Source organism: Capricornis sumatraensis, chromosome 5, assembly GCF_032405125.1.
Source record: "Capricornis sumatraensis isolate serow.1 chromosome 5, serow.2, whole genome shotgun sequence".
Classification (NCBI taxonomy): domain Eukaryota; kingdom Metazoa; phylum Chordata; class Mammalia; order Artiodactyla; family Bovidae; genus Capricornis; species Capricornis sumatraensis.
In genome coordinates, this window is record NC_091073.1 from 64,423,258 (window position 1) to 64,495,346 (window position 72,089).

Sequence of the window (72,089 nt, forward strand, 5' to 3'; positions counted from 1 at the left end):
AATTCTATCAACTTATTTCCAGCCTCTCACTCTGGATGATCTCTGCATGAGCCAGGAGACATGAAGCAAGGATAAAATGTTGAGCATAATCCTTTTGACCCTCATCACATAAACCTACTGAATTGAGAATTCAATCTCAGTCTCTTGAAAGGGGGAAAGATATTTCTCAGATGAAGTGAAAGAATCAATAAGCAGTACCAAGCCTGAAGTCTATCTAATCTTCAATTCTCCCAGTCCCAAAGAAGATTTTTCTAGTGATTGAGACACTCTGGCTCAGGGTGGATGTGGCTGGCAACAGATTCACACTAAAACAAGTCTTTTTGGATTATCCCTGGCTGGCTCATGGCTAAGGTTCCTGTGCATGAGTTGAAGAAGCTAAGTTCAGGCAGTTCCTGTGTGCCTTAGTTTGGACTGCTGTAACAAAGTACTGCAGGCTATGTGGCTTGACTTATAAACAACAGATAATTATTTCTCACAGTTCTGGAGGTTGGAAGCCCTAGATCAGTGGACCATTATGGGCGGGTTCTAATGAGAGACTTTGTCCAGGCTGCAGACTGCCAACTGCTCCTTGTATCCTCACATGGCTAAAAAGAGAGCAAAAGCCTCTTTTATGAGGACACTCACCCCATTCATAAGGGCTTGAGACCCAATTATCTCCCAAAGATGCCACCTCCTTATGCCACTACACTGAGGGTTAGGATTTCAACATATGAATCTGGGGAAACACAAATATTCAGCCCATTGCACTGAATGGCAGAAAAACCCCAAACACAGCAGTGCCCAGGGGGAGCTCAGACTCAGTTTTCCGGTCCATCTGCCCTATTCTCCTCAAAAGCAGTATTCATTTCCATTGACTTTACTCCTAAGCCCCACTCAGAGAAACAAAGGCAGAATTTAATTATGAGCAGAATTTAACTTTCTCATAGTTCTTGAGGCTTGACATTCAAGATCAAGGTGCCATCAGAACTGGTTTCTGGTAGGGCCTGTCTTCCTGGCTTTGGGGGGCATAATTTAGTCCATAAGAGGCAGAGATAAGCGCCACAGATTGGAAGGTTTAAACCATAGAAATTTGCTTTCTCACAACTCAGATTACTTTCTCCTTATTTGGCTTGTAGATGGCCATCTTCTCTCTGTGAACTTGACATGGTCTTCCTTCTATACATGTTTGTGTAAAAATTTCCTCTTAAAAGGATACCAGTCGTATTGGATTGGGGACCACCCTGATGACCTCATTTTAAGTTAATTACCTCTTTAAAGATTCTCTCTTCAAACGTAGTCCCAGTCTGAGGTACAAGTTATGATGTCAACATACAAATTTTAGTCGGAGAAGGCAATGGCAACCCACTCCAGTACTCTTGCCTGGAAAATTCCATGGACAGAAGAGCCTGGTAGGCTGCAGTCCATAGGGTCGCTAAGAGTCAGACACGACTAAAGCAACTTGGCAGTGGCAGCAGCAATTCAGCCCATAACAGTAAAATAATAGATAAGTCAAGAAATTAAACAAACATTAAGAATAGGGAAGATGGTAAGAGAATAAAGAGCAACATTTGTTAAGGCTGGGTTAGAACTCTGAGATTCCCAGGTGCCAACACAGGGAGGGGAATGTGATCAGTTACAAGACACTCACCATGCTCTGCACATGGATTTTTTTAAGCTTTTTTTTTTAACTGTGGCCCATTTTTAAAGTCTTTATTGAATTTGTTACAATACTGCTTCTGTCTTTGCTTTGTTTTTTCGGCTGCGAGTCATGTGGGATCTTAGCTCCCTGGCCAGGGAGTGGACCTGCATCCCCTGCATCGGGAGGTGAAGTCTTAAACACTGAACCGCTAAAGAAGTCCTTGCACAAGGGTCTGGATGAAGATGCTCTTTCAGAGGCAGTGTGCTTCTGTTGTCTAATAAAAAGTCCTGACTCATGGTGGGAGACTCAAGATAGGAAGGAAAGCAGAATAGAACCATGGCAGCCCAGGATTCTTTGATACAATTTTATTGATTCCTTCGCAACACTGTCATGGGGTCAACTATCTGTACTTCACAATTTCAGGGTGACAAAGAGTGTCTGCAAAGAAACCAATGTTTCATAAATAATACATTCTTATGTATGCTTGCTTGGAGTGTTTCAAAAATTGTATTACTTCAATTACTTTTAATAACACTCTAAAATTAACTAGTTTTAATTTCTCAACTCAATGACTAAAGTCACAAGGGATATTTTGATCTATATAGGCTCTTCACAGTCTCCGGCATGTTTATGTCTCTGGAAGACCATTGCAGCTCCGTGGGCCAAGATGAAAACGATCCAGGTGCTGGAGCACAAACTTTAATCTTTGACTTATATCTTGGCAGACCATTTAGATCACCTTTGGAAGGGGAACCGCATATTTGGGAGTGAGGTAACACACAGGCATACATGAGGATGAATGTCATAGGCTGGGCCTAGATTGTCAGTCTTTCCAGTCCAGTTCAGAGATAAAGTTTATCTGTCAAACTGATAGGAATTATGAAGTAAGCCTCGTTTTCTACCCACCAACAGAAGTTCTGTGTAGTGCTGAAAGGACATGAACTTGGGGGACAACCTTCCTGGGTTTGATTCCAGAATCACCACTTATTTACATTTATGACTTTGGGATATTTCATTAAGCTCTGCACCCTGGTTTCCCCATCCAACAAGGAGAACAGTTGCACTTATTTGGGGGGTTATGAGGATTTAGTTAAATATGTACAGTGCTCACAACAATGCCTGGTGTTTAGTAAATGCTATTATTCTTACACAGTTCCTTAAGTTCTGAAAATTATAGGTTGGTATATTCAAATTTCTGTTAAATTGTTTGGCTAGAAATGATGGAATCAGAACAGTCCTGGCCACGTGTGCATATTCACATGACCCCAGGGCACTCTGTACCGTGAACAAGGTTCGTTCGGTCAGCTGTGCAGTGAAGACCTCTGTTAGTAACGAGGGACATAAGCTCCTTTGTCAATGCTTCATAATGAGACACCTCTACATTAAAAACCCCAAGAGGGAACTCTCACCTTTTGGAGCTGTTGTAATACCTTGCAATTCTAATAGTATTTGCTAACTGCTTTCACGCCACATCCAGGCTTTACACAGGTTTTCTCCAAATAGGTATCTTTACTTAAGATTCTGTTCCCCAGGTGTGTTTGTGTTCACTTTTCTCAGTTGTATCCTGTATTTTTTTTTTTTTTTCCTCTTTTTTGGTTCAAGCCTCTGAGCTCCCTTAAGCCTTGGTAAACTATCTCAGTCTGTAGTGTTCTCAGCATCACTATTTGGTGCTAGACTGTAAGCCTTATTGGAACATCTCTCTGCCGGATCATTAATGACGTTTTCAAATTTACATCCCAGTTCTTCTTGGTCTTTTTCTTACATCCCACAAGGCTTTCTCTACAAAATGCCACTGGCTGACTTGGTTCTTTTTCTCTGTTCCCTCTCATTCATTCTCTTTCTCCCCTTTCTTTTGTCCTTTTAAGAATGAAGGGAAACTTTGTTACCCAAATAGGTTTTATTCCAAGATGGCTTGTCTCTTAGCGTATTTGGTGCAGGTATATAATTAGTGTAGAACATATTTGTATGGGATCTTTTGTTTTATAAATTACAGCCACAGGCTCATCCGTTTTTCTGTATGTTCTCTTTTTTTCCCTGGTACCTAAGGTAACCAGATTTATGCTGCTGTTTATGTTGACTCCCTATTGTTCTTGTGATGTGTGACATCTGTTATTTTACAGCACTTAACTCATGTGCACTGGCAGCCAGGAACCTACTGGAAATAACAATTAAGGGCATAAATAACACACATCTGCCTGAGTTTTGGCTCCCTCTCAGGTATTAACTCTGCTTACCACCTTCCAGATTTTTTCTCTTCTGCATTGTGATAACCATTTGATTTTGAAGACTTTAGCTTTCCTCCCTGTGGAGATTTTGGCATACATTTTATGTAATTGTCTGTTTTTGTGGATTGGGACTTGTGTGTACTGTATGCTCTCTGATAATTGAACATTCAGGAAAAAAAGACACTCCCCATCGTGTTCTCGTATTACAGTGTTAGCCTTCCCACCTGAATAGTTTATATAACAACATCAAGCATGACTCACTGGTAATCCCTGCTCACATAAAAATTCATATGCCTGTGTGTTTTCTTCTGAAGGCAACGATTTGCATTTCTGTAGAGGTCTGAAAGAATAAGAGAGTGTCATTATCAGTTATTATTTGCTGACCACCCAGAGCATTCACAATGGAGTACAAGAGACAGAAAGGGGAGAGGTCAGTTCTTTAAAATGTATGTGTAACCAGCTCAGAGCCAATGCAAGCATCTTGGTGGCACTTTAATTAGCAGTTTCCAGGGTGAGAAGACTCCAAAAATTTTCCTAACATCTACTTTGAGTCCATGGAAAGTGCCACTTCACAGACTCCTGAGGTGAGAGGGCTAGAAGTGAACAGCTGTGAATTCTCTCTGCTTCTCAGCTAAGCAAGATGGCTAGCCCCACCTCACTCCTCCTTTGTAGAGCTTGAGGCTGGCATGCTCCCTGAATGCCACTAGCACCTGCTGGAGGCCACACAAAAGCTTGAAATGTTTGTTTCCCCTAAAAAAAAAGAAAAGAAAACCAGAAGTGAAGAAGGGAGGAACCATTTGCACACAGTGGTTGAGGGCTGGCGCTTTAGATGGCACTGTAATGGCAGGACAGCCCAGATCCACTGGGAGAGAATGTTGCTGGGCAAGGAGCTATTCTGATGGTTATGTCAGACTAGAATCCTAAACCCATGCTTCCTAAACTAATCGTTAGAAAATAAAGTGGCTTTTTCATTTTTCAAAACAAAAGCATAACTTGCAACACCAACAGTACCCTTCCTTAGAACATTCTAATTTTTTTCTCTAAAAGCCTCTCAAATATTTCTAAATGACAGAGTATGAGGTCACAGAGTTTTTGTTTATTTTATAGGATAACAGGTGAGTGAGATTAAATAGGTCATGTATAAACTGTGGTTTCCAAACTATACACAAGAATCTAGTCTCAGAAATTAGGGCAAAGCTTTATGTCTAAAATATGTCACAATATGATAATATGAAAACAAAAATCTAGATATGTAAGCATCCAATGACAGGGAAATGATTTAGCTATGGTCCATCTATAACTATTAGACAATTATAGAATTATGCTTTCAGTCATTTTAATGGTTTGCAAAAATGTTCACTATATAATGCTAAGTGAAAGAAATATAACACAAAACTACTTCCAGTGTGATTTTATTTATATGTATATCTGTACAGATGTATACACACACATACATACCAACACTGGAAGGAAACACACCAAATTGTCAATAACACAGTTATATCCAAATTAGACCATTAGAGATTATTTTTATTTCTTCTGTATTTTTTCAATCTTTCCATGACTAATGTAGTTTACTATTAACATCAGAAAATAAGTAAATAGTTTAAAATACCTAGCCTGAGCTGGAAAGATAACTCAAGTCATTAGCAGGACAAATATGCACTTATGTGATAGAAATTTAACAAGATTTGTAAAAGTCCATCTTACCCCCAGATCTCTTTCATTAATATCCTTCAGGTACCCAAAATTCCTAAGATTAGAATTCATTCAACGCAGTTGAATTCACCTGCAATGCGGGAGACCTGGGTTTGATCCCTGGGTTGGGAAGATCCCCTGGAGAAGGGAAAGGCTACCCACTCCAGTATTCTGGCCTGGAGAATTCCATGAATAGATTAGTCCATGGGGTCACAAAGAGTCAGACATGACTGAGCAATTTTCACTTTCAACAACAGTAAACAATCTCGAGCAAAGAGTATATATTTATGACCCCATTTCTTTTTTTTTAATGAGTATATACTTTAAATCTATTTACTTATCATTTATTTATATTATTATACAAGTGTTGGGGCTTCTCTGGTGGCTCAGATGGTAAGGAATCTGCCTGCAATGTGGGAGACCTGGATTCGATCCCTGGGTTGGAAAGATCCATGGAGGAGGGCATGGCAACCCACTCCAGTATCTTGCCTGGAGAATCCCCATGGACAGAGGAGCCTGGAGGGCTACAGTCCAGGGAGTCAAAAAGAGTCAGACACAACTGAGCATCTAAGCACATACATAGATGTGCTGGGAACTGACCCAGTCCCATTTGTTCACAATCATAGGTTCTCTTTCATAGAGAATGGTAGGCTCTAAAGGTTAGAAGCAGGTGATAGTAAAGGACTCTTCTTCCACAACTGCCCCCACTGTGGGTATCTGGTACAACAAAAGCAGGTCTCACAAGAACTTTAGCTCAGAAGACAAAGATTTATTAGTAGGTACAAATAGAATCACACTTACTTCTCTTAACTCAAAGAATTGTCCCACAGGACAGAATAAAATCCTAAACCTAGTAAAAGAAATTGTTAGTCACTCAGTCATGTCCAACACTTTGTGAATCTATGGACTGTAGCCCGCAAAGCACCTCTGTCCATGGAACTCTCCAGTCAAGGGTACTGGAGTGGTTTGCCATTCCCTTCTTCAGGGGATCTTCCTGACCCAGAGAGCAAAGCCAGGTCTCCTTCACGAGCCACTGGGGAACCCAATATAATATTTCTAATCAATTCACATATTTCAAACAGTAATAATCTTACTAAGGGAATATTATTTCTAATGTCCATTATGCTAAAAAATAAATACTTGAGTCCCACCTAGGGTACCAAAAAAAATTGTTTTTTTAATTTAAAAAATAAAAAATAAACCACTGGAGAACTAGTTTCTCCAGTGTAGGGCCTTCTGATTAGAACTTCAGTGGTAACTGACCAATCCTTGAACCCTAACCTTGATTAGGATATATCAAAGATTAACTAATTAGCTCTAAGGTATTGATTAAAGCTAAAACACAGGCACAATTAACTAATTTATAATACATTCTAGATCATATAATGATATGCACTTACTTGAAAAAAATTCTGAAAAAAATAGCCAGCAAATTATTATTAGTGATTTTCTCCAAAAAGAATGAAATTAGAAGAGGGGGCATTTTTCTTGATATTCTCCTGTATTATTTGAAGTTAAAAAAATATTACTTTTATACTGTATTAATATTAATAAGAATGTTTAAAGGATGACATAAATGATAACAGAATTTTACTCATCTGAATTAAAGATTTACCCCTACTCACATTCAAAAGTACACAGCAGTGTGCTGGAAGTTTGCAAAAGCACATGATGGTCAGGAAAATCCCTTGGAGAAGGAAATGGCAATCCACTCCAGTAATCTTGCCTGGAGAATCCCATGGATGGAGGAGCCTGACAGGCTACAGTCCAAAGGGTTGCAACGAGTGAGACACAACTGAGCATGTGTACACACACACACAGTCACACACACAGGATGGACAAGGTATGTATAGAGTGTTTCTGCTGGGAATTTCAGATAGGCTAGCGCATTGTTTAGTGTCTAAGTCGTGTCCGACTCTTTTGTGAACCCATGGACTATAGCCAGCCAGGCTCCTCGGTCCGTGGGATTTTCCAGGCAAGAATACTAGAGTGGATTGCTATTTCCTCCTCCAGGGGATCTTCCCCACCTAGGAATCAAGTCTGGGTCTCTTGCATTGCAAGTGGATTCTTCACCTCTGAGCTACCAAGGAAGCCAGGAGCATTAAGTAACCTAAATGATAAATAACTTAAAATAGATTTTTAAAGCAATTTCTTTCTTGCTTTTCTTACCTCAGCCTTACAACCCCTGCCTCTCACCCTACATCCCTCAGCCCCATTAGAGTTGTTCATTCACTGTAGTGAATTTAAGATTTTAGTGGAAACATTTGAGAAATTATACTCCTTTCTATTAATATTATCATCCATTAATATTTGTTATGCATTACTATGGCCTTCCCTGGTGGCTCAGACAGTAAAGAATCTGCCTGCAATGTGGGAGATCTGGGTTTGATTCCTGGGTTGGGAAGATCCCCTGGAGGAGGACATGGCAACCAGTATTCTTGGCAACTCTGATATTCTTGCCTGGAGAATCCCTATGGACAGAGGAACTTGGTGGACTAGAGTCCATGGGGTTGCAAAGAGTCAAACACAGCTGAGTGACTAAGCAGAGCACATGAATTAGTATGTGATCAAACAGTTACCTGCAAGGGTCAAGGAATAACTGAGAAAAGGATGTAACTGGTGGCAGGTGGTGGTTAAGGAAGTTGAGGAAAAAGGAGAAAAATAATCTGGAATTCAACAGATAATTGAGACCAGGATACCCCAAACCTTAGGATAGCCCAGCCATTAGCCCTCTAGCGTCTAGAGCTCTGAAAATGTGTGCCTTGGAGCTAAATTGAAGGAGTGAAGCAGAAAGGACAGGGCGCATTAACACCAAATGATTTTATGTCACAATTTATCCCTCCCCAGGAAAAACAGAGGTACAAATTCAACAGCTACGTCAGTCATAAGATTTACTGCAGATGATAAACATCTGTCAGCTTACTTGTATCGAGCAGAAGAGCTGAAACTACAGTCTGTGTTCATGATAAATGAAGATTTGGAAGACATTTACTTTATCCTGCCTTTTGCTGACTTAAGCATCGTGCAGACACAAAAGACACTACCAGAATTTGCTTAGACAATGCTGAACACAGAGAGAATGGAGGGAGAAAACCACCATGAAATATTGCTACTTCCACTGCTGTTCCAGAACCATCATTTCACATTGCGAACGCTTGCTGCTGCATATGAGGAACAGAAGCCTTTCCTGATCCAAAGGCCTTAGCAGGAAGCTTCATTTATCAGGCAAGGAAAATGCATAATTCAAAATGAAAGTCACCTAGCCCTGATAAGTGGAAACAAATGAAGCAAAACTTCATACTCTGGCTCAGCAGCAGGGAACCACTCCTATCCCTCCAGAGAAGAAGGCTCCACCCTTTTCTTGCTTACTATCAGACCCTGTAAACCTAGTGAAAGAAGAGAGGAGGAGGTGGGGAGCATCGTTGGACTCATAATATTTAACTGTGGTCTTAGGAAGTGTCTCTCACTTGCTCTTAATCTCTCTTCCTCTGTCACTGCAGAAGGAGAGCTTTCATTCTGCACCCCCTGTGTCCAAAAGATTACAAACCACTCCAGCATGTCTGCTTCCTTCTTTCTCCTGGCATCCCCCTTTCCCTCCCCTTTCTTTTTTATGGCAGCTTCTTTTCCCAACCTCCCTCCCCATCAACCCAAAGTTTAACTCAGGCAGCTGGTGCCTGATAATGAGTCATCCTTTCATCCATCCCCCATCTTTTTGACAAATATTTATTTATAGTCTGTTATGGGTGAGATGTTTGGGAAGGGAGGAAAGGCATCCTCCTGTGCCCCCTTCTGCAGCTTATATTCCTGTGAGATTCTGAAAACTCTGCCCCCAAAGTGACTGTAAACAGTTTGCAGCTGTGATCTGTGTAGATCTATAAAGAGAAAGTATTACATAAAAATTACAGATCTATCCTAACAATGCTCAGTGATTCCTGGTTGAATGCTACCCTCCTCCTTCAGCAGCTTAGTCAAATGAACCAGCAGAGCAAATATGATCTGGTGGCCATGGCAACATACATTCCTGCTTTGAACTTGTCAATCCACCACAAGGAAATCACATTAACGGGATGTTTTTCTGCTACAAATAGCTTTTGTCTTCACATTTTAATTACAGAAAGAGATTTTTCTTGATTTCTAAATTCTTCAAAGACCTGGACAAAAAGGAAATTATAATAACAATAATAATGTTGTTTCAAAAATATTTTTTGAAATTCCAATTAGCCTTTTAGTTGAGGAAGGAAAGGTAGAGAAAGAGAAACCATCTATTTGTCCCTGTTTTTTTCCCCACCATATAACTTGGAAAATCAGAAATATAGTCAGATACTCTCTAAGCAACTTGCTTCTTAGTCTTTTTAAGATCATTTCCTCATCTGTAAAAATAGAGTAAACAATATCTGCCTCACAAGAGTGTATAAGGTCTAGTTAATGCTTGCAAAGTGCTAAGGATAATTGCTAGGATTATGAATTAATGTTGCTGGTTAATGCTGGATAGGGAACCCTTGGTTTCACCTGAGGCCCTTACCTACTTCATTCAGTTATTAATGCCAGAAAAGGCTCATTTTATCTAAGTTTTATTGCTTAAATGTGGACCATGGCTGTAGAAGTTTATCAACACATTTTATGAGAAGTTAGTAAGCTCATAAAAAGGGCTAATTTAGGACTAATTTCTACCATTGATAAAGCTGAGGAAATAGGAGATGGTACCTATGTGCCACTGTGCTCGATAGGAAGCCCAAGGAAGACAAAATTGGACAATGAAAGGAAGAGAATCCATGAACATTTATGTTGCAGGTTCATTCTGACCACAAAACTAGCCATATGATAAAAGAAGACAAAAATTAACCGCTTGCAAATGAGAGTTGATAATTTCTGAGTTTGTGAAGGTCTGGCTCTATAACTCTTCCCATCTTTTCATACTGATTTTTGAGAAGAATAAAAAGGACAAATCTGTACAAAATAAAGAACTCATTTGCAGGCCTTGGTTTTACTCACTTTGCCCAACTGTAGGCACAGAAGATAAAAAGAGGTGGAATATGGCCCAGAGCTCTGGACCCTCCACATTCTCAGGTTTTTTTTTCCCCTAATATTTATTTGTATTCATTTATTTGACTATTAGTTACAGCATGTGGAATTTTCCATCTTCATTGAGGCATGCAGGATCTTTAAACTGCAGCATGGGAACTCTTGCAGCATCTGGGATTTCTCTCCCTGACCAAGGCTGAAACCCTTTGAATTGGGCTCTTGGAGCCTAAGCCACTGGACCAACAGGGAAGCCCTTTGTTCTTAGTTGCTAAGGAGAAAAGCCAGTGCCTTAGGATTTTGTTGACAGAGGAAACTGAACCAGCTTCAGCTACTTCCTAATAGTCAGTGCCATCTGACTGCTTCCAAACCAGGCCCCATAGGGTGCAGAGAGCAGTAAAAAGTAGCTAACCTCAACTAAGGTTGAGGTTTAGTCACTCAGTCATGTCCAACTTTTGTGGCTCCTCTGTCCACAGGATTTCCTGGCAAGAATACTGGAATGGATTGCCATTTCCTTCTGTAGGGGATCTTTCTGGCCCAGGGATTGAACCCATATTTCCTGCATTTCAGACAGATTCTTTACCACTGAGCCACTGGGGTTATCAAATCAAAACTTGGGTCTTCTCCCCAATGAAGCCTGTTTACTAACACTGTAGTGTTTATTTCAGGGACTCCAGAGCAGCTAGTGCTCAAAACACCTGAGTTCCCCATGGGATTCTGGGAAGCATTTTCAAAGGACAGATGAGGGAAGGGAGTCCCAGGGTCAGTGATCAACTTGTGTACAATTCCCTGATTGGTTGATTATAAGCTAACAGGGCGGTGTTACAGGGGTTAACATTATCAATCCTTAGTTTCCAATAGGCCTGCAGGCTATGTACACTGTCATCAAGTAGCTAACATCTTCCATTTGGTGGGGGCTTTAGTTTCTGTGGAACAACTCAGGAAATGTGCATTAGATACTATTATCTTAGGTACTAAGGTAATATGCAAAGATTATGCAAAGGTACACAAAGAGAGTCAGACATAACAATGACTACAACATTTCAACAATCTTAGGTACTTAGGAGAAGAGAAACAGCAGAGGACTTGAGGGGAGGCGTCTGTTCTGGGAAGACCCCATAGGGTCCTGCCTTGTTACACTCCACTCAATCCTTCTCACTCATAACTTGCTCTTCTGAGTCCTTGAAGAAAATTATGGGCTGATCCTGCAGATATTCATGTCAGTATAGATAAGAAAAGGTCTTGTTGGTGAGGATGTGGAGAAATTGGAATCTTTGTGCTTTTTTGCTGGTAGCAATGTAAGGTGGTGCAGCTGCAGAGAAAAACAGCTTGGCAATTACACAAGAAATTAAACAGAATTATTGTATGACTCAGCAATTTCAATCCTAGGTATATACCCAAAAGAATCAAAACCAGGAACTCAACAGTAGGCCAATGTTCATAGTAGCATTATTCACAACAACCAAAAGAGAAAGCAACCCAGGTATTTATCAACAGATGAACTTGTGGTATATACATATGATGGAATGTTATTCAGCCTTAAAAAGGAAGTTCTGACACAAGCTACAACATGGATGAAGCTTGAAGACATTATACTAAGTGAAATAAGTCATTCACAAAAGGTCAAATACTATATGATTTCACTTATACGGAGTATACCCAAATAGTCAAATCACAGAGACAGACAGAATAGTGATTACTAAAGGTTATGGGAAGGGGAATGGGGTGTTATCATTTAATGGGTATAGAGTTTAGATGAAGAACAAGTTCTGGAGATGGATAGTGGTGACAGTTGCACAACAATGTGAATGTACTTAATGTCACTGAACTGTACACTTTTACATGATTAAAATGGTAAATTTTATATTATATATATTTAACCCCTCCAAGCATTTTGGGCAATAGAATATCTTGCCAAATTCAATACTAAAACTTTACTCTTTATTCAGTTTTACTTCCTCCAATCCCACCCCAGCCCCTACTTGTTCCATTTGCAGGTTAGACAGCCCTAAGATCAGAAAACGTGGAGTGGGAAGCCCAGGATATGGTGGAACACTTCATCTTCCTTGCTGTGGTTGCTATTACCCTCTGGGGCCCTTCAAGGGAGACCAAAGTGAGAGGAGAAGGATGAGTGGGAAGGAAAGTCTGGGTCCAGCTGTCTTTTTTGCCTTGGAGCTCAATGAGTTGAGCAGATGGCCAAAGAGAACTGCTTTGTGAAAGGCTTTGGTAGACTCCTCTGAGATCGCTCCTCATGAGAAACACACATGCACTCACACACAGCACCTCTTCTCTGTAGTTCTCTTGGTGCTGAGGGACTCCTCCAATGGCTTACGTTCAACTTCTTGCTCAGCCCCCTAGTTCCCAGTTCCCAGTCAAGAGGTGGGCATTGGAAAATGGGGTCAGAACCAGACTTCATCTTGTCTTAGCACATCTGCCCTTTGCAGGTAGTACTCAATATCTACTGTGTTGCTACCAGCCTTTGAAGCCTCTGCCTTCCTCTGAAGCAAAAGCGAGAGCTGCATTTAGTGTTCTAAGAGGTTTCTGTTTGCTTGTTTTGGACTTTCAATTAGATGTTCAATGATGCAGAAGTGAAATAAATAATACACAAGTAGATTATGGGGCGGGGGGGTGGGGCGCGTGTGTGGCAAATAACAGTAGGGGAAACTCCTGAAGGATGCTGGAAGATAACAAATTTGTGTAAGCAGCATAGAGGTCTTCTGAGGAAAGAAGGACTCAAAATCTCAATCTTTTGTCTCAAGATTCAGTAAACCAGATATGTGACTACATTGGTGGCTAGTCGCTAAGTCGTGTTCAAGTCTTGGGATCCCATGGACTGTAGCCCGCCAGGCTCCTCTGTCCATGGGATTTACCAGGCAAAAATAATGGAGTGGGTTGCCATTTCCTCCTCCAGGCGATTTTCCTGACCCAGGGATCCTGCATTGCAGGCGAACTCTTTACCGACTGAGCTACTAGGCACTGACCAAAGGTCAAGGCCAAAGACAGTCAAGAGGTCCCTGTGATTAAAAAAATCACTGATAGAGAGGAAAAGAGCCAGGGAGTGGGGACAGCACCAAGTTAGGTAATCAGTGGGGTAACACTATCAGGTCTCATCTGAGGCTGACTCCAGCATTTCTGCTGGCAGAGCTCTGCAGATCCTTATCCTTGGAGAACTGTGAAAGTTGCGGCTTAATTTTCCCCGGGTCTACGAGCCCCACTGTGACATGGAATATTTAATTTACTGAAACAGTGGTATTTATTAATATATTATACAATGTAACCTTTAGATTAAAAGGTATGTTTTAATATTCATGATATCCAATAAATATGAACCATTAGATGAGACAACTTGGAGCAAATGAAAGACATAATCCATAATCCAGGAACTGGTGATAGAGAAGAATTCTCCTCTATAACACCACTGGTCTAAACCTGGTGAAGTACCAGGAGGTACTCACTTTTTAATACACATGCAATGAAAGAGATGCTGCAGCTGGTAGCTTCCATCCTACTCACTGCCAGGTTGGCAAAGTTTTATCTGCTCTCCTAGAGATCTCACTAACTCCTAATCCCTTTCTTCCTCATAATTCCATGAGGATGCTAGCTAGAGCTAGAGTTACCTCAAGTAATATTTTTAATGAGGACAGTTGATCTCCAAGAAGAATGTTCTATACCTGAAGGTCGTTAGACACCAGACACATAAGAAAGACCAGCACCCTCATGGAGCAGAAATATTATTAATAGGTGAGGGAGTGAAGACTTCTCACAGCCAGTCATTGTTAAAGACTCAGGGAAATTCTGCAATAAATACATGGTTCTTTATAGTGTCTATCACCATGTACTCCAAGTTTATTGAACACATTGAAACATTGTGGAAACAGCCATGACACATCAGTTTGGAAAATCTTTTAGCAAATTACAGTGCCGGAATAGCTAACAGCCACCTGGCTGAGAGATGGCCCATAACCTTTGCCCTCATAGAATTCTGGTGAGAATGAGATGAAATGGTTGGTGTGAAAGTTTCTAGTGCAGAAGGAACAGTGAGTAGGAACAATGAGTACAGTATTAGAAGAACCAAAATATGAATCAAAATCCTTATGAAGAAACAAGACACTGAAAAGGTGTCCTGATAAATATATCAGGAATGCCCAGGGAAGTGAGGCCTCATGTATCCTGTGTGTCCAAAAGCAGAGTAGTGGATAGTGATGAGCAAAATGGGAGGAAATAAAGGAAAATCTCAGTCTCCTCATAGTGCGACTTGTGGTAGAACCAGTTTTAACCTCTGATTTTCCTGCTCTCCCCGCTTCTGACTTAATCCTCTCGTTCTCTATGGCCCACTGTAAAGGCTAAAAGCTTGCACAAGGCACAGATGATAGCTAACAATTAAAATAGAGCAATGGAACACAGAAGGAAAAAGAAAAACCCGTAGGAGGTTATTCATTTTTACAACACACTGCAGCACCCAGGCAGTCCATGGCTTTAAAGCAAAGCAAGGCCTCCATCTAGTGGAAAAGTGAAGGTGTCTGACATTGCAAATGTTATTTGCAAATGTTATGAAACCCTCCTCCACCCTCCATATTAAATTTGGCAGCTGTTAAAGCTATATGCCAACTAAATCATGCTTGACAATCATATTTGTTTCTGGCTACTTAATTCATTCATTTAGTCCAGTAATAGATATTAACAACATTATATTCCCTACAGCAAAGCAAACAATTACAAACATTTGTAATGTTCCAGCTTCTGCTGTATCACAAATACTAATGCATCAGTGAAAATAAATTTTAAAAAAATCTGTCCTTCAGGCAGTTGGTTAAGTAGAATAAAGGTAATTTTTTTTCTCTTTTCTAATAATAGTGGGGAAAAATGAAACATACAATCATTTTGAAGAAAGTCTTTTCACCTTTGGATGAAATATATTTTTCAATCCATATAATTAAAATGAAAACTACATTTTAAACTACAATTCAATCAATATATGTCAATCGCTTTTTATAAGAAATAATAGCAAGAATAAAGATTGCAAAGTTACTCTATACGTTACAGTTTAATGTGGAAAATATTGAATACTTTAAAATATATGAAAAATAGCACCTGATCACCCAAGACACAGTCAATAAGTAAAATTAAATGTCTGAGAGTTCTTATCATTACTCAAAGTATTTGGGAAAAGCAAAAAGATGGGACTTGGTATCACCAATATATGAGCTTATCAACCCAATTGGTAATATGTTTCCATTTGAAATGACATTGAATTGCTTTTGCATTTTAATTATATAACAGAAACTGCAGAAGCTGTTTCAAATCAATTTAAAAATTTGAGAAGCTGATAGGCAAATGATGCATATACGCTTAGTCGCTTAACAGAAGAAAATAAAGAATGTAAAGGTCAGAAAATGGGTGGGCTTTAAAGAATATGAAGACTAGTTAGAATCCTAAGAGAGGATAGATTTATGATCTTTCATGATGATTAGTGCCTTTTACGGAGAAGGCAATAGCACCCCTCTCCAATATTCTTGCCTGGAAAATCCCATGGATGGAGGAGCCTGTTGGGCTGCAGTCCATGGGGTCACTAAGAGTCGGACACGACTGAGCGACTTCACTTTCACTTTTCACTTTCATGCACTGGAGAAGGAAACGGAAACCCACTCCAATATTCTTGCCTGGAGAATCCCAGGGATTGGGGAGCCTGGTGGGCTGCCGTCTATGGGGTCGCACAGAGTTGGACACGACTGAAGCGACTTTGCAGCAGCCGCACCAGCAGCAGTACCTTTTAAGATAACAACAGGATGTCTTCAGAAATGAGGATGGAAGAGGGAGGGCTTGGGCCTAAGAGCATTCACTGAGGTGGGAGAGACAGGCCAAGAATAGAAGAAATGAGGGAATTCCCTGCTGGTCCACCCTGCTGCTGGTTAAGACCTAGCACATCTACTGCATGGGGTGAGGGTTGGATTCCTGGGTGGGGAACCAATAGCCCACATGCCTCAAGGCAAAAAAAAATAAAAATAGAAGAGATGAGATTTGTAACTAGTTGGCTACTGCTCAAAGTGGGTGCAAGTTGAAAAAGGAAAAGAGAGAAAATGAAGTCACTCTTTGCAACCCCACGGACTGTAGCCTGCCAGGCTCCTCCATCCATGGGATTTTCCAGGCAAGAGTACTGGAGTGGGTTGCCATTTCCTTCTCGAGGGGATCTTCCTGACCCAGGTATCGAATCCGGGTCTCCTGCATTCCAGGCTGACTGTTTACCATCTGAGCCACCAGGGAAAAAACGAACTCATAAAAGTTTGGTATGATTATTAACAAAGATGGAATAGTGCTACTGCTGGTAAAAATAATGTCAAAAGGGAGAAATGCATGAACTTCATACAGTAGAAATCCTCCAGGAAAAGCACAATTAGGGGTTTTATAGACACAGTTGTAAAGACTTGACACTAGTGATCAGTTCGAAAAGTGACTTCAAAAGAGTATAAATGAACAAAATTCAAAATTGATGTTATACAATTGATAACATTTTCATTGTTCCATGATTTTCTGATACAAGTACATCATTTTCCAAATAAAATTAAATCTGGTTTGGATTTCCCACCTACCTGCTGATGGGAAGGTAAATACCATTATTGGTGCACCTTGCCATCCTCTGAGAAATGTATGAGAATCCCAGGACTCAGATAGTGACAGCAAAGTGGGGCAGGCCTGGCCCTTAGTCACATCTGTCTTCATCATCCACCTTCTGCTGCTTTATTTTTCCACCAAGTACTGAGCCTCTGTCCTCTATGGGACCCTGTCTTATTTTCCTACTGTAGCTGGAACAAATTACCACAAATTTAGTAGTTTAAAAACACAAATCTATTATCTCATAGTTCCAGAGGTTAGAAGTCTGAAACAAGCTTTACTGAGCTAAAATCAAGGAGTTGGCAGGCCTGTGTTCCAGTCTGGAGACTCTAGGGGAGAATCCATTTTCTTGCCTTTTTCAAACCTTGTAGAAACTGCCTTCATTCCTTGATGAGTAGCCCTTTGCTCCACCTTCAAAGCCAGCAATGACAAATTGAGTCTTTTTCAGAACACCATGTCTCAGATTCTTACTCTTCTGCTTCCCTCTGACCCATTCAAAGACCCTTGTGATTCGGTTAGGCCCTCCTTGATAATCCAGGAAACATCCTTAGGTAAAAGTCAGATGATTAACAATGGTAATTCAATCTTCAACCTTAATCTTCCCTTGTCCCCTACCTGAGCATATTCATGGGTTCTGGGAATTAACATGAACATTTGGGGAAGGCCATTATTCTATCTGCTACAGACACTATGAGAGAAGACCCACAATGTAATCCTCTCTAGGCTTTCAAACCTCTTTTTTACATCAGGAAACTCAGTGAAAATGAAAATATTTGATAGCATATTGGGGCAACTGGTTAACCCTGTCATGCCTTAGCACAATTTTGGAGAAGCAGTCTACATTGACTGCAGAACTGGTCACAGGGCTTACAATAATGCCATTGAGACTGAGACTTAATGACATTATTAAGGGGATCAAACCACAGACCTACATGTGCTGTCTCCATGAAGTCTTCCAGGACAACCAAGTGGGAGGGGAAGTTCTGCCATCTTTAATCTGCCACAGTTGCTACCTTCCAGTCTCAGAGAATCCTTCTCTCCATGAGGCCAGCACACGTTCACCTTTTTATCTAAGCAAAAGAGCCAGACACGACTGAGCAACTTTCACACACAAACACACACACACACACGCTTTTTTTGTCTTCCTATCCTCCCCTTTCCTTCTCTGGGACAATCCAATGTGGTTCCTCATTGCTACTGACACTCAGTGAAGGATTTGTGTGACAGCTGCTAGACCTCAACTACTTCAGTCTAACTAATATAAAAAGAAGACTTTTGTTTGTTTGTTTGTTTCACATAACGAAGACCCCAGGAGAAGTATCAGCTTTAGGTATAGTGGGATCCAGGGATAAATGACTCTGGATCTGTTTATCTAAGCTTCTTCCATGGAAGCCCTTTCTCTGTTTCCATAATGTAGCACTTGGAAGCATGAGGTTGACATCATTTTTCCTATTAACAATCTAAGCTGAAAGCACATCCTATAAATTTTCCAAACATGAATTCACTAAGATTTCCTTTGACTTATTTTATGATCAATTTTAAAATTTTCCAGAAGTGTTGAAAGAGACAGAATTCTTTTGTTTATTTCCAATTACCAAGTAGGGGATATTTTCAGTTCAGTTCAGTCGCTCAGTTGTGTCCAACTCTTTGCGACACCATGAATCACAGCATACCAGGCCTCCCTGTCCATCACCAACACCTGGAGTTCATTCAGACTCACGTCCATCGAGTCAGTGATGCCATCCAGCCATCTCATCTTCTGTTGTCCCCTTCTCCTCCCGCCCCCAATCCCTCCCAGCATCAGTCTTTTCCAATGAGTCAACTCTTCGCATGAGGTGGCCAAAGTACTGGAGTTTCAGCTTCAGCATCATTTCTTCCAAAGAAATCCCAGGGCTGATCTCCTTCAGAATGGACTGGTTGGATCTCCTTGCAGTCCAAGGGACTCTCAAGAGTCTTGTCCAACACCACAGTTCAAAGCATCAATTCTTCAGTGCTAAGCTTTCTTCACAGTCCAACTCTCACATCCATACATGACCACAGGAAAAACAATAGCCTTGACTAGACGGACCTTTGTTGGCAAAGTAATGTCTCTGCTTTTGAATATGCTATCTAGGTTGGTCATAACTTTTCTTCCAAAGAGTAAGCGTCTTTTAATTTCATGGCTGCAATCACCATCTGCAGTGATTTTGGAGCCCCCCCCAAAAAAAGTCTGACACTGTTTCCCCTGTTTCCCCATATATTTCCCATGAAGTGATGGGACCAGATGCCATGATCTTCGTTTTCTGAAAGTTGAGCTTTAAGCCAACTTTTTCACTCTCCTCTTTCACTTTCATCAAGAGGCTTTTTAGTTCCTCTTCACTTTTTGCCATAAGGGTGGTCTCATCTGCATATCTGAGGTTATTGATATTTCTCCCGGCAATCTTGATTCCAGCTTGTGCTTCTTCCAGTCCAGCATTTCTCATGATGTACTCTGCATATAAGTTAAATAAGCACGGAGTTAAATAAGTTAAATAAGGATGGAGGTTCATGACATTGTACAGAAGACAGGGATCAAGACCATCCCCATGGAAAAGAAATGCAAAAAAGCAAAATGGCTGTCTGGGGAGGCCTTACAAATAGCTGTGAAAAGAAGAGAAGCAAAAAGCAAAGGAGAAAAGGAAAGATATAAGCATCTAAATGCAGAGTTCCAAAGAATAGCAAGAAGAGATAAGAAAGCCTTCCTCAGCGATCAATGTAAAGAAATAGAGGAAAACAACAGAATGGGAAAGACTAGAGATCTCTTCAAGAAAATTAGAGATACCAAGGGAACATTTCATGCAAAGATGGGCTCGATAAAGGACAGAAATGGTATGGACCTAACAGAAGCAGAAGATATTAAGAAGAGATGGCAAGAATACATAGAAGAACTGTACAAAATAGATCTTCATGACCCAGATAATCATGATGGTGTGATCACTCACGTAGAGCCAGACATCCTGGAATGTGAAGTCAAGTGGGCCTTAGAAAGCATCACTATGAACAAAGCTAGTGGAGATGATGGAATTCCAGTTGAGCTATTTCAAATCCTAAAAGATGATGCTGTGAAAGTGCTACACTCATTATGCCACCAAATTTGGAAAACTCAGCAGTGGCCACAGGACTGGAAAAGGTCAGTTTTCATTCCAATCCCAAAGAAAGGCAATGCCAAAGAATGCTCAAACTACCGCACAATTGCACTCATCTCACACGCTATTCAAGTAATGCTCAAAATTCTCCAAGCCAGGCTTCAGCAATACATGAACCGTGAACTTCCAGATGTTCAAGCTGGTTTTAAAAAAGGCAGAGGAACCAGAGATCAAATTGCCATCATCCGCTGGATCATGGAAAAAGCAAGAGAGTTCCAGAAAAACATCTATTTCTGCTTTATTGACTATGCCAAAGACTTTGAGTATGTTGATCACAATAAACTGTGGAAAATTCTGAAAGAGATGGGAATACCAGACCACCTGACCTGCCTCTTGAGAAACCTGTATGCAGGTCAGAAGGCAACAGTTAGGGGATATTTTCAGTACATCATTATTATAGCTTTAAAGTAAAATTTAAATTGCACGTTTATGTCCCTGTGCACACAGCTCAAAGGGGTTTCAAGAAGGAAGAGTTATCATTTTCAAAGTTTTTGAAAGAAAAGCTCACATATCCCCATTCAGTAATGAGTGTCTATATAAAAAGAGTTAACAGCTGATTTTAACTTCTTAGCTCAGTAAAAGTTCCTTTAAAGTTCGTCTTTGATCTTCTTACAAGTGAGGAGACATGTCCTAGTTTTCTGAGTAAAGATCCACTAATATCAATATATAAACTAATTTTGTCTCCTTTCAAAAATAATTTCTTATGAGATATTATCTCTGACAGCTGAGATGATGGTATTTGAACAGAATATTACTTTCTAACACTATAATGTCTGAAAGAAAAATAATGAGAAAAAACTACTAGCAAAAGAGATGTTATCATTTGGCAAAATATCTGCTGGATGACTACATTAGATTCTCAATGTTTTTATGAACAGATGTCATTTATCTGGTATAATCAAAATGTCCCTATTCAGATTAACCCCTTTCTAAGAGATAAATGAAAGATACTGCAATGTTTCCAAAAATCAAATTGCTGTGATATGCCATCTTATTGAGATGTCTAATTCATTCATTCAGTAAATATTGAGTGTCCAATCTATGCCCGCCACAGACCTAGGTACATAAGACACATGAGTGAACAAAACAAAGATTCCTATCCTCATGGAACTTAAATTCTATCAAGAAGAAAAGTGACAACATAATAAGTAAACAAATAAGAGGGCATTTTTTTAAAAAATGAAAAAAAAAAAAAAGAGATGAAAAGAATGGGGAAGGTGGAGGAGGAATACTTCATAGTATTAAATAGGATGACCCAGGAGGTTCCAATGAAATGGTAACTTTGAGCCAAGAATGAAAGGAGGTGAAAGCGTCAACCGTATGGTAGAAGAGTGTTCCAAAGAGAGGAAAGTGCTAGTGCAAAAGCCCTAAGGAGGAAGTGTGCCTGGCATGTTCCTGAAAGATTAAGAAGCCCAGCCTGGCAGGAGCAGAGTGAACAAGGGGAAAAGGAGTAGAAGATAAAATTAGTGAGTTAAGGAAGAGGGTGGGCTGATTGTGTATGACCTCGTGGACAGTTATAAAGGATTTAGCTTCTACTGTTGGAGAAGGCAATGGCAACCCTCTCCAGTATTCTTGCCTGGGAAATTCCATGGACAGAGGACCCTGGCAGGCTACAGTCCATTGGGTCACAAAGAGTAGGACATGGCTGAGCCACTAAACAACAACTAACTTCTACTGAGAATGAGAATGGAGTAAATAGAAAACTTTAGGCAGAGAAATATCAAGTTCAGACTTACCTTTTAGAAGGATAATCTTAGTTGCTGATTTGATGACACACTATAAGGAAAAAAGGATGAAAATATACCTTTTTCAACTACAAACTGGCACTTACCAAGAGCATTGCAAATGACTGAACAACAAGGCATTTGCCATCTGCCTCTATGGAGAATGAACCCAGGGCTGCTATGGCTGTTGACCGTCAACAATCCCTGAGGGATTTCAGGGTGGAGTGAGGCACTCTGTGCTCCAGGGAATCTAGTGGGACAGTTCAGTCACTCAGCAATGTCCGACTCTTTGGAACCCCATGGACTGCAGCACACTTGGCTTCCCTGTCCATCACCAACTCTCGGAGCTTGGTCAAACTCATGTCCATCGAGTCAGTGATGCCATCCAACCATCTTATCCTCTGTCATCCCCTTCTTCTCCCACCTTCAATCTTTCCCACATCAGGGGCTTTTCCAATGAGTTAGTTCTTTGCATTAGGTGGCCAAAGTATTGGAGTTTCAGCCTCAGCATCAGTCCTTCCAATGAATATTCAGAACTGATTTCCTTTAGGATTGACTGATTGGATCCCTGGTGGGAAAGGTCTTTGGACAGTTGGATGTTCTTAGGAACAGATTTTATTATCTCAATCCTTCCATCTCCTCATATCTAGAGAAGTACTAAATCCCTTCATGATTACATCAGATTCTCATGACTAACAACAACAACAACAAATCTTTTGTAAAATGAGGGCTTCATGGTATTGAACTCCCTCTTCACCAAAACCTTATATATTGACCTTCACCCACTGCTGCTTTGGAGCAGTCACTCAGAGCTATCTGAGATGCTGCTTTCCAGGCTGCAGTCCTCATTTTGCCCCAACTAAAACTTAACTTGCAACTCCAAGCTGTACATCTTTTTTAGTCAACACTTTGACCCCACTAATTCATGTGAGAGATGATGGTGTTATTAATATTAGGGTGATAAAAAGTTGTGAGATTCTGAAAATATTCTGAAGATATGGCCAGTAGAATTGGCTATGTGGTGGGATTGCAAGAGCAAGAAAGAAACCAAGAATTAACCTGAGCACCTGGAAGGATGGATTGAAAATCAGCTGAGATGAAGCAGACTTGAGTTGGAATATCTTGAATTCTATTTTAGATATGTTGAAAAGAGCTGTAGATAGTTGAATATATGAATTGGAGTTTAGGAGAAAGAGTTGGTCTAGAGACAGAAATTTGAAAGTGGCAGTTGTACCGATGACTTTAAAATCACAAAAAGAGGAAGAGAAGAAAGGTAACAGATGAAAGGGGAAGGGAAGAAGAAGAAAGAGAAGAGGGAAGAACCAAGACTGAGAAGACACAAAGAAGAGAAGAATCAGCAAAGAAAACTAAGAAGCAATCAATGAGGGATAAGAAAAAACAAGAGTTTGGTGTTCTGGGAGCTCAGCCAAGATATATATTAAGGAAGAGAATGTTGAACTGTGTGTAAGATGAGGCCTGAAAAGTGGCCAATTTATTTGTTATTTGACATTGATATGCAATGTGGAGCTCATCAGCAACCCTGATGAGAGTAGTTCTGGTAGAGAGTTCTGGTGGGAATGGAAACTCTTTGAAGAAGTCTTGATACAAAGATGAGCAAAGAAATGAGACAGCAACTGGTTGGAAAAGTAGAGTCAAGAGAAAAAAATTTTTTAACATAGAACTAGCAATAGGTTTGGAGAAGGCAATGGCACCCTACTCTGGTACTCTTGCCTGGAAAACCCCATAGATGGAGGAGCCTGGTGGGGTCGCACAGGGTTACACAGAGTCGGACACGACTGAAGCGACTTAGCAGCAGCAGCAGCAGCAGCAACAGGTTTGTTTCCTGGTAGGAACTATAGAATGGAAAGCAAAAAACTGATAACAGGAACAAGAGGGAAGAGTTTCTGAAGAATATTTTTGAATGTTCTGAGAGATGTGATCCAGTCTATGGTGGAGGAGTTGGCTTTAGGAGGGAACACAAGGAGTTTACTGATGATGGTGGGCTCCTAGAAAGGCAGAGGAAGTGGAGCAGCCTCTATTGGAAGATGATGGGAAACTTGGGAAGTTCTTTTCAGAATTCTTCCATTTTCTCAATGAAGAAAGAAAATTGCCAGCTATGAATGAGCATGGATGCATTTATCTTTGCGCTTTTTTTTTTTCCATCCAGGTGAATTTTCTGATACTGAATTTTCTCCAATACTAGTTTATTATATGCATATTTTTAATGTCATTTTCCAGGTGGCAAACCAACACAGAGATGTCAGTGGGCATTCTGAGAATAAGAAAAAGAGGACTTTTAGGCTTGGATCCCTTAAGGTGCATTATACTATGTATAATGTATCTCTTAAGCATATGTATTCTATCTTGATGACCAAAATCTAACGTTAATCCAGAGCTTTGTAATGTTTATAACAAATAAAAGCAAAGTAATACTATACACATGTGCTTTACACTTTCAATGACATGACTGTCTCTTCAAATCACTCTTCTAATAAATTTTCTCTACTGCCCCATAGTAGTGCTATAAGGGACACTAATCCTAACACTTATTTATGGAAAACTTTTAAAGTTTTTAAGTTTGCCTTTTCCACAAAAGTGTGTTCTTATTAGATTTAAAGGTATTGGTAGTCCAGAGTTTCCAGAGTGTTACATGGAATTCTTTTACTTAATTGGTCCAGAGAGATGCTCCTAGAAAAAGGGTTTTTTTGATCATAGATTTAGAAATGCTTCAAACTATATTTGCTTCTCGGAGCTATGCATGTAAAAAAAAAAAATTGAGAAATCTTAGAGGAATACAGGATTCCCTGGTGGCTCAGAGGTTAAAGGGTCTGCCTGCAATGCAGGAGACCTGGGTTCAATCCCAGGGTCGGGAAGATCCCCTGGAGAAGGAAATGGCAACCCACTCCAGTTATTCTTGCCTGGAGAATCTCATGAATGGAGGAGCCTGGTGGGCTACAGTCCACGGGGCACAAAGGGTCGGACACGGCTGAGCGACTTCACTTTCACTTCAGGGGAATAAAGAAAACTAGTGTTTCCCATACTTATTTTCATTGAACACACAAATAACACAGTTTACAGCTATTCTTTTTTTTAAATATAGCCTTAAGTAGTACAGTCATTAGGCATATTTATTTTGATATTATTTCAATATTTAAGAAAATGAATGTGACTGATATATTATCACAGTGTAGATTAGCTTATTCCAACTAACATAGCACCTCTACCTACAAGCAATGGAGTGAAGGAACAAAAACCCTCTGTGAAAAGGAAAGAAAAATGTTTTTCTCTGTATCTTACATCTCTAATGTATGTGGGTCTATATTCCTGATGTGAATCAGTATTATCTAAATTATAAGAATGAATACAAATAACCAAATAATTATGCATTAGCAAACACCAATCCATTCCATTTCTAATTATGAAACATAATGTAGAAAATAGTAAAATTCATTTAAAACAAGAAAATGTTATTGCTCTTTCAATACCAACATATATTTTTCAAGTGGTCATTATTACTTGAAATTATATTTGAATAATAAGAAATTAAGTTTAAAAAATTAAATAGTGGATTTTTTATTTTAAGCTGCTAATTTAGTGAGTGATAATTATATAATATGTCATAACCCAAAAAAGACTACCATGAAGCATCTTTGAGATGTCAGCAGCATAGATTGGTGGAGGGAAGGTGAAAACAATGAGTTTGCAGGTGTAGATTTGACTCCCTCCAGGCCAGTAGTTAAAATTCAAAACAGGTATTCAAATAAATGAGGGAAATTGAGGTTTGACAGAGGCAGGATGGGGCAGAATAGAACGCAGTGGGTACAAAAGATTTGATCTGGTAAATGGATCATGGTAGTAACCAATCTTCACATGAAAAAGACTACAATAGCCTCAACTTTGAAGAAGGAGACTTTTATCTCTAATTTAGTGAACACCATTAGCATATGATTTCCTTCTTTAAATGCCTACACAATGATAAATACAAGCTATTCAAAGATATTTTGATTTGTAGATACTGGATAGGTGGCTAGTCTATTTACTACCTAGTAATACACTAGTATGGTATGGAATTCCATTTTATACCTAAAAAAAATCACAAATTCTTATACTATAGAAATTTGGAGTCTGTCCCAAATAGTTGAAGCCACAAACATTAAACCTACCAATGCCAAGATTCTGTAACATTTAAGATGAAGTTGGTTCCTAACTGAAAAATTCAGCTATCAGTTCAGGGTACAAAGAGAAAAGCCCAGTCTTCTTTAAAAATCTCTAATGGTGAGGCTTCCCTGGTGGTCCAGTGGTTAAGAATCCACTTGCCTATGCAGGGGACATGGATTCGATATGGAGCAGCTAAGCCCAAGTGCCCCAACTACTGGAGCCCATGAGCTCTAGGGCCCTTGAGCCACAGCTGCTGAGACTGTGTGCCCTAAACCTGGGCACTGCAACTATGAGCCCACGTGCTCCAACTACTGAGACTGGTGTGCGACTCAGGCTCTAGAGCACAGGCTCAGTAGTTGTGGCACATGGGCTGTGTTGCTCTGTGGCATGCAGGATCTTCCTAGATCAGGGATCAAACCTGTGTCTCCTGCATTGGCAGATTCTTCACCTCTGAGCTACTAGGGAAGCCCCATTTTCTACTTCTTGATAAACTTTTTTTCACTTTCTCCCAAGACACAAAACTCCTAACTCACTGGCTGCCTCTTCTGAGATATCTTTCTGTATTTCTCATTTTCTCCTCATGCTTTTGGGGGGAGGGGAGGGGCTGTTTTGCCTTTAATTTTAGAGCACTTGAGGGCTTAGTTCTTTGATTGTTTCTTTTTATATCTATAAATACTCCCTTGGTGATTTAATTTAGACTTGTGGTTTAAAATATTCCCTATATTTTGACAATTCAAAAATATACATCTTCAGCTCAGCTCTCTCCAAATTCCAGGCCTATCTCTAAGCCTGTATATACATTATTTCAAAATTGTATGTCCAACTGAACTTCCCATCTTTCCCCTTAAATGTCTTCTTGCAGCTTTCCCCATCTTAAGTTAACGACAACTGTCCTTCTGGTTCTCTAAACACTAAGCTTGGAATAATCTTTTTATCCTCTTTCACGCCTATATCCAATTGTTAAACAAATCCTACTGGCAACTGCTTGCAACCATTCCCACTGGTGCAGTGTGTGAGCTGCATTAATTTCTCATCCAGGAATATGGAAACAGTCTCACTGATCTCTCTACTCCACCATTGCCCCTCTATCGTCTACTATCAACACAGCAACCAGTATGATCCTTCTAAAATCTATGAAAGATACTCATTTATTTGCTCAGAACTCAGCTATCACATTCCAATGTCAAATCTTTACAAAAGCTGACAAAGTCCTGCAGGCTCTGTCCTGCCCACCTACCTCACTATCTTTATAGACTCATCTCCAACTACTTCGTCTTATCAGTGACCTCCAGCTATATTGGCTTCTTCACTTTTCCTAGAACTTGTTACACATTTCCATCTTTCATACACGTAACTCAAGTCTGTAAACTCACCTTCTCAATGAGGCCTACATAGACAATCAGTAAATACAGGGTTCGATGTCCAGGCTTCTATTCCCTACCATTGGTTTTCCTTAAATGTCTGAATTCCTTGAGCATATGTATGTGTTTATGAAGGAATTCAATTTGCACAGAGAAAAACAGTTTCTTCAACAGTAATGTATGCCTGCATTACAGCTCTTTTTTCAGTAGGAGCTACAGTTTCTTGTAAGTTGTCAGGGTATTTCAACCTGCAGGCAACTTCAGTTAAGTATGTAGTCAGGATGCAGAAATTATTGCTCCCTACACATCAAAATAAGGTTTTATTTACTCTGGGAGTGGAGTGTTAGTATTATTCAACACCACCCTCTCCACTACCACGTGAAAATTCACCTCTGGTCAACCTATCATGTCATCTCAATGCCCACAACTGGGGAGCCTGCCCAGAAATAATCCTTTTCTTTGAAGAGTTACATTAAGTCTCTGACCTTAAGAAAAAGCTGTCAATAGTCTACTTGAAGGCAAAAGGGGAAGGGTTCCCAATGCAGTTCTTCAATGAATTAACATAATTGAGCTCTGGCCCATTTCTTCCTAAAAATCTGAGACTTAAAAGCTTCTCCAACACCTTAACTATGGTTCTCGGATTTACCTCTCAATTCAACCTCTTTGCCCTATACCCCTTCTTGTATAATCATGCCTCAAAACTCCTGGATGTTATTTTATAAGCATGTTTATGGCTTCGTTTAGATTAGATCTGATAGAGAGTGCCTGAAGAACTATGGACTGAAGTTTATGACATTGTACAGGAGGTAGCGACCATCCTCAAGAAAAAAATGCATAAGGCAAAATGGTTGTCTGAGGAGACCTTACAATTAGCTGAGAAAAGAAGGGAAGCTACAGGCAATGGAGAAAATGAAAGATATAAGCATCAGAATGCAGAGTTCCAAAGAATAGCAAGGAGATAAAAAAGCCTTCCTCAGTGATCAGTGCAAAGAAATAGAGGAAAACAACAGAATGGGAAAGACTAGAGATCTCTTCAAGGAAATTAGAGATACCAAGGGAACATTTCATGCAAAGATGGGCTCGATAAAGGACAAAAATGGTATGGACCTAACAGAAGCAGAAGATATTAAGAGGAGGTGGCAAGAATACACAGAACTATACAAAAAAGATCTTCATGACCCAGACAACCACGATGGTGTGATCACTCAGCTAGAAACAGACATCCTGAAATGCAAAGTCAACCAGACCTTAGGAAGCATCACTATGAACAAAGCTAGTGCAGGTGATGGAATTCCAGTTGAATTATTTTGAATCCTAAAAGATGATGCTGTGAAAGTGCTGCTCTCAATATGCCAGCAAATTTGGAAAACTCAGCAGTGGCCACCGGACTGGAAAAGATCAGTTTTAATTACAATCCCAAAGAAGGGCAATGCCAAAGAATGTTCAAACTACTGCACAACTGCACTCATCTCACACGCTAGCAAAGTAGTGCTCAAAATTCTCCAAGCCAGGATTCAACAGTACGTGAAGCGTGAACTTCGATATTCAAAAAAAGGCAGAGGAACCAGAGATCAAATTGCCAACATCCGTTGGATCACTGAAAAAGCAAGAAAGTTCCAGAAAAACATCTACTTCTGCTTTATTGACTACACCAAAGCCTTTGACTGTGTGGATCACAATAAACTCTGGAAAGTTCTGAAAAAGATGGGAAAGCCAGACCACCTTATATGCCTCCTGAGAAATCTGTATGCAGGTCAAGAAGTAACAGAACTGGACATGGAACAACAGACTGGTTCCAAATCAGGAAAGGAGTCCTCAAGGCTGTATACTGTTACCTGCTTATTTACCTTATATACAGAGTACATCATGCGAAATGCCAGGCTCGATGAAACACAAGCTGGAATAAAGATTGCTGGGAGAAATATCAGTAACCTCAGATACGCAGAAGACACCACCCTTATGGCAGAAAGCAAAGAACTAAAAAGCCTCCGATGAAAATGAAAGATGAGTGAAAAAGTTGGCTTACAACTCAACATTCAGAAAACTAAGTTCATGGTATCTGGTCCCATCACTTCATGCAAATAGATGGGGAAACAATGCAGACTATTTTGGGGAGCTCTAAAATCACTGCAGATGGTGACTGCAGCCTTGAAATTAAAAGCCGCTTACTCTGTGGAAGAAAAGCTATAACCAACATAGACAGCATATTGAAAAGCAGAGACATTGCCAAGAAAGGTCCATCTAGTTAAAGCTATGGTTTTTCCAGTAGTCATGTATGGATGTGAGTTGGACTATAAAGCTGAGCGCAGAATTGATAATTTTGAACTGTGGTGTTGGAAGAGACTCTTGAGAGTCCCTTGGACGGCAAGGAGATTCAACCAGTCCATCCTAAAGGAAATCAGTCCTTAATATTCATTGGAAGGACTGATGCTCAAACACCAATACTTTGGCCATCTGATGCAAAGAACTGACTCATTTGAAAAGACCCTGATGCTGGGAAAGATTGAAGGCAGAAGGGGACGACACAGGATGAAATGGTTGGATGGCATCAACAACTCATTGGGCTTGAGTTTGAGCAAGCTCTGGGAGTTGGTGCTGGACACAGAAGCCTGGCATGCTGCAGTCCATGGGGTCGCAGAGTTGAATACAACTGAGCGACTGAACTATGGCTTCATTATATTTTGTCATTGGAACCAAGGCAGGAAACAACCATGAGTGACTTTATTCAGTATGTCACATGGAACTAAAGGTGCCAGCATTAACATGAACAATATAAACTTTAGAGACCTACTGCTGATACAAATTTCTGTATTCTGTTCAACAGTGGTCTCATTTTCCCCTGCTGCTGCTGCTAAGTCGCTTCAGTCGTGTCTGACTCTGTGCGACCCCATAGACGGCAGCCCACCAGGCTCCCCCATCCCTGGGATTCTCCAGGCAAGAACACTGGAGTGGGTTGCCATTTCCTTCTCCAATGCAGGAAAGTGAAAAGTCAAAGTGAAGTTGCTCAGACTGTCCAACTCTTCACGACCCCATGGACTGCAGCCCACTAGGCTCCTCCACCCATGGGATTTTCCAGGCAAGGGTACTGGAGTGGAGTGCCATTGCACCATTTCCCCTAGTGTGCTTTTTATTTAAAAAAATTAAAATAACTACTTCATGAATGTATAAATTCTTAACTGACCTTAGGCAACCTAAATTTTCATGGAACTGATCTCAGAATTGGATCTGAAATTTAGAGCACAAAACTGCCTACCAATTTAGAGCACCAAAAGAACTTCAAACCTACCACATGCACTACAGTACCCAACGCAAGACATACTCAATCCCCAAACTTGAAGAATTACACGTTAGCTCAAGAAAAATATAAAGTCATGTTATGTCACTATTTTATGCAGAAGGAAAAAAGGTGACAGATTTTGTGTTGACTTATATAGGGAGTAAAGATTAAGCTATCATATTGGTCATGCATAACTACAGGAGTTCACTGTTCTCTTTGTACATTCAACCTATACAAACTATGAAGAAAAAAATTCTAAATTATGGAGGAAACTGTTATACTGATTACTGCTCTAATTTCTAGTTGCTTACACAGCTAATTACTCACACACACATACCTATAGATTATCTAAGCATCTTTCTTTATATTTAGCTTGTATCGTAAGTGTGTATGACTCACGGTACATTTTCCCTTGCAAAAAGTATGCCAAAGAGCCAAATGGGAAGTTAAAAAAAAAAGCCGGGGGGGGGGGGGGGTCAAATAAATGTTTAAAACTAGATAAAATAATCTTTCATGTTTGTGATTTGAATTTTTTTTGGGGGGGGGGCTTATTTTTTTGCCTTTTCTGTTTAATAGGCCACAGAGAATGTTTAGACCAAAATTCAAGGCAGGCGATTTTCTTATTATCAAATGAAAGCAGTATGTATAACTTTTAGGAACTAATAAAGGTACATAAATATAATATTCATTTTCTTTGCAGATTTCAAATTAAAGACGATTACTAACAAATATAGGTTCATGCAGTCTTTTTCCCAACCAACCCTGAAGCGGAACAAACCAGTGGCAAGAATACTTGCTCCTAGCAAGCAAATATACCAAAATTAACAAAATCTTCAAACTTCTAGAATACAGTCTATGATCAGCATTAGCAGCTCAATTGCTTATATACCCTCCAGAACTGCAGAATAAACTTTTAAGAATAAAATGACAAGAGATCATATTGTAAATATTATATTTCTCTCACTCACAAAGCTGTATGAGATATTTACTAGTTTTAATATGTATCCATAGGATTAGTACTCATATGGAGTACAACATGGAACAAGTGCAGAACTAAAGAAATAAGTCCATCTGAAAACAAAAGCACACATTTCTTAGGATTTAAAAATATTGCACATAATAAGGTTGCACAGAAATTACTGGCTGTTTTTATAAACAGAATGAGGTATTAGTCAATCTCTAAAGATGAGTGCAAAGAAGAAAAACCACATACACACAAAAATACATAAATCGACACTAAGATCAAGAGGGCCAACTAAGAAAGAAATGTGAAAAGATGTGTAAAACAGCTATGACTTCAACACTACAAAATCATTAGCCAGGGATCAAACAGATAACAATCTTTTGGCAATACTTCTGAAGCTTTCAACTGTCTTTTGGTGTTAAATAAGACTATGAGCAACACAATCATTTTCTTTACTCGATTCTTCTGCATGGTTCTTATTAAACCATACTTTTTTCAAGCTCTCAGTGGAAATTAAACAAGATACTGCTTGTCATCCTTTGCTGAACAACTGAATTATACAGTTTCACATATATTTTGCAATCTAAGTCAGAGATGCCACAGAGCATGCAATTTTAAATTAGCAAAGGTTTCACTCCCCAAAAATAATTCATGTTCACACAATTTAAATCTAGAATAACTTTTAAAGTTTAACCTTTAAATATTTATCAGGCAAAGTCAATTCTTTCCTTGGTAATGATACTGGTCATGTTAATAAGCCCAAGGACAAGTAGAGAAAAAAAGACCAGGCAGAATTATAGTATCTTTTTGTAAAGAACCTTTTCTAATCAGGGAAATTAATTAGCTATTGGTCTCCTAATTAAATGTTGCTGAATTGTCAAAAACAATTTAAATATATTTAATAGCTATATTAAGTTAAGTGAAATCATGCACTTGTCAAAATAGTTCACAAAAAAATTCTTTCTGCATCAAAGATACTGAAGAGGAGTCAACTAATTGGGTTTAATGAGAACAGAAAAAGAACCAACTACTGTCCTGAACAGTCAGTGTATGTAGTAACCATATTTCCTCTTCGTTGAGTGACAGTCCTACAGTGCTTGCTGGATCCATGGAATCTATTTTCAGTCTGTACTGTATGTCGATTGTTGGTGGTGTCAAAACCACTAAAAGAAAACATTTTCTCCATATCTTCAAACATGTCATCAAACAAACCACCTCCAAAAGAAAACTCCTGGAAATGGTGCCTTTGTCTACTGGAACCATCTTGGCGTGTCTGGAAGTGATTTTCAAAATGCTTCTTGGACCGAGTATTTTGGTTTTGACCAAAAAAATCAAAATCCTTAAATAAGTCATCAAAATTGAAGTTAAACGAGTGCTCAAAAGGACTTCCACTAGCTCTTTGTCCTTTACCATTAGTAAAAGCACTATGTCCAAGTGTATCATATTCTTTCCGCCTATTAGCATCTGAGAGAGTTTCATATGCTGAAAAGAAATAAAAATACTTTAGTAGCTGAAGAGAAACAAAATTACATATATCTAAGCCTTTTAAATTTATCTATTTTAGAAAAGATTTCACAGCACAAATAAAACCAAAGCCTACAAGCATAAGAGTAAAGTTAAGAGTCACAAAAGGCAGGGACTTTTTGTCTTATCCACTGTATGCTATCAGCAGTTAGCACAATACCTGCCTCTAGTATCTATACAATAAATGTTAAATAAATGCTACCATTACTAAAAATAATTATATGGGCAACAATTTCAGAGTTATTCTTCATACTATTTGTGTAAAGTCACTACTTGCATTAAAGAATTTAATGAGCAAATTAAGAGGAATTCAGATTTTTCACCTCCTTACTAGCTGAAGTAAATGTTTAACTCCAACTCCCAGTTACCACCAGCCAACAATTAACTACTGAATGCTCAGGAGATGCAATCTGTTTCAGAATTAGTATTAAATCAAAACTTGTTTAACACTTTTCCTTTAAAGACAAATGTGGCTTTGAGATGTAGACCAAGTGAGGAAGAAAAAAAAAATGGCACTTAAAATCTATTTAATTTTTTTATGCTCAAGTTTTATATTTAATCTCCGTATTTCATAAAAACTTTAAATTTGAAGTATCTAAAGTTCCCTGTTCTATGTTAAGAAACAATAAGCAATTTTATAAATAATAAAAGAATGAAATAATACATTTTCAACATTTTTAGATCTGAATGCCCAAAAAAGTATATACTTCCATACATCCAGGATCAAAATGTTATAAGAAAACACCCTTGAGACTCTCACTACATTTACGTATACATCCCACTTTACCTCTCATCTCCAACAAAACCTTCAAATATATACAAACTTCTTACCTATCATTTTTCCTTTACTACTTAATACCTTTGAGACCTTGGAGATAGTCATTTACATACCTTCTGCAATCTCTCTGAATTTTGCTTCAGCATCAGGGCTCTTATTTTTATCAGGATGGTATTTCATGGCCAACTTGTGAAAGGCCTTCTTGACTTGGCGCTCTGAGGCCGACTTTGGCACACCTAAGATATCATAGTAACTTTTGGAAGCCAAAATTAATTCTGTTATCATTAAAATGCAGATTGCAAAAATGAAAACTGATTGGGGAGTAGCCATTTCAATATCCTAAAAAAGAAAAGAAAAAAAAATATGGAACTAATCTTTAGATTTTTCTTTTAAAAGGAACTGAGTGAGCTTTTAGGATTTAAAGTACACTAATGCAGTACCAAAATGTTAAGCCTATATAGTGTATCTTGTACTTGTTTCCATGTTATTTAATTTGTACAGGCTTTATACTCCCTTAATTGGTAGTAATCTTCTTGAAAGCAAATATAATTCAACCAAATTGAGAAAACTCTTTCATGGCTTTGCCTTTCCACTAACACTCTGGCCATAAACAGATACAAAAATATTCAATAACGGATATTTGATCAGTTACTATCAAAGCCTCATTACATGCAAGCCTTGTAAAAAGGGTGGAAAATCAAAATACTTTCTGAAAGAATCCTAATATTCAAGAATGTATACTCTGCTGCTGCTGCTAAGTCTCTTCAGTCGTGTCCGACTCTGTGCGACCCCATAGATGGCAGCTCACCAGGCTCCCCTGTCCCTGGTATTCTCCAGGCAAGAATACTGGAGTGGGTTGCCATTTCCTTCTCCAATGCATGAAAGTGAAGTCGCTCAGTCGTGTCCGACTCTTCCCGACCCAATGGACTGCAGCCTACCAGGCTCCTCCGCCCATGGGATTTTCCAGGCAAGAGTACTGGAGTTGGTTGCCATTGCCTTCTCCGATGTATATTCTCAAGGGGGTTAAAGAAATTGAACGGGAAAAAAGCTCATTACCAAGGTAAATAGCTCCGTATGTCTAAATTAGTAGTAATCTTCCCTCCCTAAGAAACAGGCTTCCCAGATGGCTCAGTGGTAAAGAATCAGCCTGCGAAGCAGAAGACGCAGGTTCAATTCCTGGGTCGGGAAGAACCCGGAGAAGAAAATGGCAACCCACACCACAATTCTTGCCTGGAAAATCCTATGGGCAGAGAGAAGTGTGGTAGGCGACAGTCCACGGAGTTGCAAAAGAGTCCGACACAACTTAGTGACTCAACGGCAACAAAGAAATTTTCAGTTTTCATTTCGGTAAAAGGAGCCAAGGATTGCACTTAGAGAATCTCAATATCACAATAATATTGAAAACTCACCACAACAGAACGTAATCTCTTAAAAAAAAAAAAAACTGTAAGAGCTCAAACATTTAATAGAAAAGCATGGATATATGTTTTGTTAAAAACTAGTAATTAACAAAATTTAGGATTTCTGCTAAGGTTGCCAAAAAAAAATGAACTTTCATTGTTTGTACTACAGATAAGGTAAACTTACTTTCAAACTTCTCAGGAGTCATTAAACTATTTCTCTAACCTCAAAGAAGTTTCCACCTAGACTACAACTTGGAATTCTCGAGACTACAGATTAAATGGTTCGCGATTCAAAAAGAAGTGATCCTGTTTTTTGAATATAACACGTCTGACGAAAGACACTCTGGTTTGTGGAAACTGCCTGCCTTCCTCTCCTGTGGCCCGTTTGGAGCGTAATTAGCAGACAGATCACTTCTTTCCAGAGAGTTAGTCACAGTCACGGGTACCAAGGATCAAGTACAGACTCCTGGTTAAACGAACACAAACCGAGCATGTACTGCGGCCGTTGCCAAAGGGCGGGTCTAACACTGGCAGAGAGGTACCTTCCTGGTTTAATAAACTTCATTTCAGTTTCAAGGTGAATATCCCGTACTTTCCTAGAAGACTGACTGACTTATACTGACTCCTCATTCCTAAGAGGGACCAGGCAGACAGTCCCGGGGGTCTCTCTCCCCAGAGCCGGTGACTGCTTGGGCTAGACCGTCAGCCCTCACCCATACTCGCCCTAGCAGACCAGATGCAGCCATTGGGTTGAAGGGCTCGGAGTCCCACCCGGGGTCTGAGAGGAGCTGCCCGACGCCCGAGAAAGCCAGCAGCACAACCCCACGACAAACCGCACTACGCTGTGTTTCTGCCATCACCTTCCCCCTATTATTTTCCTCAAGAACACCGGGCAGCCCGAAGCCCTAGCGGCGGTCGAAGCGGACACCGAGGCCTAACCCCCCTCCCCGAGACCTCGGCCTCGTCTCTCGTCCGCAACCTCCAGCTGCTGCTGCTCCTGACCGGCGACACTAACCAGCGACTCCACACGGCCGCTCGGCTCGGCCTTCACTCCGGCCTCAGCAGCTTCCGTGAGCCGATACGGGCCCACTGCCTCCTGTCCGCCGACCTCACACGCCTCTCACAACCACCTTCTCGCACAGCCCGCTCCCCACTGGCTGGCCGGTAGCTGCGGGCGCCTAAACCTCAGGAGAAGACCTACACGAAACGCTTTTCTATTGGCTCCCGCCTCCCCACCTGACCCTGGCGCCCTACGCGCACGTGGAAAACTGTTGTTGCTGATCAGCCCATGCGTCACTTCCGGCTCCAACCCCCAAAAGGGCCGAACCGAAGCCGGCGGAAACGGAAGTGAGTTCAGGGTTGCCGAGTCTTTCCACTCTACCTCGCCAGGCGCAGGCGCGATACCTCGGGCAGCAAGGACCTGCAGCTCCGCCTCGGTGAGGAAGTCCATCCTGTGCCCCTTGGCGGCTCGGGTCTCGTGTGGCTGCGCTGCAGCGATGCCCCGCTATTGCGCGGCGATTTGCTGTAAGAACCGCCGGGGACGAAATAATAAAGAGCGGAAGCTTAGTTTTTACCCGTAAGTTGCCCCTAACGCGGAAGCTTCAGCTTGCCTTTGGGTCGCTGTAGTGTGGCGTTTGGGGTTAGGGTTTGGCGTCTCTCCTGTCTGCTCTGTAAATTTGTCCTCGGTTCTCCGGGAGTGTTTGATTTCTGCGCAGGAGGAAGGCGCGAAGGCGCGAGTTGAGTCTATCTGGAAATGTTCTGACATATCTAGGGAGGACGCTGGGCGTGTGGCGAGCCTTAGGGGTCTGTTGAGGGTATTAACAGGGCATTTTAAGCGGTAAAGTTTGAGCGATACTTCTGGTTTTCAGAGCGTTTCCCAACCTCCCCTGACCTCATTTCATTGAACAACGCTAGTGGACGTGAGTTTGAGTGAAGTCCGAGAGTTGGTGATGGACAGGGAGGCCTGGCCTGCTGCAATTCATGGGGTCGCAAAGAGTCGGACAGGACTGAGCGACTGAACTGAACGGAATCACTTCAGGTGCATCAAACGTGCCGAATGGGAAGGTGCCCTCCAAGTTTATCTTACACCTCCTGTGAGTTAGGTCGCGTAGATGTTATTCCATTTTCTCCTGAGAAAACTGAGGCTTTTCAGAAAAGATCAGGTAACTTATCTTGAAAGTTTTGTGGCGGAGGCGGAATTATAATGTCACCTGCTCAGGGCTCTAGATAATTCTTCATTCGTACAGGGAGCAGGTAAGTAAGGGCTAACAGATTTTCCCCCCTCTCCCAACGTAGAGTGTTCCTAGGAAGGCTTTTCTAAGCGAGGAAGCAATTGGTTTTATTTCGTAAAAGCGAAAAATTTGTTTGGGCCCTAATACCTGTTAGACCTAACTTTTCCTAAAAGTGAAGTGGCAGAAAGCGAACTCTGGAAAAGTAGGGAATATTCCACTTTATTCCAAATTACTGTATGTATTCCAAATAACTATAGCCACGAAATATTTTTTTGTGGAACCCCAAAAGTACTCATTTTTATTTGGAACAATAGAGAAGAAGTATGTGCCATATTTCCAGAATTATCTTCCTTGAAGCCCTTCCACAGGTTGCAGAGATGTTTTAGGGGGATAAATATACTCTGGTATATGAATATCACTGGCTCTGAGGAGGTTTGTAGCAAAGAATCATGTTGAACTTAACACCATATTTCCCATATTTATTTGGCCTTAGATTTGGGGGGCTCATAACCTCAGACTAGGACTTCTTTAGTCTTGTGAACTGCATAGTTATTATTTTTAAGGAGAGAAAAATAATAATGCCAGAGAAAGTCAATTATAGATTTTTATTCCTCAAAATGTGAATTTACTGGAAATGGAACTTTTTATTGACTTTTTAAAATTTTATGTGTTCAGTCCCCTAATAGCATCCAACTTGAAGAATTTTCTTACACTGTCGCGTTCTGCAAAATAAATTTATATTAATTAGGAAATTCAATGAATATAGTGCTCAGTTTATAGCAGTGATTATTCTAAGTCCTCTGAAAGTAAAATTCTTTTTGCCACTAAATGCCTTTTCTCATTATGCTTATCATCTTTATAGTATAAGTTACTGATATATGTAAGGTTAAAAACTTTTCAAACTGTGTATGAATATTGTATCAATGGTAAAAAACTTCCAAAAGCAGATAATATGATTTTTTTTCCTATGGAATGATATCAGCATTAAAAATTATTTCCTACAAAGCACCCAGACTCTTTTCATCTAGCATCTTACTAAGTTATCAGTATTTATTTTTTATAAAATCTTACTACTGCAAAGCATAAATGGTTGTAATTGGGAGAAATGTTTAACAGCTGCTTCTTGTATGAGAACCTTTTGTTACTCCTTTTTAAAAATAGGAAATTATTATATAGTATGTGTCTTGGCCTGTGTTCCTATAAAATTTTCAAAAAAAATACAAATCACTGTTGTTTAATGCAAACCTGTTTACACTGGTAGAATAAAGTTTTCTGTCAAATTCTGCAGCAAGTCCAAATTTTACCCTAAAACATGTAGTGTGTTAGAGCCAACTCTGAATATCCAGGCTATTTGGTACAAGAACAACATATATAAAGAGCTCTCTTGCCTTTCTCTGTCTTTTCTATTTGTTTCCTATTATAAAATATGAGTCTGCCCTCTTAACATGTTTAGTTCACTTTCAGAACTTGAATACTTGAATTTTAGAGTTCCCAAACCACTGGCTAAAGAAGACTAGAAATGTTGGGCTAGATTACAGATGGTTGGAATTGAGGCTGATTTCAGTAAAGAAAATGGAATATTAGTAGTTTTATAAGATACAGTATTCATTTTATGTTAGCTAAACCATTTTTTGAATTAACATCTCCTTATTTTAAAAATATTAATATAAAAGCCTTAGGTTTAATTCTTCTTATAGACAGGAAACGGTTATATTACTTTGAAGTATATTTGAGTAGGACTTTTTAGTTAACAAAACTCTTCCCTAGTTCTACAGACTATACAGCAGAATGAAAAAGAAACATAATCCGTAGAAAATACGAATAGACTTTATCCTTTGTAGTAACATGTTTTACTTGAAGGGATCCTGGGTTATGTTTTACAAACCAGTCTTGTCGAACAAAAGCTTTGGCTACACATCTCATATCTTAGCTTTCTTTGCTGCAGAGATGATATGACAGTAGTTGTCATGAAGATGCTGTTGTATGGTAGGAATGGTTGTCTTGTCTTTGTGGCCCTTAGGTTACCCCTATATACAGGCCTGGAGTCTGGCATTATTGTTAAAATATAGCAAAATTTTCCTTTTTTTAATTTCAGGTTTCCTCTCCATGACAAAGAAAGACTTGAAAAATGGTTAAAGAATATGAAACGAGATTCATGGGTTCCAAGTAAATACCAGTTCCTGTGTAGTGACCATTTTACTCCTGACTCTCTTGACATCAGATGGGGTATTCGCTATTTGAAACAAACTGCAATTCCAACAATATTTTCTTTGCCTGAAGACAATCAGGTATTGGAGGCAGGGAGTAGGGGAGAAGGGGCTAATACTGAGTATGGTGGCAGATTGCAGGGTGGCAGGTAGTCAGGAAGAGGGGAGGAGAGTGAAAAATAACTGTTGGGAAAACACATACTTGAGAAAGGAAAACTAATGTGTACTTTTACTGAAAGTGATAATTTTTTAATAAACCATTCTGAAGCATAGCTTAAGAGGAGCCAAAGATAACACATACATAAAATATCAGGTTGAGTTTTTAATGTAAATTAATGATCTAAGATTTTTTTACTAGTCTTGTGAATGATCTGAGATTTTTCTTCATATATTGATTATGCATAATTTTTTTTAAAAAATGCTTTCAAGTATATTTTGAGCTGTTACTGAAAACATTTTTTAGCTGAATAAATTTGTTTGGCCAGTATACTACTAAAAGTTGTACTGAAATAGTCAGCACTATCTAATAAGAGGATAAAGCCTAGTAAGGACATCTTTTTTAGAATTTGAAAATGTTATTTTATAGGAGAAAGATCCTTCCAAAAAAAAATCTCAGAAGAAAAAATTGAAAAGTGAGAAAGAAGTATGCCTAAAAGCCAAGTCAGAAGAATCTTTTGCATCAAATGAGCCAAAGAAGCATACAGTTAATACAGATCTCCTCCCTGAACATGCAGAATTACTTGAATCATCTGCCTTGGTAAAGCCACCAGATCCAAAAGCAGAAAGTGGGCAAAGTAACATATTAACTCTTAGTCTAGTTAAACAAGATACCAGAAAACCAGAATCTGCCTTGGAAACATCAGTTAACCAAGACATGAGTATAGGTGGTTTTCACACATCATTTGAGAATCTAAGTTCTACAACTATTACTTTGACAACTTCAAATTTAGAGGGTATTCAGCAGCCTTTAGAAACCCAAGAAGTGATTGAAATAACTACTAATCATCTTGCTAACCCAAACTTTACAAATAATTCTGTGGAAATTAAGTCAGCACAGGAAAATCCATTCATATTCAGCACAGTTACTCAAACAGTTGAAGAATTAAACACAGATAAAGAATCCATTATTGCCATTTTTGTACCTACAGAAAATTCCAAACCTGCAATTAATTCTTTTATACCTGCCCCCAAAGAAACAGTGGAAATGGAAGAAGATCTAGACATTGAAGACTCATACAAGGATGTAGCCTATGAGACAGAAGTTTTACAGATTGAGCATTCTTACTGCAGACAAGATGTAAATAAGGAACATCTTTGGCAGAAAGTGTCTAAACTACATTCAAAGATAACTCTTCTTGAGTTACAGGAACAACAAACTCTAGGGAGATTGAAGTCTTTGGAAGCTCTTATAAGGCAGCTAAAACAGGAAAACTGGCCATCTGAAGAAAATGTCAAGATTATAGAAAACCATTTCACAACGTATGAAGTTACTATGATATAGATTAAGAGGTTTCCAAGTGTGTGACTTTCATGTAAGATTTCTGTTAGCCAAACCAAATTCTGTGTAAAGTGAACTTTTGCCAGTGTAAAGTTCTTAACCTTAATGAAGCTAAGCAAGTGCTCTAATGTTATGAACTGCATCCTATTATTATTATGCTCATTTTTTGAAGACAACTCAAGAGTTGTTGGGTATGACATTTCATTGCTTGTTAATTTTCCAAATTTAAAGTAAAAACATAGTGAATAAGTAATATAATTCAGTCGTAAAATGAGAGAACACAGATATGGTAAACAAGAGCCCAGAATAGAAGTCAGGTTCCAGAATCAGTCCTGATTGTACCACTGAGGTGTGTCTTGGACAAGTTACTTATTAAGACTGAGTCCCAGTCTCTTAATTTGTAGAAGGAGAGCACTTAACTAGATCTTACAGAGTCTGTTTCTTTATAGTTTCTTCCCTTTCTAGAAGATACTTTTAATAGAAAAAGTTTTCTGTATGATAATCTTACACAAAAGTAGATGCTGGCTAGAATTTTCTACTATTACCTGTTAAATTCTTCCCAATATGTATTAAATTCTGTGTTGCTTGACCTTTGGGCTGTAATTTTTTGTATTATACAGCTTCCCTGATGGCTCAAGCAGTAAAGAATCCACCTGCAATGCAGGAGAGCCAGGTTTGATCCCTGGGTCGTGAAGATCCCCTGGAGAAGGGAATGGCAACCCACTCCAGTATTCTTGCCTAGAGAATCCCATGAACAGAGAGGAGCCTGGAGGTCTGCAGTTCATGGGGTCACAAAGAGTTGGACATGACTGAGCGACTAATAGTTTTTGTATTTTACCGGAAAATACTCCTGTTAGGTTTTATTCCAGTTGAACTAAAATAAGGAATCAACCATTGGCCTAATTTTTAGCAGAGGTACTTTAAATTGAAAGAAAATCTTCTATGTAGCTGACCATCATAATACATAATTATTTAAACTTGACACCCTGCAATAAAGTTATTTTTATAAACCAAAAATTTCAATGAGGTTAATTTTTAAAATATTTTTTAGGAATTAACAGTTTGAATCTGTTTAAAATGTATAACCTTTAAATGTGTGTATGTGTCATTTTAAAATTCCAGAATAATAGATTAATTCTTATACCTTCCCACTTAACATGTATTTTATTAAAAGAAATTATAGATAGGTGGTGATGACCATGGCTTTCCAGGTGGTGCAATGATGAAGAATCTGCCTGCCAGTTCAGGAGATGCAGGTTGATCCCTGGGTTGGAAAGATCCCCTGAAGCAGGAAATGACAACCCACTCCAGTATTCTTGCCTAAAAAATTCCTTGGACAGAGTAGCCTGATAGGCTACAGCCCATGGGGTTGCAAACAGCTGGACGCGACTGAGCACACGCACATGGTAATGACCTTAGGGAGACAACTAAGAAAGAGAGGAAGGGTGGTTTTTTTGATTTCTGTAAGGTAATAAATGTGTTTTGGTGCTGAAAAATAGGACGTGCTCAATAAATAATTGACTACACAGCAGATAGTATTTTAATTGTTTTTCTAAGTCGATGATTATTTGAGGTTATATTTCACTTAGTTTTTTAGGCTAATAAAATTAATTAGTATTATATGAATGTGTGTCAGCTAATTATAAAAAAGTTGATCAGAGGTGTCCTTATAACCATGGGGGGAAAAAAGGTAACATTTTTGCATAAATTATGTACATATAATTAATAAAGTTGATATATTAAGTTCTGTTTTGATAATATTTAAAATACATACTCAATGTAAATAGCCCTTTTAAGTCATTATAAAGTGTTGTACATTATAGTTATTTTCTATTTATAGTTTACTCAGGAATAATTTAGGAGAAGGCAGTGGCACCCCACTCCGGAGGAGCCTGGTAGGCTGCATGCAGTCCATGGGGTCGCTAAGAGTTGGACACGACTGAGCAGCTTCACGTTCACTTTTCTCTTTCATGCATTGGAGAAGGAAATGGTAACCCACTGCAGTGTTCTTGCCTGGAGAATCCCAGGGACGGTGGAGCCTGATGGGCTGCCGTCTGTGGGGTCGCACAGAGTCGGACACGACTGAAGCGACTTAGCAGCAGCAGCAGGAATAATTTAGGAGAAGGCAGTGGCACCCCATTCCAGTACTCTTGCCTGGAAAATCCCATGGACAGAGGAGCCTAGTGGGCTGCAGTCCATGGGGTCGCTAAGAGTCTGACACGACTGAGCGACTTCACTTTCCCTTTTCACTTTCATGCATTGGAGAAGGAAATGGCAACCCATTCCACTGTTTGTGCCTGGAGAATCCCCGGGACGGGGGAGCCTGGTGGCTACTGTCTGTGGGGTCGCACAGAGTCAGACACGACTGAAGCGACTTAGCAGCAGCAGCAGGAATAATTTAAACTAGTTGTATTTCTTTACTATATTACAAGTATCTAAGATACTCTCGTATAGTCTGTTCAGAATGTTCCAGCCTAACTCAGTTAACTATTAAATTTTATTTGGGGGTTTTGACCAACTTTGTTTCTTACTTGGATTATTATAGGAACTTCTTAACTAATAGTACCTATATTTTGGATCTCTGCTTTTGTATCTTCCTGGAGTCTACTGTTAAGTTTTTTACCTAAACTCTACATCTAGCTGTTATCACCTGTGTACCACTTAAATTTCCTAGCTCAGAAATCGATAATCACCCTTTAATACTTACAGAATAAAGCAGAACTTGTTTCCATCATGTATATAATCCTCTGTGATTCTGTTCATCCTGTATTCTAGCCATACTCGAATTCTTAGCATTTCTCAAACATGCTGACTTTGTCTTTCTGCTTATTTTATTCTTTAAATTCAACCAGTTAAAATTACATTTCAGCTTTGTGGGAATATCATCCCTTTTACCAATCAAAATTGTTTTTTCTTTGTTTCTACAGGGTTTGTATTATAACACTGTAGCAGTACTTAAACACGTTTTTTAAATTAATTTTTATTGAAGTATAGTTGGTTTTGTTTATCCTTTTTTTAATATGATGTTATGGCTTTCTGTTCAACTTGACTATGGTTGTTTTTTTTTTTTAATTCTAGTGTTAATTGAATAAATGAAAGTACAGCTTTTAAGGATCAAAGAGACGTGTTAACGTGGGATGGGGGAAGGTAATGTGATGAAGTAAAAGCAGACAAGAGAGAGCATCCCTGGCTTCATAGCCAGGGCTCATCTTCACTTCTATTTCATTGATAATGTAATATTCACTCAATAAAGCTTTGGATGAATATTCTGAATTTGCCTCCTTAGAATTTCTTATTATTTAAAATAAAGAACCTTCTTAATAAATATGTCCTTCATACCTTGAGAATGTTTAGGGAAGGATATTGATCTTCATATAGTCTTTGAAACATTCTATGTTTCCAGTGGACAGTACAATTTACCAGTTATGTGCTATGCCACCTATTAATTGATTTTTGTTGTCGAAGTCTATCCCCACCACAAACTATTTCCTCTTTTCTTTCCCAGATAATTAGAAAGGATATTAAGTCTAAGCTGTGTATCTTCATGCCTACACTTCAGGGTGATTGGTAAGTCAAATTTAAAAAGATTTCATCATAAATAATACATGGCATTGATCTAAACATCAAGCAGGAAATTTTTCTGCATACTTTTGATCTTGAAAAAAATGTCATCCATCAAGAGTTGGAATATTGATGTGCAGATTAATTTTACTATTACTAGCTAAATTGAACAGTTCTGTCAACTAATTTGGTGTTCAAGTACATGCTTTTTTTCTTTTTTAGATTACACTATTTTGTTTTTCTGTGGATGAGGTGAGTGGGTTAAAACAGCTGTCAGGGAAACAGCTATAGAGAAGGGTGAGGGTGGAGATATTGACCAAGATGCATTTGTGTTAGAGAAACTTTCTTCAAGGAATGGTCTGTTTCATTTATCACTTTTAACCTATTCACCACCCTCTGTTTTTTTGGTTGCTTGACCACCTTATTTCCAGTGAACTTTTCCTCCATTCCTTCTCAGCCACCTCATTTCCATGGTAAGTTGTAGACCTTTGTCATTTCCAGTACTTGAATCTGCTTTGACAATTGTCAACTTCAAGCTCTTCATTCTGACCACCAGCTTCTATTCTTTAGCATAGTTTTTGGAACATCTTGCATTGCAACCAACCTTTTCCATGAAGGATCGAACCCAGGTCTCCCGCGTTGCAGGCAGATTCTTTACAGTCTGAACCACCAGGGAATGAGGCCTACCTATATTGGGGAGGGCAATCTACTTTAGTCTGTCTACTCATTCAAATGTTAATCTCACTCAGAAACACAGATTGACCCAGAATAACATTTAACCAAATATCTCAGCACTCTGTGGCTCAGCCAGGTTGACACATTAACTGTTACAGGTAGCAATAGGAAACCAACACTATCCCCCTTCTGTATTCACCTCCATCCTTACTCTGATGCTGTGAACCATCATAACTACTCTCCAGTAAAACCTTAAACAGTATTGATTCCCTGTCTACGGTTCTCACTTGCCTAAACTCCATCTCGTTGAATTCAAATACCTGTCTGCCTTTTGCTACATCAGAGTAGTTAGACTTAGCTGGAGAAGATCACGTCAATGGACAGGCTTAATTCCACGTTCATATCCAGAAACCCCAAGTGGACCCAGCAGCGTTATTGTATTTCTCAAGTGAGTTCATATCTCCAGTCTGATTCTCCCTCACACTGCTCCCTTCGCCTCGTACTACCCCTTCCTACTCTCCCAAGGGGAGGATCCCATCTCATGCTTCACTGAAAAAGAAAAATCCAAAACACCTCTAAACCAAAATAGACTGTTATACAGTAGGAGTTGAATGAACTACATGTACATGTATCAACATGACTGCTCAAATTATGTGAAAAAGGTAAATTGCAAAACGTCTGACAAGTCTACTGTGTGCTGTGCTGGGCTCTGCTTAGTCTCTCAGTTGTGTCCAAATCTTGCGACCTGGTGGACTACCCCACCAGGCTCCTCTGTCCGTAGGAATTCTCCAGGCAAGAATGCTGGAGTGGGTTGCCGTGTCCTCCAGGGGATCTTCCCAACCCAGGGAACAGTCTACTACTTAATTAAATTTTTAAAATACACAAAACAGTAACATGGTGCTTATGTTTACATTCCAGCATAAAAGAAACACACCAACTTCAGGATAATGATTACTTCTCAGGAGGCAAGAAGGGGTGATAGTGGAGAGACTTTATATGTTATTCCTTTAAAAGAGAAAAGTGAGGAGCTGAATAAAGATGACAAATTTTGTTACCCATTTAAATAATAGGTACAGGTCTACTATTTTTTTAAATGTTTCAGAATTTAAAATTACATATTTTAGTTGAAATGACAGAAGACTGTTAGGCTTATTAAAGTAACTAAAGAAAGAAATGATAACCCACTCCAGTATTCTTGCTTGGAGAATCTCATGAACTGACCAGCCTGGGGAACTACAGTTCATGGTGTCGCAAAGAATCATATACGACTGAAGTGACTGAGCATGCAAACTTGGATTTGAAGTTAGGCACTGTGCTAGGCAGAACAATAGCCCCTCCTCACTAACTCTCTGAAAAGGGGCAATTTCCCTTTTTAGTAAGTGGCTAAAGTGGGGTGGAATGGGGTAGAGGGGAGCAGGTCACAAACTTTAGCTCTCTGCAGCAGTAAAATAAGAGCCAAATGAGGATGACATTTTGCATATCATTTTCCCACTTGCTAGCACATTTCAGTTTCATGTCTCTCCTTGAGCTTGTAGTAACAGACTGGCCCACTTCTCTATTCCCAGGGAAATTCCCGGATCTACAACCAAGATGGGGTTGAGATGCACCAGGGGTAGACCTGATGGCGTCCCAGACTAATGTCCAGTTTCTCACCGTTAAAAACTTGCTTGCCTCTGATGTCACACAAGGTGCAATCAAAGTAACTTTCCAGAATGCCTCCCAAGCTAAGATCACTGGGGAAAACATTTGTCACCTGAGTGCCAGTGTGTGACCCTGAGTATATTCCTTACCACAATAAGACCGATACAAACATAAAACCGCAAGGTTCTTTCCAAGCGTCACCACACGAGTATAAGTGATAGCAAAAGAGATGGTGAAGGGCTGGCCAGTCAGGAAAATGTGATTTTTTTCCTTGAGTTATTAGGCCCAGTCCTTCAGTTCATTCCCACAGATTCCACAGAAAGAATATCTGAGTAGTTGGGACAGAAGTTACTGGAGAGCCTCCTCTGGTCCCACTAAGAGCTAGTGTTACCAAAGGAAGAAGCCTGCTGTACTTCCTATCTGAGTAACCTTTAACCTGAGAGATGCTCTTGGAGCTTGAGCTCCATTTAGCTTCTGAATTTGGATTCTTAGCAAGGCTGGGCACTTCCGGACTACCAATCCAAGTTTGGGATGTAAGTGATAGTACACAGTAACATCATGGACAGCAAATCCCTTGAAAATCTATGATCCGACAGATGAGGTTAGTAGTTCTAATTCCCAAGAAGTTATGAAATTGTCAAAGAGACCAGAAAGCTTGACCGAGAAAGGAGTGTTCGGTCCACACGCTTTGCCCATTTCTGGTTGCTCCCCTCACAGGGAGGTTGGATGTCCTTGGCATTGGCAGGTCGGTATAAACCTCCAACGAGGCGCCCCTTTTTGAGGCTGCCTTCAGTAATTATGAGGCATCTCATTCAAAACAGCAGAGCGGGCTCCTCACTTGCTTTGCCCAGGGCATATCATTCATTCACACAAGCACACTTTAGAGTTATTAAAGTACAGCAGAAAACGTGTTTGCTAGAAGAACAAAGAACTAGAGCTCCAAGCATCCTTACCTTGTCCTGAAGAATCCCAGATGATCCTCCAAGGTGAAAGGTCATTGCTAAACCACGAAGATGCCGGGATTCTTGGCCTCCGGAGAAGAATTCAATCCAGAGCCAGAGATGAGGCTTGATCGCTCAGAGCTTTTGTGTAATAATTTTTTCTTTAAAGTATAAAAGAGATAGAGAAAGCTTCTGACATAGACATCAGAAGGAAGCAGAGAGTGTGCCTCCCAGCTAGTCTTTAGCTGAATGTTACATAGCTACTAGCAAGCTGTTAATTATAGAAAGGAGATGTCTCAAAACTCAAAACTGAGTGGCACCAGGCCCTTCACCCACAACATGCATTTTGAGATAACATTAGCACCAGCTGAGTTATCCCAGGCCATAAAGCAGTTGACATGAATCTTGAAGAAAGGCAGGTTTCCAAGTAAATACGGAGTTTCATTAACATAGATTAGGAGAACAATGTATGAGTAAACATACTGGTTTGTCAAGTCAGTTCTGAATCTTAGGTGGAACTGACTTGAAGATACAGTCTAGGGCAAGTACATAGTTCCCTGGTGGCTCAGTGGGTAAAGCGTCTGCCTACAATGCGGGAGACCTGGGTTCGATCCCTGGGTTGGGAAGATCCCCTGGAGAAGGAAATGGCAACCCACTCCAGTATTCTTGCCTGGAAAATCCCATGGACTGTAGCCTACTCCATGGGGTCACAAAGAGTCGGACAGTTGACTGAGTGACTTTCCCTTCCCTTCCTTAACATAGCTTAAGACAAATATTTCCATAAGAAAAACGCATTGTTTAGCTCAAGGTTTGAGAAAAGTTAAGATCTGGTGGAGCCAGGTGTCATCATGGCAACACAGAATTTTAAGGGAAACCTCTTTTTAAATTTGTATAGAGAAGGGGAAAAACCCTTTAACATTTGTTTGTTTCCTCCTGCTGCTAAAGAGAGAGATTAAAAAATGTCTGACATTTGCAGCCTATTTCCTCTGTATGGAGACCTCTAGCCTTCCTGCCTGTTACCCTCTCAATTTTATATCAAAAGTCTCAAAATATTGCCTCCTCTGTACCCTTTCCAAGGAAGACATTGGAAAATGTATCCTAGGGAAATTAGGCCATAAAAGAAAATCAAATCTAGAATGGTTTCCTAGATGATAATTTCTCATTCAACTGAAATCCCAAGTTGTTGGTGAAGGGCAGTTCCAACGTGACAACTGGACTACAGACCTAGAGAGCCACCGATACAAATTGGAGTAGGTCAGATAGCTCAAAGACAGATGAACATTGATAGAATAATGTGTTGAACATCTTCAGAGGAAACTTACATATCTATGGTAGCATTTAGAGATGACAAAATACTAAATACAGGGAGAACAACATACAAATCAGACAAATATTGATGCAAAATGGGTAGCAAAGATTAGGCCATTGTATCTTGGTACATTGTTGTAGCCACCCGTTCCGGGAAACAAACTCACTCAAAAGGACAATGCAGATCAGTTCAGTTCAGTTCAGTCACTCAGTTGTGTCTGACTCTTTGCGACCCCATGAATTGCAGCACGCCAGGCTTCCCGGTCCATCACCAACTCCCAGAGTCCATCCAAACCCATGTCCATCGAGTCGGTGATGCCATCCAGCCATCTCATCCTCTGTCATCCCCTTCTCCTCCTGCCCTCCCTCAATCTTTCCCAGCATCAGGGTCTTTTCCAATGAGTCAGCTCTTCACATCAGGTGGCCAAAGTATTGGAGTTTCAGCTTCAGTATCAGTCCTTCCAGTGAACACCCAGGACTGATCTGCTTTAGGATGGACTGGTTGGATCTCCTTGCAGTCCAAGGAACTATCAAGAGTCTTCTCGAGCACCACAGTTCAAAAGCATCAGTTCTTCGGCACTCAGCTTTCTTCACAGTCTGACTCTCACATCCATACATGACCACCAGAAAAACCATAGCCTTGACTAGACAGACGTTTGTTGGCAAAGTAATGTCTCTGCTTTTGAATATGCTGTCTAGGTTGGTCATAACTTTCCTTCCAAGGAGTAAGCGTCTTTTAATTTCATGGCTGCAATCACCATCTGCAGTGATTTTGGAGCCCAGAAAAATAAAGTGAGCCACTGTTTCCACTGTTTCCACTGTTTCCCCATCTATTTGCCGTGAAGTGATGGAACAAGATGACATGATCTTAGTTTCTGAATGTTGATCTTTAAGCCAACTTTTTCACTCTCCTCTTTCATTTTCATCAAGAGGCTCTTTAGTTCTTCTTCACTTTCTGCCATAAGTGTGCTGTCATCTCCATATATGAGGTTATTGATATTTCTCCTGGCAATCTTGATTCCAGCTTGTGCTTCCTCCAACCCAGCGTTTCTCATGATGTACTCTGCATGTAAGTTAAATAAGCAGGGTGACAATACACAGCCTTGATGTACTCCTTTTCCTATTTGGAACCAGTCTGTTCCATGTCCAGTTCTAACTGTTGCTTCCTGATCTGCATACAGGTTTCTCAAGAGGCAGATCAGGTTGTCTTGTATTCCCATCTCTTTCAGAATTTTCCACAGTTTATTGTGATCCACACAGTCAAAGGCTTTAGGACAGTCAATAAAGCAGAAATAGATGTTTTTCTGGAACTCTGTTGCTTTTTTGATAATCCATCGGATGTTGGCAATTTGATCTCTGGTTCCTCTGCCTTTTCTAAAACCAGCTTGAATATCTGGAAGTTCACAATGCAGATAGTGGAGTGCAGTTTATTACACTGGCGGGCCCAAGGCAGAGTCTCCTCTTAGCCAAGGACCCCAACTGACTTTTGTGAAAATCTTTTATATCTTAAGTATACTGCTCAAGCTCACATCCCCAAATTCCTTAAAGCTATCCTGGAAAGTGTTAAAGGGAGATACAATCAGGTTACAGCCATGATTCATAATCAGAAGGGTCAGCTGATTATATATTGTAGCCTACACCAGTGGGTGCCATAAAGATTACAGAGGTGATTGACTACATAGGGGATTACATTCTTTTTGGCGATGGAAAATCTTGGTATGGAATCTGGTGTTTATCAGTCTGGGAGGCCAGTTTAGCTGTAGGTATGTTATCCCTGTGGCTACTGGGCTCATAGTCCAAAGCTCACTGAAAGTGCAAGGGGAGTTTTCCTCTTTTTCAAGATGGAGTCAGCTCGGCCTGTTCCTTTCCTCCCTCAACATAACTGTATTTACATGGTCAAAATAATGTAAGCATAATAGAAATACTGACAAAATGGGAAGATGAGGTATGGCATGGGAGGATGTGTGTACCTGTGCATAGGTTTGTGCTAAGGCCAGGAGCAAAGGATTGGAAGATAAAGCGATTAAAGAGAACAAAATCTTCATCAGTAGGATATCAAAAGATAATACCTAAATTCAAACTCTTTGAAATGCAAATTAAATGTGTTAATTTTGAGATACATAGATAAATACACAGAGTCTGTACGTATCACTGGAAGATATTAACTCCAGGGAGCAGGAAATGAACGACAGCCGTTTTTGTAACAGTTCTCATAGAAGGCTGACTTCTATGCAAATGTGTCAGAGGTATGGGCTCACTCCTATTCATCCTTCAGAACTCACCTGTTCCTTATTTTATTTGGAAAGCCTTCATTTGCTCTTCCAGATGCCCTTCTTATTTACTGTATTAGACATCTTTACTTACCCTATGATAATACCTATCTTCTAGTATTATTGCTCTTGTCTTCATAACCCCAATGTAAGTTTTCATATCCTTAATGTGAGTGTGTGTGTGTGTTTTACAAGTTTTTTTACTTCATTGCCTAGCACAATTCCAAGTACATAGTAGAAGCGCCATAAATATTTGTTAAGTGAATAACAGCACCTGCTAAACCATATTTAAGGAGCTATTTGCCAGGTCTAATTCTAGCTCCACAGTGAGACAACTACCAAATAAATTAACTAATTTGTAGCTCCATGAGTGTATTATTACTCCACTATTCAAGCAGGCTCTGTTAAATTATTAACGTGAATTGTAAGGTAAATAAACTACTTTAAATCTTTTATAGCATGCTATAAACAGTACCTAGTAAAGGCAAAGAAACAGTCCTTCCAACTAGTGTTTTGTACTTTAGAGGTCTTTTTGGAAGCCCCTAGGAAAGTCACTAGAGAATACCCTAAAATTGAATGCAAAATTCTGTGTGCAGGCTTTTTTCTGGAAAGAGAACCCATTATTCCTCTTAAATTAGGAAGGAGGGAATGATTTCAGAAATTTAAATGGCACTGCTCAGGGCAACATGCCTTACATTTTACATTGTGCCATTTTTTAGAAAGGTATAGTACTCTCTACATATTTTGTTTTCTAAAAATCTTGAAACATAGAGATGGGAAAGCTACTATTCTAGACTTGAGTATACAAAAAACACCAATTCAGGTTTGTGATTTTAATTAATCAGGAATAGAACTTGAATTGAAAGAAAAATTTACCCATATCCAAAAGCAGGCTGTGTAAATTCTACACAGAATTATTATGAGTTTTAGGCCAGTGTTATTTCATATTTTATGAAATGTAAATTTTAATGTTCAAGTAGAACATTGCTATATAGAATGTCAGGTAAATTAAATATTAAATAAGTATTACTTTTTATTGTTATAAAATACTGTGTAAGTTCAATTTGTTTGTTTCTTGATTACTGAAATATAATTCAAAACGAGAAGCAATAGAGCAGGAGCCAATTTCAGAGGAAGCCTAGTCTTTATTTTTTTTCAGTCCATGGTTCAGGAATTCCATTAATAAAAAAGACATGGTTTTTAAATATGCACAGTGGACTAGAATATCATAAATGTGAAATGACATTAATTTTATTGAGCATTCAACCTTGCTTAGTCTAGGTGAAAATACAGTCACTGATATGAGACTAGAACATATCTAAGCCACAGAAAAATAGTTAATTCAGTGATGTGATATTAAACTATGAGAAGAAATTTGCAGGGAAGTGAAGAGGGAAAGGCAAAAGATAGCATTCCAATTATTCAAATAATCCCCGGAAAGTCATTAAATAAGAAAGCATTCATCTATTCCCTTTTGGAACATCAAGTAATATGTTAATTGATTTCAGCTCAGTTGCTCAGTCCTGTCCCACTCTTTGCTGCCCCATGGACTGCAGCATGCCAGGCCTCCCTGTCCATCGCCAACTCCCAGAGTTTATTCAAACTCATGTCCATTGAGTTGGTGATGCAGTAAAAACATTTCATCCTCTGTCGTCCCCTTCTCCTTCTGCCTTTAATCTTTCCCAGCATTGGGGTCTTTTCCAATGAGTCAGTTCTTCGTATCAGGTGGCCACAATATTGAAGCTTCAGCATCAGTCCTTCCAGTGAATATTCAAGACTTATTTCCTTTAGGATGAACTGGTTGGATCTCCTTGTAGTCCAAAAGACTCTCAACAGTCTTCTCCAACAGCACAGTTTAAAAGCATCAGTTCTTTGGTGCTCAGCTTTCTTTATAGTCCAACTCTCACATCCATACATGACTGCAGGAAAAACCATAGCTTTGGCTAGACAGACCTTTGTTGGCAAAGTAATGTCTCGCTTTTTAATAAGCTGTCTAGGTTGGTCATAACTTTGTGTCCAAGAAGCAAGCATCTTTTAATTTCATGGCTGCAATCACCATCTGCAGTAATTTGGGACACACACAAAAAATAAAATCTGTTACTGTTTCCACTGATTCCCCATCTATTTGCCATGAAATAATGAGACCAGATGACATGATCTTAGTTTTCTGAATGCTGAGTAAGCCAACTTTTTCATTCTCCTCTTTCACTTTCATCAGGAGGTTCTTTAGTTCTTCTTCACTTTCTGCCATAAGGGTGGTGTCATCTGCATATCTGAGGTTATTGATATTTCTCCTGGCAATCTCGATTTCAGCTTTTGCTTCATCCAGCCCAGCATTTCTCATGATGTACTCTGCATATAAGTTAAATAAGCAGGGTGACAAATACACAGCCTTGACGTACTCCTTTCCCGATTTGGAACCAGTCTGTTGTTCCATGTCCAGTTCTAACTGTTGCTTCTTGATTTGCATACAGATTTCTCAAGAGGCAGGTCAGGTGGTCTTGTATTGCCATCTATTTCAGAGATGGCACAGTTTATTGTAATGCACACAGTCAAAGGCTTTGGCATCATCAATAAAGCAGAAATAGATGTTTTTCTGGAACTCTCTTGATTTTTCGATGATCCAGCGGATGATGGCAATTTGACCTCTGGTTCCTCTGTCTTTTCTAAATCCAGCTTAAATATCTGGAAGTTCACTGTTCATGTACTGGAGAATTTTGAGCATTACTTTACTAGCATGTGAGATGAGTGCATTTGTGCGGTAGCCTGAGCATTCTTTGGCATTGCCTTTCTTGGAATGAAAACTGACATTTTCCACTCCTGTGGCCACCGCTGAGTTTTCCAAATTTGCTGACATATTGAGAGCAGCACTTTCCCAGCATCATATTTCAGGATTTGAAATAGGTCAACTGGAATTCTCTCACCTCCATTAGCTTTGTTCATAGTGATGCTTCCTAAGGCCCACTTGACTTCACATTCCAGGATGTTTGACACTAGGTGAGTGATCACACCATCATGATTATCTGGGTCATGAAGATCTTTTTTGTATAGTTCTTCCGTGTATTCTTGCCACCTCTTCTTAATATATTCAACTTCTATTAGGTCCGTACCATTCCTGTCCTTTATTATGCCCATCTTTGCATGAAAATTTCCCTTGGTATCTCTAATTTTCTTGAAGAGATCTCTAATCCCATTCTATTGTTTTCTTCTATTTCTTTGCACTGATCACAGAAGAAGGCTTTCTTATCTCTCCATGCTATTCTTTGGAACTCTGCATTCAAATGGGTATATCTTTCCTTTTCTCCTTCACCTTTCACTTCTCTTCTTTTCATAGCTATTTGTAAGGGCTCCTCAGACAACCATTTTTCCTTTTTGCATTTCTTTTTCTCGGGGATGGTCTTGATCACTGCCTCCTGTACAATGTCATGAACCTCTGTCTGTAGTTCTTCAGGCACTCTATCAGATCTAATCCCTTGAATCTATTTGTCTCTTCCACTGTATTGTCATAAGGGATTTTATTTAGGTCTGCATGGCTCAGATGGTAAAGCATCTGCCTACAATGCAGGAGACCCGAGTTCAATCCCTGTGTTGGGAAGATCTCCTGGAGAAGGAAATGGCAACCTGCTCCAGTATTCTTGCCTAGAAAAGGAAGGCAGTCCATGGTGTCGCAAAGAGTCAGACACGACTGAGTGACTTCACTTTCTTTCTTTCTCTCTTTTCATACGTGAATGGTCTAGTGGTTTTGCCTACTTTCTTCAATTTAAGTCTGAATTTTCCAATAAGGAGTTTATGTTCTGAGCCACGGTCAGCTCCCAGTCTTGTTTTTGGTGACTGTATGGAACTTCTCCATCTTTGACTGCAAAGAATATAATCAATCGGTATTGACCACCTGGTGATGTCCATGTGTAGAGTCTTCTCTTGTATTGTTGGAAGAGGGTGTTTGCTTTGACCAGTGTGTTCTCTTGGCAAAACTCTGTTAGCCTTTGCCCTGTTTCATTCTGTACTCCAAGGCCAGATTTGCACATTACTCCAGGTATTTCTTTATTTCCTCCTTTTGCATTCCAGTCCTCTATAATGAAAAGGACATCTTTTTTGGGTGTTAGTTCTAGAAGGTCTTGTAGGTCTTCATACAACCGTTCAACTTCAGCTTCTTCAGCGTTACTGGCCATGGCATTCATAGACTTGGATTACTGTTTTGAATGGTTTGCCTTGGAAATGAACCGAGATCATTCTGTCATTTTTGAGATTGCATCCAAGTACTGTATTTCGGACTCTTGTTGAGTATGGTGGCCACTCCATTTCTTCTAAGGGATTCTTGCCCACAGTAGTAGATATAATGGTCATCTCAGTTAAATTCATCCATTCCAGTCCATTTTAGTTTGCTGATTCCTAAAATGTCGACATTGACTCTTGCCATCTCCTGTTTGACCACTTCCAATTTGCCTTGATTCATGGACCTAACATATTCCAGGTTCCAATGCAGTATTGCTCTCTAGAGCACTGGACTTTGCTCTCATCACAGTCACCTGCACAACTGGTTGTTGTTTTTGTTTTGGCTTCGTCTCTTCACTCTTTCCGGAGTTAGTTCTCCACTGATCTCCAGTAGCATATTGGGCACCTACTGACCTGGGGAGTTCATCTTTTAGGGTCCTATCTTATTGCCTTTTCATTCTGTTCATGGGATTCTCAAGAAAAGAATACTGAAGTGGTTTTCCATTCCCTTCTCCAGTGGACCATGTTTTGTCATAACTCTCTATCATGACCCGTCCATTTTGGGTGGCCCTACATGGCATGACTCATAGTTTCATTGATTTAGACAAGGCTGTGGTCCATGTAATTAGACTGGTTAGTTTTCTGTGACTGTCTGTTTTCAGTCTGTTTGCCCTCTAATGGAGAAGGATAAGAGGATTATGGAAGCTTCCTGAAGGGAGAGACTGACTAAGGGGAAAACTGGGTCTTGTTTTGATGGGCGGGGCCATGCCTAGTAAATCTTTAATCCAATTTTCTTTTGATGGTTGGGGCTGTGTTCCCTCCCTGTTATTTACATGGGGGCAAACTATTGGGGAGATAATGAAGATCCCATGCAGGCACTGCTACAGTCAGTGCCCCCAACCCTGCAGCAGTCCACCACTGACCCACACCTCTGCCAGAGACTCCTGGACACTCACGAGTAAGTCTGGGTCAGTCTCTTGTGGCATCACCACTCCTGTCTCCTGGGTCCTGGTGCACACAAGGTTCTGTTTGTGCCCTCCCAGAGTCTGTTTCCCCAGTCCTGTGTAAGTTCTGGTGGTTCTATATGTTAAAGAGATATTTATTTTGTCTTGTTAAAATTTGGTGCTATGGAGGTTTGAAACATCCTGCAGCATATCAACTTTCAGTTCACCTGAAAGTATCATTAATTCTCAATGATAAAGAGCAAAGGGAAATACTTTGATATTGAAACCATTTACCTCAGATTGGGACTTGAGCACATGTGCTGGGACTTGAACCTGGACAAAAGCCTGCCTGGGACTTGAACCCATCTGGCTGAGACTCTAACCAACCAAAACACTCAATACCTGGTTTCAGGACCTAATGAGCTCAGGTTCTTGATTCCTCATCACAGAAAGAGTTCAGTGAGAGACAAAGTGATAGGTAAGAAGTGGATTTGTTCAGATTTAAAGCGGACAAAGTGTGGGCCATCACAGAGGGTAAGTCAGGTGGCAGAGGAATGTGGGTGTTACTTTTTATAGGCTGGGTAATTTAACATGCTAGTGAGTGGGAGGATTACTCTAACTATTTTGGGGAAGGGGTGGAGATTTCTAGGAATTGGGCCACTGCCCACTGCTTGGTCTTTTGACAGTGCCTTGGAACTGTCATGGAACCTCTGATGGTTTAGTCACTAAGTCATGTCTGACTCTTGTGACTCCATGACCCTAGCCTGCTGGTCTCCTCTGTCCACGGAATTCTCCAGGCAAGAATACTGGAGTGGATTGCCATTTCCTTCTCCAGGGGAACTTCCTAACCCAGGAATTGAACCCGGGTCCCCAGCATTGCAGGCAGATTCTTCACCTACTTAGCTAGGAGGAAAGCCTGGCACCTCTGGGTGTGTCATTTAGCTTGCTGATTGAGGATCAAGGTCTAATCAAAGTTGTCACTAGCCAGCCATCTCAGGACTCATTTGATTCTAATCGGTTTATGTTGTGTCCTTGGGCTATGTCATTCTTTCAAAAGTTGTGCCCTGCCCATTTCCCTCCTGTTACAATCTGTCTTTTGTCTTCTTTTTGTTAATCTGGAAAGAACTGAACCAGAACTTCCTGGGGGGTAGGGTGGGGGGTTGGGTTGGCCCTATGTATCACTGAAGAACAGGTTTAAATGTCAACTTTTAAATGCAAGTCAAAATCACAATGGGATATCTCCACACAATAGTCAGAATGGCTATCATCAAAAAATTCACAAACAATAAATGCTGGAGAGGGTGTGGAGAGAAAGAAACACTTCTATACCGTTGATGGGAATATAAACTGGTGCAGCCACTATGGAGAACATTAAGGAGGTTCCTTGAAAAACTGAAAATAGAGCTACCATCAGTTCAGTTCAGTTCAGTTCAGTCGCTCAGTCGTGTCCGACTCTTTGGGACCCCATGAATCACAGCTCGCCAGGCCTCCCTGTCTATTATCAACTCCAGGAGTTCACTCAGATTCACGTTCATCAAGTCAGTGATGCCATCCAGCCATCTCATCCTCTGTCGTCCCCTTCTCCTCCTGCCCCCAATCCCTCCCAGCATCAGAGTCTTTTCCAATGAGTCAACACTTCGCATGAGGTGGCCAAAGTACTGGAGTTTCAGCTTTAGCATCATTCCTTCCAAAGAAATCCCAGGGCTGATCTCCTTCAGAATGGACTGGTTGGATCTCCTTGCAGTCCAAGGGACCCTCAAGAGTCTTCTCCAACACCACAGTTCAAAAGCATCAATTCTTCGGCACTCAGCTTTCTTCACAGTCCAACTTTCAAATCCATACATGACTACTGGAAAAACCATAGCCTTGACTAGACGGACCTTAGTCGGCAAAGTAATGTCATCACTGCAGATGGTGACTGGAGCCATGAAATTAAAAGATGCTTACTCCTAGGAAGAGCTACCATATGACCCTGCAATCCCACTCCTGGGCATATGCCCAGAGAAAAACATGACCTGAAAGTATACATCCGCCCCAATGTTCATTGCAGCACTGTTTACAATAGCCAAGAGAGAAACAACCTAAATGTCCATCAACAGTTCAGTTCAGTCACTCAGTCATATCCAACTCTTTGTGACCCCATGGACTGCAGCACGCCAGGCCTCCCTGTTCATCACCAACTCCTGGGGTTTACTCAAACTCATGTCCATTGAGTCGGTGATGTCATCCAACCATCTCATCCTCTGTCTTCCCCTTCTCTTCCTGCCGCCAATCCCTCCCAGCATCAAGGTCTTTTCCAGTAAGTCAGTTCTTCCCACCAGGTGGCCAAAGTATTGGAGTTTCAGCTTCAGCATCAGTCCTTCTAATGACTATTCAGGACTGATTTCCTTTAGGATTGACTGGTTTGATCTCCTTGTACTCCAAGGAACTCTCAAGCATCTTCTCCAACACCTCAGTTCAAAAGCACCAATTCTTCAGTGTTCAGCTTTCTTTGTAGTCCAACTCTCACATCCATACATGACCACTGGAAAAGCCATAGCTTTGACTAGATGACTTTGATCCAATCCTCTGTCTGTGGACAGATATGGCATATATATAATGGAATATTACTCAGACAGCCACTATGGAGAACAGTGTGGAGATTCCTTAACAAATTGCAAATAGAACTGCCTTATGACCCAACAATTCCACTGCTGGGCATACACACTGAGGAAACCAGAATTGAAAGAGACACATGTACCCCAATGTTCATTGCAGCACTGTTTATAATAGCCAGGACATGGAAACAACCTAGATGTCCATCAGCAGATGAATGGATAAGAAAGCTGTGGTACATATACACAATGGAGTATTACTCAGCCATTAAAAAGAATACATTTGAATCAGTTCTAATGAGATGGATGAAACTGGAGCCGATTATACAGAGTGAAGTAAGCCAGAAAGAAAAGCACCAGTACAGTATACTAACACATATATATGGAGTTTGGAAAGATGGTAATGATGACCCTGTATGCAGGACAGCAAAAGAGACACAGGTGTGTAGAGCGGAATTTTGGACTCTGAGGGAGAGGGAGAGCGTGGGATGATTTGGGAGAATGGCATTGAAACATGTATACTATCATATAAGAAACGAACTGCCAGTCTATGTCCGATGCAGGATACAGGATGCTTGGTGCTGGTGCACGGGGATGACCTGGGGAGATGTTATGGGGAGGGAGGTGGGAGGGGGGTTCATGTTCGGGAACGCATGTATACCCGTGGTGGATACATGTTGATGTATGGCAAAACCAATACAGTAATGTAAAGTAAAATAAAGTAAAAATAAAAATTAAAAATTAAAAAAATAAAAGAATGAAATAATGAAATAATGCCATTTGCAGCAACATGGATAGACCTATAGAGTGTCATGTTGGTGAAGTAGGTCAGAGAAGGAGAAATATCATATGGCATCCCTTACAGATGGAACCTTAAAAATGATACAAATGAACTTATTTACAAAACAGAAACAGACTACCAGACTTAAAGAACTAACTTATGACTGAGGGGGAAGCAACGGGGGAAAGGGTTAGCTAGGGAGTAGGGGGCAGACATGTACACACTGCTATATTTAAAATGGATAACCAACAAGGACCTACTGTATAGTACACAGAACTCTGCTCAATGTTATGTGGCAATCTGAATGGGAGAAGAGTTTAAAGGAGAATGGATACTTCATGTATGGCTGAGTCCCTTCACTCTTCACCTGAAACTAACACAACATTGTTAATCGGCTATACACCAATACAAAATAAGATTAAAAAAAAAAAAAAAAAAGTCACATCTTCCAGGAGAGAATCAGTTCAGTTCAGATCAGTTCTTCAATCCTGTCTGACTCTTTGCCACCCCATGAATCATAGCATGCCAGGCCTTCCTGTCCATCACCAACTCCCAGAGTTTACACAGACTCATGTCCATCAAGTCAGTGATGCCATCCAGCCATCTCATCCTCTGTTGTCCTCTTCTCCTCCTGCCCCAATCCCTCCCAGCATCAGGGTCTTTTCCAATGAGTCAGCTCTTCGCATGAGGTGGCCAAAATATTGGAGTTTCAGCTTCAATATCAGTCCTTCCAATGAATACCCAGGACTGATCTCCTTTAGAATGGACTGGTTGGATCTCCTTGCAGTCCAAGGGACTCTCAAGAGTCTTCTCCAACACCACAGTTCAAAGCATCAATTCTTCAGCGCTTAGCTTTCTTCACAGTCCAACTCTCACATCCATACATGACTACTGGAAAAACCATAGCCTTGACTAGACGGACCTTTGTTGGCAAAGTAATGTCTCTGCTTTTCAATATGCTATCTAGGTTGGTCATAACTTTCCTTCCAAGGAGTAAGCATCTTTTAATTTCATGGCTGCAATCACTATCTGCAGTGATTTTGGAGCTCCCAAAAAATAAAGCTTGACACTGTTTCCACTGTTTCTCCATCTATTTGCCATGAAGTGATGGGACCGGATGCCATGATCTTTGTTTTCTGAATGTTGAGCTTTAAGCAAACTTTTTCACTCTCCTCTTTCACTTTCATCAAGAGGCTCTTTAGTTCCTCTTCACTTTCTGCCATAAGTGTGCTGTCATCTCCATATATGAGGTTATTGATATTTCTCCCAGCACGCTTGATTCCAGCTTGTGCTTTTTCCAGCCCAGCGTTTCTCATGATGTACTCTGCATATAAGTTAAATAAGCAGGGTGACAATACACAGCCTTGATGTACTCCTTTTCCTATTTGGAACCAGTCTGTTGTTCCATGTCCAGTTCTAACTGTTGCTTCCTGACCTGCATACAGGTTTCTCAAGAGGCAGGTCAGGTCATCTGGTATTCCCATCTCTTTCAGAATTTTCCACAGTTTATCGTGATCCACACAGTCAAAGGCTTTGGCATAGTCAATAAAACAGAAATAGATGTTTTTCTGCAGCTCTCTTGCTTTGTTGATGATCCATCAGATGTTGGCAATTTGATCTCTGGTTCCTCTGCCTTTTCTAAAACTAGCTTGAACATCTGGAAGTTCACAGTTCACATATTGCTGAAGCCTGGCTTGGAGAATTTAGAGCATTACTTTACTAGCATGTGCTGCTGTCACTTGAGTCTTGCCCGACTCTGTGTGACTCCATAAGACGGCAGCCCACCAGGCTCCCCCGTCCCTGGGATTCTCCAGGCAAGAACACTGGAGTGGGTTGTCATTTCTTTCTCCAGTGAATGAAAGTGAAAAGTGAAAGTGAAGTCGTTTAGTCCTGTCCAACTCTTTGTGACCCCACGGACTGCAACCCACCAGGCTCCTCTGCCCATGGGAATTTCTAGGCAGATGCATGCAATTGTGCAGTAGTTTGAGCATTCTTTGGCATTGCCTTTCTTTGGGATTGGAATGAAAACTGACCTTTTCCAGTCCTTTGGCCACTGCTGAGTTTTCTAAATTTGCTGGCATATCGAGTGCAGCACTTTCCCAGCATCATCTTTCAGGATTTGAAATAGATCAACTGGAATTCCATCACCTCCACTAGCTTTGTTTGTAGTGATGTTTTCTAGGGCCCACTTGACTCCACATTCCAGGATGTCTGGCTCTAGGTGATTGATCACGCCATCATGATTATCTTGGTTGTGAAGATCTTTTTTGTACAGTTCTTCTGTGTATTCTTGCCATCTCTTCTTAATATCTTTTGTTTCTGTTAGGTCCATACTATTTTTGTCCTTTATCGAGCCCATCTTTGCATGAAATGTTCCCTTGGTATCTCTAATTTTCTTGAAGAGATCTCTCATCTTTCCCAGTCTGATGTTTTCCTCTATTTCTTTGCACTGATCACTGAAGAAAGCTTTCTTATCTCCCCTTGCTATTCTTTGGAACTCTGCATTAAGATGCTTATATCTTTCCTTTTCTCCTTTGCTTTTTGCTTGTCTTCTTTTCACAGCTATTTGTAAGGCCTCCCTAGACAGCCATTTTGATTTTTTGCATTTCTTTTCTATGGGGATGGTCTTGATCCCTGTCTCCTGTACAATGTCATGAATCTCCATCCATAGTTCATCAGGCACTCTATCAGATCTAGTCCCTTAAATCTATTTCTCACTTCCAATGTATAATCATAAGGGATTTGATTTAGGCCATACCTGAATGGTCTAGTGGTTTTCCCTACTTTCTTCAATTTAAGTCTGAATTTGGCAATAAGGAGTTCATGATCTGAGCCACAGTCACCTCCCAGTCTTGTTTTTGCTGACTATATGGAGCTTCTCCATCTTTGGCTGCAAAGAATATAATCAATCCGATTTCCGTGTTGACCATCTGGCGATGTCCATGTGTAGAGTCTTCTCTTGCGTTGTTGGAAGAGGGTGTTTGCTATGTCCAGTGCGTTCTCTTGGCAAAACTCTATTAGCCTTTGCCCTGCTTCATTCTGTACTCCAAGGGCAAATTTGCCTGTTACTCCAGGTGTTTCTTGACTTCCTACTTTTGCATTCCAGTGTCCTATAATGAAAAGGACATCTTTTTGGAGTATTAGGTCTAAAAGGTCTTGTAGGTCTTCATAGAACCGTTCAACTTCAATTTCTTCATCTTTACTAGGATTAATGGGGCATAGGCTTGGGTTACCATGATATTGAATGGGTTGCCTTGGAAATGAACAGAGATCATCTGTCATTTTTGAGATTGCATCCAAGTACTGCATTTTAGACTCTTTTGTTGACCATGATGGCTACTCCATTTGTTCTAAGGGATTCTTGCCCACGGTAGTAGATAAAATGGTCATCTGAGTTAAATCCACCCATCCCAGTCCATTTTAGTTCGCTGATTCCTAGAATGTCGATGTTCACTCTTGCTGTCTCCTGTTTGAACACTTCCAATTGCCTTTATTCATAGACCTAACATTTCAGGTTCCTATGCAATATTGCTCTTTACAGCATTGGACCTTGCTTCTATCACCAGTCACATAATGGCAGGCAAAGGCTCTTTAAGTAGGTTTTGTTTTATAGATTCCTCTGATGCTGATAAGAGTTCTGGCATTGTCTCTGATGATTAAGAATCATCCTGCCCTTCCTAGCAGAAATAAAGAAGACAGGTTTTTTTTTTTTTTTTTTTTTTTTTTTCATATCTGCTTCCTCTCAATTGTCTGCAGCTCAAAACAATCCTTAATCAAAGTGGTATATTTTGGGATATCATAATCTGAAGACCTTCAACCCCTAGTAAACCCTCAATTAAACTGCAGGGAAAATAATATGCCATGCTTGTGGCAGTATTTGAATGGTAGATGACTGATAAAATATATTGCATTATACTTGGGTCTAGTTACCTTTTAAATACCATATAACTTAATAGAAATGTTAAGTTACTCAATCTGAAAGCCTATTAGGTAACTGTCCTGGCTTTTTTTTTTTTTGCTATGATGTATATCTCAGATTTACCTTTTAACAGCAAATAAAGAAGAGGCTATAGAAATTAGAATGTCAAAAGAGATGAAAATCTTAGAAAAGATTTAAATGGGGGTAAAGACATTTCAGATAGTTTAAAAATATAACTATCACTTGGAACTGAAAAATTTGAGGCATCACTCAGAAAGTCACAAAATATTTACTCCAAGACTTCTGTTTTCAAAGGCATTATATACAATGTTTACAAAATAAACAAAATTTGAAAGTGTAAAACCCAAGGATACTATAGGTGACTTATTGGCTACTCCTAAATTTTCCTTAATTGGACTTATCTAAATTCTAATTGAATAAAACTTTATTTTTGGCCACACTGAGAAGCTTGCAGGATCTAACTTCTCTGACCAGGGATTGAACATGGGCCATGGCAGTGAAAGCACCAAGTCCTAACCACTGGGCAACCACAGAATGCCCTAATTGGAAACTTCTAAGGCAAACCTTTCATATTTATCTAGACAGTTATCTTCATTCTGAATGATTTCTCTCTTGATTTGGATTTTATCTTATAAAGTTTAAGCTCCAGCTGCATTTTATTCTGTACCTTCACAGATATATTATTTCTAGAAGTATTTATAAATATTTTAATTAGTCACAATTTTCATGATTGAACAGGGAGTGAAACAAGTGTACTTTGAGACTTAGAAACTGACCTTTGATCTTATTGCCATAGGATGTTTGCTGCTAACTCCCTCGAGACAACACATATTTACTGTTTATGATTGTTTGGGGAACCATACTCATCTATTTAGACATGAAAAGTGGTTTTCACTACACTTTAATGCAATATGGATTTTCTTTTTTTTTTTTTCATTTATTTTGTAATTTGAGGAAAATTGGTTTACAATGTTGCATTGGTTTCTCTCTTACCACAACACAAATCACCCATAATTATACATATTTCCCCTCCCCATGGAGCCTCCCTCTCCTCCCCCAACCCCACCCCTTGAGATCATCACAGAGCACCAAGCTGGGTTCCCTGTGTTATATAGCAACTTCTCACCAGCTATCAGTTTTACAAATGGTGATACAAATATGTCGATGCTATTTTCTCCCTCTGCCCCACTCTCTCCTTCCCTCACTGTGTCCACAAGTCTGTTCTCTGCATCTGCATCTCCATTCCTTCCCTGCAAATTTCTTCATCAATACCATTTTTCTATATTCCATATAGAACATGAACGTGAAGTCGCTCAGTCATGTCCAACTCTTTATGACCCCATGGACCGTAGCCTACCAGGCTTCTCGGTCCATGGGATTTTCCAGGCAATAGTACTGGAGTGAATTGGCATTTCCTTCTCCAAGGGATCTTCCCAACCCAGGGATCAAACCCCAGTCTCCTGCATCGTAGACAGAAGCTTTAACGTCTGAGCCACCAGGGAAGTATATGCATTAATACACCATTTTTGTTTTTCTCTTTCTGACTTATTTCACACTGTATAACAAGTTCTACGTTCAATATGGATTTTCTTAATGTCACATCATAACATGAGTAACACCACCACACTTCATTTACTGATCTTCCTAAATTTTATGTCAATTCATTTTATGGAACAATTCAATTCAACTGCTTTGTCTTAGCAATATGTCTGTTGTTGTTGTTTTAAATGTAGCATCAAATTCCACATAAACTCTGGCAGTTTGTATTTTTTAAGTAAGACAAAAATGAAACAAAATACATGTTGGAACTGTTTTTTCTAAGATATGTCTCTAGCAAGTTTGTTTTTATTATCTTTTCCTCCTAAACTTGTTTTATCTCATTTCCAATGGGGGATTTATACAGAACCTATGGAAAATTTGTTTCACATTTATTTTTAAACACTTTTTTATTTTACTTTGTTTTTACCCATTCTTTCAATGTCCTTTATTTATAAGATTGTTCATTTTCATGATGGATTGTCTCATTTTCTTCTTTAAATACTTGATAGACTTTACCAGCAAAATAACCTGGACCTGAAGTTTCCTTTGTGGAAAAGTTTTTGAAAACAAATTCAATTTTTTAAATAGAAACAAGGGTATTCAGGTTTTCTTTGTGATCTTGTACTAGTTTTGGTAAATTATGTTTTTCAAAGACTTCATTTCATTTAAGTTGTCAAATTTATTGACATATAGGTGTTCACAAAATTACCTTTTTAATGTCTGTAGGACCTGTAATGATATCTATCCCTCTTTTATTCCAGTTATTAAGCAACCCTTGAGTCAAGGACCATCTTTAATATTCTTTTCATGTAGGAAAATAAGATCCAGTAATGAAGTATATCACATGCTGGCTTAAGTGTCGTGATTGACCGTTAACTCTGGTTTGCAATGTATTGTGCTTTCCTATGTGTACGTTTACCTGGAATATCTTACAAAGTTTTATTTAACAAAGTCTCAAAACTATCACTGGGATGAAAAAATACTAATAAATAAAATTCAAATCATATGTGTCTTGGATATCCTTGGCTGGATTAATTTATTATCAAAAATACTAGTAGATAGTTCAGGCCTAGAACTGAAAGGTACAGATCCTGGCTGCTACAGATTGCAGTATTTTAAAGACACTTTTTTTTTTTTTTTTTTTGTAAAGTAGTCGTTTGGTGATGAGCTGCTTGGTGTTGGACCATAGTCATCATGATTCCAGTACTGTCATGATGGTAGAGGGCTGCCGTCAATTTCTTCTTTCCCTATACAAGCATGCCATACTCCCATCAACAGACAGAGGAAAGAGCACATTCCTTTTCTTCTTTGATTTTGGGCGAGCCTTAATGACTTGCTTGATGAATAAAATGTGATAGAAGTGATGTTCTGGAATATTCAAAAGTAGATTGTAAAAAGTCCTGCTTCTGTCTGGGCCTCTTGCAACACTCATTCTTGGGGAAACAAGTTACTATGTAAGAAGGCAGATTTCTCTGAGCTTATTATGCTCTAGAAGTTATGTGAAGATGCTCCAGTCAATAATCTGAGCCTCCGTTGTAGCCATACCTACCAAGGCACCAGACATGAAGTGAAGCCATCTTGAACCCTCTAGACCAGCCTATCCACCAGCTGAATTCACTACTAAGTGACTTAAGTCAGTGACATTGGAACAGTAGTTAAGCCATACTTGAATACCTGACCAATGAAATTGTAAGTACATAAAATGTTTGTTTTAAACCACTAAGTTTGGGATTGTGACACAGAGAAGATAACCAGAAAAATGACTAGTATAAATAGAGACAAACATCTCTATTATCTGGCCTCATAAATATGGCTGTAATATTTCAGACTAGGTGAGAAAGAATCTGGAAAAAATGCCACCAGCAAATCTGCCATATTAAGTAGTATATCCTAAGAAAGTTGGTTCCTCTCCACAGTGCGAGAATGAGAATATAATTTCTAAAAATTATAAAAGTTCTTGACAACACAGCTATTTGAGTTTAAGGTGATTGACACTTTCTGGTCTTCAGTTAATTCTGACTTATTTTTACATTCAAGGTGCTATAATGAACAGGTTAGATTATTCAGTATTATCTTGAAGAGAAAATAAAAACATCTTCATGTATAAGGAAATGTTCAAGTAGCAATGCAAGGGTTGAGCTGTGAGGTTATGGCTGGTAAAGGTACTAAGCTAGCTCAGATTTTAGAATGATTTGTAACATATCTTGTGATTGAATGAATCTGTGATAGGGCATTTGCTTCTGAAAGAATCTCTCTTGCTGTTGTTTAGTTGCTAAGTTGTGTCCAACTGTTTGCAATCCCATGGACTAGAGCACTCCAGGCTTCTCTGTCTTTCACTATCTCCTGGAGTTTGCTCAGTTTCATATCCATTAAGTGGGTGATACTATCTAACTATCTCGTTCTCTGCTGCCCCCTTCTGCTTTTGCCTTCAGTCTTTCCCAGCATCAGTGTCTTCCAATGAGTCAGCTCTTCTCATCAGGTGGCCAAAAAATTGGAGCTTCAGCCTCAGCATCAATCCTTTCAAGGAATCTTCAGGGTTAATTTCTTTAGGATTGACTGGTTTGGTCTCCTTACTATCAAAGAGACTCTCAAGAGTCTTCTCCAGCACCACAATTCAAAAGCATCAATTCCTTAGCACTCAGCCTTCTTTATGGTTCAACTCTCACATCCATACATGACTGCTGAAAAATCATAGCTTTGACTATGCGGGCCTATGTTGACAAAGTGATGTCTTTGCTTTTTGATATGCCATCTAGGTTGGTCATAACTTTTCTTCCAAGGAGCAAGAGTCTTTTAATTTCATGGCTGCAGTCACCACAGTGATTTTGGAGCCCAAGAAAAGAAAACTTGTCACTATTTCCACTTTTCCCTCTTCTATTTGCCATGAAGTGATGGGACCAGATGCCATGATCTTAGTTTTTTGAATGTTGAGCTTTAAGCCAACTTTTTCATTCTTCTCTTTCACCCTCATCAAGAGTCTTTTAGTTCCTCTTCACTTTCTGCCTTTAGGGTGATGTCATCTGCATATCTGAGGTTGTTGATATTTCTCCCAGTAATCTTGATTCCAGATTATGATTAATCATTTCACATGATGCACTCTGAATATTAAGTTAAATAAACAGGGTGACAGTATTCAGCCTTTTCATACTCCTTTCCCAATTTTGAACCTGTCTGTTGTTCCATGTGAGGTTCTAACCTTTGCTTCTTAACCCAAATACAGGTTTCTCAGGAGACAGTTAAGATGGTCCGGTATTCCTATATCTTAAAGAATTTTCCAGAGTTTGTTGTGATCCATGCAGTCAAAGTCTTTCATGTACTCCATGAAGCAGAAGAACGTGTTTTTCTGGAATTCCCTTGCTTTCTCTATAATCCGACGAGTATTGGCAATATGATCTCTGGTTCCTCTGCCTTTCTAAATCCAGCTTGTACGTCTAGAAGTTCTTGGTTCACATACTGCTGAAGCCTAGCTTGAAGGATTTTGAGCATAACCTTGCTTTAGCATGCAAACCAGTTGTTTGGTAGTTTGAACATTCTTTGGCACTGCCCTTCTTTGGGATTGGAATGAACGACCTTTTCCAGTTTAAAAGGCTTTATGTTGGATACATGTGGAGCCCTCTGCAACTTAAAAGTTACTCTGAGCTTTGCAAGCTGCTTTAGCCGAGAGGATCATAATCAATGCAACAAAGATGAACATACAAATAAAAATGAGTGCTATATTTAATCAAATCTCTAGTACTTTGAAAAGAATATCCTGGATCATAAATTACTTTTAGTAAAAGCCTAATACCTAATTTGGCTTGTTGAGAACTTAATTGAAAACTGTATGTAAAGTAATTGAATATGTTTATTGTGAGATTTTAATCCTCCTTTTTATTCTTTAATGAAGAATAATTGTATAGCAACAGAAAACACAGTCAATATCTAAAGTCATCAATTCCTTTCTTGCTCAAGCAAGATCATTCTCATTGAACAAAAATAGTGTAGAGAGACAGTTGCCATTAAAGGATCATCTCCTTGGGGCATATTAAAAATCACTCTGAGCCGCACATGGATGCCATGCTTCTAAAAAGTGAGCTCTTTTCATTTAGCTTTACAGTGGTACTATCAAAATTGTTCAGATTAATGAAGAAAATAAAATGGTGTTTATATGCCCACTGAAAGGAAACTGAGTTGCATGAGTTAAACTTCCAGCCTTTTATTAGCTCAGAAGGTCAATTTTTAAAATCTTTTCTATGGTTTTAACAAAAGTCATTGGCTACAGAGGAGACTTTTTAAAGAAAATGGATTATAAACAAATTATATCTATCCCAAAGCTCGAAATCTATATAAATTCATAAATCAGTTAATAATAATGACCGTTTTAAAAAGTGTTGATTTCTCTGGATACACAAAGTCCCATGTCAATAGCAGAGTGGTTTGTATTTAGCAACCATTGTTGGAAAAATGATAGAAAATCTTTTATCCCTTGAAGTTACTAAGATATAAAAATATTTTACCCATTGAACAAACCAAATTGTTTTGTGATATAATTACATTGTAATTCAATAAAAGCTTTAATTTAAAAGCTATTATTTTTAGTTGTTTAGGTATATATCAAAAAGTATATTGTGGATTATTTGTATTCATTGCAAAAACTCTTGTTTAGACCTGTGCTCTGGAGGATTCATTAATTCATCCATTTCTTTATTAACAGATACTTGATGAGCATGTATTGCTGAGAACTATTCTGTATTCCGGGTTTGCAACAGTAAACAAACCAGAAAAACATTTCCTCCCCTTTTAAGGCTTACATTCAATCTGAAGAGAGAAGAACAAAGTAGTGGTTATCAGTGGGGAGCTGGGGAGAGGGAAAGGAGTGGGAGGTACAAACTATTGGAAGTAAGACAAGCTCAAGGATGTATTGAACAAAACAGTGAATATAGCCAATATTTTTTAATAACTGCAAATAGAAAGAAATCTTGATAATTATGTAAAATTTTTAAAATGTTTATAAGTAAAATATCTTTTTAATTTAAAAAACTTTCAAAAACCATGGAAATATCTGGAGAGAGAATATTACAGGCAGGAACAGCAAGTCTAAAATCTTGAGGCTGGAACTTGATGGGTAAATTCAAGGAATAGCAGAAGATCAGGGCGGCAGCCAAGAGGAGTTACCCCGCATCCGAGATCAGGGGCGGCGGTCGTGAATGCCCGGCTGTGACAGTGCAGGAGCGGTGGAGAGGAGCTACCCCATGTCCAGCAAGGGGCGGCTGTGCGGGCGCAGGAGGACTGAGAGGAGCTACTCCACGTTCAAGGTCAAGAGGGGCGGCGGTGAGGAGATATCCTTCGTCCAAGGCAAGGAGCAGCGGCTGAAATTTGCTGGAGCAGCCATGAAGAGATACCCCATGTTCAAGGTAAGAGAAACCAAAGTAAGATGGTAGGTGTTGCAAGAGGGCATCAGAGGGCAGACACACTGAAACCATAATCACAGAAAACTAGTCAATCTAATCACAATAGGACCACGGCCTTTTCTAACTCAGTGAAACTAAGCCATACCCTATGGGGCCACCCAAGATGGGAGGGTATGGTGGAGAGGTCTGACAGAATGTGGTCCCCTGGAGAAGGGAATGGCAAACCACTTCGGTATTCTTGCCTTGAGAACCCTATGAACAGTATGAAAAGTCAAAATGATAGGATACTGAAAGAGGATTTCCGCAGGTAAGAGAGTACCCAATATGCTACTGGAGATCAGTGGAGAAATAACTCCACAAAGAATGAAGAGATGGAGCCAAAGCAAAAACAATACCCAGTTGTGGATGTGACTGGTAATAGAAGCAAGGTCAGATGTTGTAAAGAGCAATATTGCATAGGAACCTGGAAGGCAGGTCCATGAATCAAAGCAATTGGAACTGGTCAAACAGGAGATGACAAGAGTGAATGTAGACATTCTAGGAAACACTGAACTAAAATGGACTGGAATGGGTGAATTTACCTCAGATGACCATTATATCTACTACTGTGGGCAGGAATCCCTTAGAAGAAATGGAGTAGCCATCACGGTCAAGAAAAGAGTCCAAAATGCAGTACTTGGAGGCAATCCCAAAAACGACAGAATGATCTCTGTTCATTTCCAAGGCAAACCATTCAATATCACGGTAACCCAAGCCTATGCCCCGACCCATAATGCTGAATAAGCTGAAGTTGAACGGTTCTATGAAGACCTACAAGACCTTTTAGAACTAACAC

At 39.7% G+C, this 72,089-nt stretch overlaps 2 protein-coding genes across 3 annotated transcripts; one reads left to right on the top strand and one right to left on the bottom strand.

Annotated features, from left to right (window-relative positions):
• Window positions 1-31,458: 31,458 nt before the first annotated feature.
• DNAJB9 (DnaJ heat shock protein family (Hsp40) member B9) lies at window positions 31,459-36,680 on the bottom strand. The gene is made up of 3 exons (XM_068972759.1): window positions 36,538-36,680; window positions 34,233-34,458; window positions 31,459-33,299 (listed from the first exon to the last, which is right to left on the bottom strand). The coding sequence occupies exons 2-3, from the start codon at window positions 34,447-34,449 to the stop codon at window positions 32,845-32,847; spliced, it is 672 nt and encodes a 223-aa protein (XP_068828860.1). The 5' UTR covers window positions 34,450-34,458; window positions 36,538-36,680; the 3' UTR covers window positions 31,459-32,844.
• A 338-nt stretch (window positions 36,681-37,018) lies between these two features.
• Window positions 37,019-43,543, top strand: THAP5 (THAP domain containing 5). Of its 2 annotated transcripts, none has more exons than XM_068972941.1 (3): window positions 37,019-37,098; window positions 39,849-40,041; window positions 40,547-43,543. In XM_068972941.1, the coding sequence occupies exons 1-3, from the start codon at window positions 37,019-37,021 to the stop codon at window positions 41,459-41,461; spliced, it is 1,188 nt and encodes a 395-aa protein (XP_068829042.1). In that variant the 3' UTR covers window positions 41,462-43,543. The 2 variants fall into 2 exon arrangements, with proteins under 2 accessions (XP_068829042.1, XP_068829043.1); XM_068972942.1 differs by lacking the exon at window positions 37,019-37,098 and adding an exon at window positions 37,504-37,560.
• The last annotated feature ends 28,546 nt before the right edge of the window (window positions 43,544-72,089 follow it).

What these genes read in the sequence shown, in the direction of transcription:
- DNAJB9 (XM_068972759.1), bottom strand. Translation starts at nt 34,449, where the DNA reads ATGGCTACTCCCCAATCAGTTTTCATTTTTGCAATCTGCATTTTAATG. An exon ending in ATTCAGAGAGATTGCAGAAG is followed by an intron (nt 33,300 to 34,232) that starts GTATGTAAATGA and finishes ATTTCTTTTCAG; the next exon opens with CATATGAAACTCTCTCAGAT.
- THAP5 (XM_068972941.1), top strand. Translation starts at nt 37,019, where the DNA reads ATGCCCCGCTATTGCGCGGCGATTTGCTGTAAGAACCGCCGGGGACGA. An exon ending in CGGAAGCTTAGTTTTTACCC is followed by an intron (nt 37,099 to 39,848) that starts GTAAGTTGCCCC and finishes TTTTAATTTCAG; the next exon opens with GTTTCCTCTCCATGACAAAG. An exon ending in CTTTGCCTGAAGACAATCAG is followed by an intron (nt 40,042 to 40,546) that starts GTATTGGAGGCA and finishes GTTATTTTATAG; the next exon opens with GAGAAAGATCCTTCCAAAAA.